Raw genomic sequence first — 71,864 nt, forward strand, 5'->3', positions numbered from 1 at the left:
GGCTGCTAGCTATATCCCAAGGCAGCTCTGGAGCTCTCTTGAGCATTTTGTCTGATTCCAGTCCTCATCTCTCTCTACCCTGTTGGCCAGAGGGGGAACACAGGCTGACTCTGATCCTCTACCATCATCCTCTCTGCTCCTCCTGTCCCTCCCAGTTGTACGCCGTAATTCCCAATAGTTGCAAACTGATGGGGGGGCAGACACGGTGGTGGGGCATGTTGACCACATTAGTGGTGTCTGGATATGCTAAGCCAGAACGCCCCCGTTCTATCAGACATCAAGAGATTTCAACTGTAGGAACAAAGTGGCAGAGCCGTAACTCATTTACTCACCGACTCACTCACTCATTCTTTTAACCTCTGTCGAGCACATTCCATATGCCAAGCCCTGCATGAGCTGCTGGAGAACTAGAAGTTTTTGAAAAGGTCCCTAAATGTATAAACACTGCCTTAGCAGAAACTCTCCAACTAATTACTAACATTTATCAAGCACTTTTGATGGGTCAGACACTGATTTAAGTGCTTTTTATGTATTACCATATTTAATCATTTAAATTAACTCTATTAGGCAGGTACTATTTTACTTGTCATTTCAAAGATGAGGAAATTGAGGCACCCGGAGGTTAAGTAACCTGCTCAAGGTCACCTAGCTATGAAGTAAAGTGAGAGCTGAGCCCAGACAACCTAGCTCTAGAGTCTGCACTACTGTACTTCTCAGACTAGAGGAGAGAGAGCTAAACACATAGTTATAAAGCCACGTGATGAGTCCTCACTAGAAGTACTGGGAGCTTTTAACATTATTGAGGGGCAAGGCCCAAAGCCTTTTCAAATTTCCAATCCTGTTAATGCCACTGTAGTATATAACTTCTCCTCATAAAATGCTGTAAAGTACAACTAAGATTTTTAAGTGATGCTTCCAGATTCTTAATAAAAGATTAAAGTAATTTATAAAGCTATTTTCTGGCTAAGAACCATCCCTTTCTTGGACTGCTTCACTCACTCATCATTTCCATCCCAAGCTGATAGCCTTTCTTTGGGCACTCCATTCTTCATAAAGGAAAAAAAAAAAAGTTTTTATAACAAGTAGAGGCCAATCAAGCTGGGTTGTGCTAGGAAGGCCTGGAGGTGCATGGGGGCTCGGCTCACTCATCGTCTTAGCTACTCCTCTTCTGTGAGGACCTCCCAGCTGGCTAGAGTCAAGTCTGTGCTTCGGGAAAATGACAAATCACTGCAAGTTGTGGACCTTTGGGATCCTTTGGGAACCGCTGAAACCACCAATCTTACATCCTAGAAAGTTCAGGGGATATGTTACTGGAGTCCCCGGTGCTAGGAGAGTTAGTTAGTTAGCCTAACTCTGCTTGGAAAAGACAAGGAAAGCTTCAAGGGGTAGATTAGTGTTGAGCGGGGCTTGAAAGATGCACTGACTTTCATCAGGCAGTAAGGTGAAGGAAGGGTGTTCTAGTAAAGGGAGAGTTAGTTTCAAGGATCTGGGGGAAAGGTCAGCTGTCTGGGCCTTCTTGGATTGTTCCATCCTAAAACACTGAAAGTCTTGCGGGTGGAATCAAAGTGGGACTTTTCCACTTTGTAGACTATTGTAGTAAGAAGTTATATACTCTCTCATGAGTGTTCTCTCTCTCTTTGAAGCTTTATTGAGATATAATTGGCATACAATAAAATGCACATAATTAAAATTTACAAATTTTATAAGTTTTAAATGTATTTATGAAACCGTTGCCGCAATCAAGATAGTGCACCTATCCATCACCCCTAGATGTTTCCTTGTGATCTTTTATACTCCCTCCTTCCCACTCTTTCTTGCCTCTTCTACTCCCTGCCTCTAGCAACCACTGATCTGATCTCTGTCATTATAGATCAATTTGCATTTTCTAAAATTTTATATAAATGAAATCATACAAAATGTACTCTTTTTTTCTACACATAATTCTTTTACTTCTTTCACTTAGCATCATTACTTTAAGATTCATCCATACTGTGTGTACAGTAGTTCATGCCTTTTTATTGTTTAGTAATACTCCATTGTATGGGGGCACCTGGGTGGCTCAGTCATTAAGCGTCTGCCTTCAGCTCAGGTCATGATCCCAAGGTCCTGGGATCGGGCCCCACGGTGGGCACCCTGCTCAGTGGGGAGTCTGCTTCTCCTTCTCCCTCTGCCCCTCCCCCCACTCATGCTGTCTCTTTCTCTCTCTCAAATAAATAAATAAAATCTTTAAAAAAAAATACTCCGGGGCGCCTGGGTGGCTCAGTCGTTAAGCGTCTGCCTTCGGCTCAGGTCATGATCCCAGGGTCCTGGGATCGAGCCCCGCATCGGGCTCCCTGATCAATGGGAAGCCTGTTTCTCCCTCTCCCACTTCCCCTGCTTGTGTTCCCTGTCTCGCTGTGTCTTTCTCTGTCAAATAAATAAATAAAATCTTAAAAAAAAAAAAAAATACTCCGTTGTATGGATGTCCCACCATTTATTTCTCCATTCTGCTAATAATGGGTGTGTGGGTTGCCTCCAGTTTTGGACTATTGCAAGTTAAGTGGCTATAAGCGTTCTTAGGTGAGTCTTTATGGACTTGTTCTGTTTTTTCTTTTGGGTAAATATCTTGGAATAAGGTAGGAATATGTTTACTTTAAAAAAAAAAAACTGCCAGTTTTCCTCAATGGTCAAACCATGAAAATTTCAGTTGTTCTACATCCTTGCCAACACTTGTATGACCATCTTTTGAATTTTAGAAATTCTAAGAGACATGTAGTGGTACCTCATTGTGGTTTTAAATTTACATTTCTCTAACGACTAGAGGTCGAGATCTTCTCCTATACTATTTATTTTCCATCTGTTTTCTTCGTTGAAGTGTCTGCTCAAATCATCAGCCCATTTAAAAAATTGGTTGTCTGCAATGTTGAGTTTCTAGAGTCTGTTACGTATTCTGGACACAAGTATTTTATCAGATACACGTTTTACGAAGAGTGTCTCCAAGTACATGACATGTTATTTTATTCTCTTAGCAGGGCCTTTCGTAGAGCAAAAATGCTAATTTTGACGAAGTTCAATGTATCAACTTGTTTTCTTGTCTGGATTGTGGTTATAGGTACCAAGTCTCAGAAACCTTTGCTTAACCCAAGTTCACAAAAGTCTTCTATGTTTTCTTTTAGAAGTTTTAGGTTTTTTTTTAATTGAGATATAGCTCACCTACTCTTTAAAAGTGCACACTTCAGTGGTTTTAGAATATTCACAAAGTTATGCAACCATCACCAGTATCTAATTCTGGAACATTTTCATCACCTCCTCAAAAAACCCTGTACCCATGAAGCAATCATTCCCCATTTCTCCCTCCTCCCAGACCCTGGCAACCACTCCTCTACTTTCTGTCTCTATGGATTTGTCTATTCTGGACATTTCACATAAATGGAATCATATAATATGTGGCTTCCGTGTATGACTTGTTCACTTAGCATAATGTTTTCAAGGTTCATCAAGATGGTAGCATATATTAGTACTCCAGTCTATTTTATGCCTGCATAATATTCTCTTGCATGGATATATTATATCTGGTTTATGTATTCACCAACTGGTGGACGTTTGGACCCTCCATGTTTTGGCTCTTGTGAATAATGCTGGCATGAATATTTGTGTGTGAGGTTTTGTATGGACGTATGTTTCCAGGTCTCTTGGATATATAACCTAGGGGTGGAATTGCTGAGTCATATGGGATATGTTTAAGCTTTCTGAGGAACTGCCACACTGTTTTCCAAGGCAGGAGTATTGTACACTCTTAGCGGCAATGCATGAGAGCTCCAATTTCTCCGCATCCTCTCCAATACTTGTTATTGTTCTTGTTCTTTTTTTAAGTATAATCATCCTAGTGAGTGTGAAGTAGTAGGTCATTTTGGTTTTGATTTGAGAGCCCAAGCAGGGGGAGCAGCCGGCAGAGGGAGAGGGAGAAGCCCCTCCTCTCTGCAGGGAGCCCGATGTAGGACTCGATCCCAGGACCCTGGGATCATGACCTGAGCCGAAGGCAGATGCTTAACGACTGAGCCACCCAAGCACCCCAATTTGCAATTTCTTAATGACTAATGATGTTAAACATCTTTTCGTGTATCTATCGACTATATATTTTCTTTGGAGAAATGTCTATTTAGATTCTTTGCCCATTTTTAATTGGGTTACTGTTTTTTTTTGTTGTTGAGTTTTAAGCGTTCTTTATTTTTTTTGATACTAGTCTCTTATCAGATATATGATTTGCAAATATCCCATTTTTTGGATTGTCTTTTCACTTAGTGGGGAAGATCGAGTTTCTCACCATTAAGTATGATATTAGCTGCAGGTTTTTGTAGCTATTCTTTATCAAGTTGAGGAATTCCCCTCTATTCCTAGCTTACTAAAAATTTTCATTATGAATTGGTGTTGGATTGTCAAATGCTTTTTCTGTATCTATTGATATGATCATGTGAATTTTCTTTTTTAGCCTGTTAATGTATAGATTACATTAATTGGTTTTTAAATGTTGAACCAAGCTTGTATACTTGGGATAAATCCCACTTGGTCATGGTGTATAAATTTTTTATACATTGTTGGATTTGATTTGCTAATATTTTGCTGAGGATATAGTTCAAAGGTTTTAATTTTGATGAATTACAATTTATATATATTTTCTTTTTTGCTTGTATTCATTTACTTTTTATTTATTCATTTATTTATTTTTAAAAAATATTTTATTTATTTATTTGACAGAGAGAGACACAGTGAGAGAGGGAACACAAGCAGGGGGAGTGGGAAAGGGAGAAGCAGGCTTCCTGCTGAGCAGGGAGCCCGACGCGGGGCTCGATCCCAGGACCCTGGGATCATGACCTGAGCTGAAGGCAGATGCTTAACGACTGAGCCACCCAGGAGCCCCTCATCTACTTTTTAAACAAAACACGCGAATCATCAAATATTCTCATTAAGGACAACATATAATAAAACCCTGTATCTCAATTTCATGTTATGGCAGTTTAAGGGGTGGAATTGACATGGAATTGACATGAGACAGTGAGGGCGACTGTTTACTTGGACTTTAGACTTCAGAGTATGGTTGAATGTTAGCCACAGACCTTGAGCATTGAGCACCTACTAATCAAGGATAACTAACTGTTTGGGAATTCCTCTAGTCCTTGATCCTTTAGTAGCTTTCGTCTAGAAGGGCTGAAGACACAGCTGCCAATTGGAAGTTACTCTCTGGGCAGCAATGTTGCTTCAAGGGTGAGTGAGAGTGAGGATAAAAGGTCAGGATGAGCAGGAGCTTTGGAGTCAGATTGTTGATTCATCCCAGAGGCTGAATGAAATTAGGAGTACAAAAGGGAACTGACATCTGTGAAAGGACAAGGCAGGAAGCCAGGAGGAGGTCTCAGCCCATGATACAGACCTGATCAAACCCCTGCCAGTCCCAGGGGGTGCTCTGGGGCAAAATCGCTTGTTAGAGCACTTCAGTGTGTTGGTAGGAAAGGGCCGGGCCTGTGTACCACCTTGCTCAACCATTGGCTGGGGCCACTCTTGAGAAGAGCCTAACCGTGACTCAAAAGCTGATGAGTCCTTGAAGGAACTAATTGCTGGAGGCCACCAGAACCAACACTCTGGGCAGCAGGGCAGGAAGTCATTTACTGAAGGGGTGACAGAAGCAGTAACTATCCATGTATGCCATGCACACAGATCTGAGGTTCAAATCCCAGCAATGTGTGCCCACAGGCAAGCACTCTGACTCAGTTGTTTCATCTGAAAGATGGGGAAAAGGATTTCCTTGCGGGGTTGTAGGAAGTTTAAATAAGATGAGGGTGAACATAGTGCCTGATATAGTATGGACACTCAATAAGGTTTCTTCCTCTCCCCCAGACGCTAACTAGCCAAGGGCAGATCTTGTTCCATGGACCCATTTCCGCCCTACTCTTTTTTTTTTTTCCTCAAGATTTTATTTATTTGACAGAGAGAGAGAAAGAGCAAGCACAAGCAGGGGGAGCAGCAGGCAGGGGAGAGGCAAGCTCCCCGAGCGGGGAGCCTGATGTGGGGCTCGATCACAGGACCCTGGGATCATGACCTGAGCCAAAGGCAGATGCTTAACCTACTGAGCCACGCAGCCTGCCCCCCCCCCTTTATAAACTTAGTTTTTTCTCACTTTCCGCTAGGGGATCAAGCCTCTAAGGCAGTTTCCAGACTCTGGATTTGCCTCCGTGTCCAGGGCCTGACTCGTTCCTCTCCTGCCCTTTTCAGCCTGGAAACTCAAAGACCTCCGTGGCTGTGGGGACCACTGGATGATGTTAGCATGAGGTGGGGTAATGCTTCCTGGAATGCACCAGAAGTAAGCGCATTGCACCATCTCTCCCAGCCGCCTGTGAGTGCGTTTCACTGAGGATTCCTGTAAGAGGAAACTGTCTTGTTCCTCTTTCTAAGTGCCTCATTAAAAGCCCGAGGACAGACTCCCCCGCCCTTCCCTTAAGGCCTCTACCTGGGGGGTGAGGCCACGCCTGCACGGGAAAGAGGAAGACTTGCTCTGGGCGGCGCACTATCTTTCATCGGGGCGCTCTAACTAGAGGGGCGCAGGTCTCCACGGTCCGGTCACTTTCTGTGTGCCTGTAACCCGGCCCAGTTTACTGGGGAGTCTCCACTCTTTGGAGCATAAACACACAGCAGTTTTATTTCTTCCAGTAACTGCCCCCGGCTGCTTTTTGCCAGATCGCTCTTTCCTGCTGGGGAGCAGCTCCCTTAAGGACATCTTGGTCTGCTTCCACAACTTTCCAGCCACTTTCCGTTACTACAACAGTCTCATTCCGGTAATTAAGACTCAAGCTTTTACATTTTTAAAGCTTCCACTGCAAACTTGCTTCAGAGATCTTCTTCCTCCCTCCCCTCCGGCAATAGCTAGGGCCAGGCCGGTGTGTGGGGCAGTGCGGGGGACCGGGGCGGGGGGGGGGGGGGGGCTGGCTTGAAGGCATCTCATCCACCTCCTCTTGGAGGCCTTAGCATCTCAGTTGGAGGCTGAGAGGAGGGACGGGGAGTAAGAGGCCTCTTTGTATGACTTATGGGGGCAGGGGACGTGTCTCGTGTCCTTTACCTCTTCCTGGTTCTTTCTGGTTCTGTTAGATGCTGGAGGGTTCATCTAGCCCCCTCCATCACTGAGGACCATCCTCCCCCCCCCCCCCCCCCCCGCCCTCCGACCCTGCCATCCCCCAGCTGTACCTCCCTTTGGCCTCACCACTGGCACAGGCTTCCAATGACTCCATTCTCTGGCTTAGGCATCCGACTCTGAATTCAGCAGTAACCTGGGCAAAGCTCTGGCTCCTGCCCTTGAGCTGACTTCTGTGCATCTCCGCGTGGAGCCACAGGCCTGCTGGAGTAACCGTGGCCTTCAAGGGTCACACAGACCTGGGACAGGAGAGCTGCCCCCATCCATCATCCTGGTTGTACTGTACCAAGTCCCCTCAAGCCCTGCTGGGTGGGCTAGTGCCCTGGGCCTCCTGCTTTCGGGATCTCCAGGCCTGCAGAGGGTCCTAGTCTTTACATTCAAGTACGATCCTAGACCTCAGGTACAAATGTCAAAGGCTCGGCTTTTCTTTCCCACCGTGGGAGTGTGGGACAAAAAAGGCATTCAGCGGCAGCCCTAGGCTTCCGGGATCTTTGACGGTGTTCTGTGCCTGGGAGGCATTGGCGGGGGTTTGTGCATCCTCTTTCCCTTCGCATCAGGGCAGGAAGGCACCCCATCTCTTCTCCCCAAGGGGAGGAAGGCTTAGCCTCGGGTTGATGTGAGGGATTTGTGCCTCCATCAACCCTGTGTGGAGGTGGCTGGCTCCATCTGCTGGTGGCTGGCTGCTAGCACTCCGGGGGTGCCCCATCTTCAGGCCTTGGCTTCAAGTCGATGATGACGGGAAAACACGCGAGGATTTGCCCAGCAGTATACCAGAATACCTTGTCTTTCTCCTCTAAACTGTGTTGAAGTTGTTCTTCCTCCGGGAAGGATTCCTTGGTTAAATCCCGTCAGACTGAAATTCTCCTTTCCCGTGTCCTCCCTCAGCTCTCAGGCTCTCGGTGGGTAGCCGGTTCACATGCATGTGAGCGAGTGGGGTTTAATTCATGTCTTGCCCGGTTTTTGTGTGTTCCAGGGGTAGCTGGTACTCATCGGACTCTTGCCACGTGCCATCTCCTGCCCCAGGCACATCACGGACTTCATCTCATTCAGTCCTCACGCCCCGATCCAAGGAGCCCGGTGCTATTATTATGCCCACTTTACAGATGAGAAAACTCAACAGAGAGAAACATGTTCAATAGCTTCTCTAAGATTTATAGCCAGAAAGTGATGTCAACAAGCAATCTAAATCCCAAGCTCCACTGTCTACCGATATTCCGTTCTGCCCACTTGGTTTGATACCATGGTCCCGCTGCCCCCTCCGCCTTCCTCACCCCCAAAGCCCTAAGTGAGTACTTGCAGATCAGTGTGAAGTACTTCCCAGAATAAGTTTGTTTGGACTATCAACATCCGCCCAGCTGGGGCCGGTGCAAGAGCTGAACGAGCCACGGTGAGGTTGTGACTGACTTGTAAGCAGGCCGAGCTCTGCGCTCCTGTGGAAGGCATCAGCGCGGAGCCTTTGGTCAGAAGGTGAAGCTCTTCATCAAAGCCCTCCTCTAACACTTTTAGATTAATTTCTTCCCTGGTGAGGCCTGGGGTCTTGGCCACATATCCGGGATAGTCCACCTGAGCGCTTCTTTCTGTCTGGAAAATGAGCCTTTATTATCTGTGTAGTGCATTTACTTCCCTTGTCTCCTAGAGGCTTGTAACCACTCTGAGTAGAAAGGTATTATCGTCATTCTCATTTTATGGGTGAGGAAACTGAGGCACAGAGGTGAGAGGCTTGCCTGAGGTTTCGTGGCTTATATGCGCTGGAACTGGGACCTGGACCCGAATCTCCTGTGTCCGTTCTGTCCTGCTGCAGGTAGATCCTCAGTGCCCTTCACCCGAGACCCTCAAGCTCCTGCCCCCCCTGCTGTGGGCTCTGCTCGCCACGGGTATTGCTTTCCCTCCCCGTTAACCATGTCCACGCCCCTTGCTCCTGTCTCTTCTAGCCTCCTCTCGTTGGCCTCACCCAAAACCTCCTTGCCTCTCCCAGGGCCTGGAAGTGCCTCTCGGGGTAGGGGGACGGGGTCTTGAAGCCTTCTGACTGAGACCCCCACACCCCTAGAGGGGCTGCTCACTGTCTTTATTGGCCCTCGTCACAGTGGGTGTTATTTATTGTGGGATAAATGTATTTCCAAATAAAACAGAAAACGAACAACTAAGCGCAGTGACAGGGCTGTAAAAAACCCTGCCGGCTTGCTCACTTGAAGAAAAGCCTGCACAACTAATTAACCCCGGGCAGGCCTCCGTGGTGTTTGGAAACAAGCTTGGAATTAATATTGCCCTTCTCAGCTGCTGGAGCCAGCCTCTAAATCTTTATTGGGCAGCAGCAAGAGAGAGACACACAGAGTTGTGGAGACAGCGAGAGGCCAAGATGGAAGTGTAGACAGAGAAAGGGAGCAAGGTAAATATAGTTATCCCTCTGCCTCTGTACCCAGATAGATCATCTTCGCTAGACTTGGGATGCTAGGAAGACAGACAGACAGACAGACTGCGTTTCTTCTTAAAGCGAGAGGTAAGGAGAGAAAACAGAGCCTTTATCTAGCTCAGAGCACATCTTGTTTCTAGACCACTGAAGTCAGAAATCAGAAGCTTCTGGGCTGGAAGGGGCCGATGAGAGGTCATCCCATTCAGTGGTTTTAAAGTTATTTTTAGCAGCAAAACCGTTTTTTTTTGGAATGAAATCACCTGCAGAAGTGCCACCTGTAAAGTGGCTCCAAGCAGAGCATGCCATGGGATCCTGTGGCTTCTAGCTTCCCCCCCCCCCCCCCCCAGAGGGCAGGCAGCATCCCCGGGACGCTCGGGGCTCTGGAGAGCGCCGCTGGGAAACTAAACCTGCATCGGCCTCTGTGTGGCTGGGCTCTGGAATGTCCCTGGTTCTTCACTGGGTTCAGGCTGAGCCTAATTTGGGAGGTCACCAGAAGGGACAGTGGGGTAGGGAGGAGCCACCTGCTGCAGGAGGTGGGCTACCCAAGGGGACCTCTACTCTCTCGCTCTTGAACCTGTCGGGTTCTGGAACTCTGATGTTTTCTTTCCCAGGGGACCTTTGTTGGCAGGAGATGGGGAACTGGCTTGTTGAACTTCAGTGATGGAGTCTCAGTGGGTGAACTTCATGAGTCATTACCTGACCCTGACTTGGCCTCAGGGAGGCTCTGTATAGCTCCACATCAAGTTCAGGAGGGGGAACCGAGAGTATGAGAAGGATACCTCCTTTCTCTGAAAGAATATGGGCGGTGGCCAGAAGGGGACTTCCCAAGAGACCATCCAGGTATGCCCTGTAGGGATGACTTGTTATCTACAGGGAAATTATACTTCCTATGTGTGTTTTTTTCCTCATCAAGGAAGGCGAGGCAGTGGCCTGAGGCTGGAAATCATCCATTTGTGTGTCTCTGGAGGGGGGGGGGGTTATTTCTGGAGGCCCTGTTCTCAGCATTAAGAGGGGAAAACCCCCAAGGCCAGGTGGAAGGGCCTCTCTTGAAGTCAGTGGTGGGTGAGGGAAAAGGATTGGAGACAGAGAGATCAGGCACTGTGTTTGGAGCTTTCCCATCATAACCCTGAATGCCCTTGGCTCAGGCCGAGACAACAAGGGGGCACGGTAAGGAGGAGAAAACACAAATCAAGAAGTAATGCTTTTTTTGAAGGAGAAATTATAAATTGCAATTTAATCACATAATCACTTTGACACTCTCAAGCAAGCTAATTTCTTCCCTTGCCTCATTTCATCCACTCAGTGAGATGAATCTTAATGAATAATGTCCTATGAATATTTAATTTTTGATCAATTTGAATTTTCTCTGGCATACCTGCTGGAGACATAAATCAGCTCCTTTTACCCAGCAGAGTGAATTTGGATAGTGGTCTGGGTGGCTCTCTGGCCATGGCCACAGAAGTGGCTTGCCTGAAAGTTTGGGGTTCTGGCTTGCCACCATCTCGATATCATGATTCGATGTCCCTGGTTGCCTTCCCAGAGCTGGGTTCTCTATACCACCCCACCAGCAGATGCCTGAAGCCAGTGACTGTCCAAGCAGACAAGATGGATCTGCATGGCTTTCCACGGGCGCCTCCTCTTTTTCCATCCTTTTTGATTCAGAGACTTAAGGAAGCCTCCCTCCTGATACTGACTTTCTCCTTCCTGGCCCCTGGGGACAAGGGTTATCGTTCAGAAGACAGCCATCTAGAAAGGCAACAGTAGGAGACGTACCTTTCTCAGCTGTTTGGGAAGGCTTCTTTCATGAGATAATACTTGATAATTGGACAGTGCTTTACAGTTTGCAAAGTGACCTCATGTGCACCTTTTCTTTTCATGTGTTAACACCTCCCTGTGTTTTTACCTCTCTTTCCTAACTGGGAGGTGAGGGAATGGGGTCGGAGAGAGCTCTTTCTTACTTCGGGTCAAGAGGGTAAGTAGAGGAGCTCCCATCCTGGAAGGACTGCTTAAGTTAAAAACCAGGAAAATGGGTCCAAACTGAGCTGTCTATACAAAGGAAAGATTGAGTATTGGGGACTGGGATCTGGAGGAAGAAAGAGGAGGATCCTGAATAGGCAAGCTGGGAGGGGGGCTCAATAATGAGTCAAGGACGGTGATGGTACTTTTTGAGGAAATAATTGCCTCAAGGGGATAGATAACATGTTTACAATACATTTCGAATGTATATCCATATCCCGGAAGTTTTCTTTTCCTGAGGTTCTCCACCCATGAAAGCGACGAGTTTTAGTGCTCCAGGAAGGGCAGGAACCACCTAGAACAAAGAGGTCATTGTTTAGCTTTAAATCTCAGAGACAACTTCCTGTCTTTGAGTCCATTAGGACCCAGAAGTCTTTTTTATTTTTTTAAAGATTTAATTTATTTATTTGAGAGAGAGAGAAGGAGAGACAGTGAGAGAGTACGAGCGGGGAGGAGAGGGAGAAGTGCGCTCCCTGCAGAGCAAGGAGCCTGATGTGGGGCTCGATCCCAGGACCCTGGGATCATGACCTGAGCTGAAGGCAGATGTTTAACTGACTGAGCTACCCAGGCGCCCAGGACCCAACAGTCTTGAAAGTAAGGTTTCATATACAAGGAAAATAAATTTTTAAATTCATTAGGGTAGAGGTAATTCAGACTACGGTGTGAGGAAGTCTTTTGGGAAGCTGAGGGGATGTGGAGGAAGAAGGGAAAGACGGAGGAAGGACAGTAGAGTCAGAATCCAGTGTCCTCATTTTCTACTCCCATGGGCCAGAATATTGGACACTGTTGAAACATTCCAGTGGTATGAATGAACTCAAGAACTCAAGATTTAATGTCTCCAGCCTTATATTCCCCTCAACATGGCAAAGGAGTTAAAGTGAAGGGAGGTGGGTGTTAGATGAGACGGAGGCAGATCTTCTGTTCTTCAAGGCCTGGGCTGTTGTGCAGCAGAACTTAGAAGTTTTTATTTGCCCTGGTTGAGGTGCTGAGAGGATTTGTAGTTGAGCAGGGGTTGGCACAAACACTTGACAGAGCAAGGGACTGTGCAACTGGAGGAAAAGGACCAGAACTATGGTCTTTAGTTGTGGTTGTTAGTGTGTTATCCTGGATAACAAGTCAGTCAGGATTAGTTGTGGGCATATGTAGGAACCAGACCAGATGACCAATCCAGGGCAGAGGTCAGCTTTGACCAGAGGTTATTTCTCCTCTCTCTCTACAAGATCAAGTCAACTACACCATCTACCTAGCTACCATTAAGGAAGAGTCAGGGTGGTGGTGGAGTGTTGGAGGAGAAAATCTGGAAGCCTGAACCATATGCTCTGAAGAGACTGAACCATCCAAACAGATGTTTCTGTCAGTACCAATAATTTCCAAGATTAGCTCCTTATTTTAACCTAAGTTTCTAGAATACAGAACTTGAGCAAAGCTTATATGCTAAAGCTTTACTGAATAGTGCAGCCCTACTGTAGCAAGAATAAAGGGAAAAAGGAAAGTGAGGTGGGGAAGGAGAGAAGACATTGAGCTAGCCATGGCTTCTCAAGAAAACCCCTTTGACTGTTCAGGCAAAAGGGCCTTCTTCCAGATGGGCCATGAGAAACCACCACACCTCAAAGTAGTCAGTGGATGGTTTGAACTGATTTACTGTTTTTAACTCTTTCCTATCTTTTAATGGTCAGCATTTGCCTCTAGTGCACTATGAGGTTGAGCCCTCTGGTCTTTCTGAGGAGATTCTGAAGAAGGAGGAGATCCCATGTCTATGATGTGGCCCTTTGTGGTAGTTTAAAAATATGTCCACAGATGCTTTCATACTCTCCTCAGGAAGAAGAGCCCAATTCCTCTCCATGTGAGTGAGGGCTGGTCTTGGTGACTTATTTCTAACAAACAAAATAAAGTAAGAATAACAATGTGTGATTTTTCAGAGAGTAGGCCATAAAAGACATTGTGTCTTCCTCCTTGCTCTTAAATTACTTGCTCTGAGAGAAGTCAGCTTCCATGTTGTGAGGCTACTCAAGTAGCCTATGGAGAGGCCTACATGGTGAGGATCTAAAGCCTTTCCTGCCAATAGTCATGACAGTGAGCCATCTTGGAAGTGGATCTCCAGTTTACAACCTGAAACTGAAGTGCAGTCAAGCCTTCAGTGACTGCAATTCCTGTCAACATCTTGACTGCCATTTCAAGAGAGACAACTGGCCAGACCAACCGCCCCCCTCCCCCACACCAGGTAAGCCACTTCAGATTCTTGACCCACAGAAACTGTGAGATAATAACTATTTGTTACTTTGGGCCCCTGGTTTTGAAGTAATTTGTTACAAAGCAATAAGTAAAAATATACTCTTTATCTGAGTCTAGAAGTGGTAAGAGGAACAAGAATCTTCATAGCTCTTATTGAATCGGATCTGGGCACCAGAGCTGCTGTAACTCCTGCCATGGCAGGCAACTGGAGCATCTGCTGAAGTCCTCACTTTGGGGAAAGCTGAGATAGATAGCAGTGTTAGGAGATGAGGTAGTGGGAGCAGTGGCTGGGACGACCCATTGAGCATGTGGCTGGGTGGGAGAGGAAGTAGGGTCAAGCAGATCTGGGGAGACCCATATACTGGGTCTGATGCACTGGGTTCCTGTTCCTTAGTTCTACACTTCCCACTCCGACAGAGTCTCCTGAAGCACAATTAAGCATGTTTCAGAGAAATAAAGAAACCACAAATGTTTTGCATAGCTGCATGATTGTGTGAGTGGAATAGAGACGATTGTTTTTGTTAAAATAATAAATTCCCATTGCAAAAATATTAAAACAGTGTGGGAAACGCACAAAAGACAAAGCAAGCATCACCCAACAACCCATGATCCAGAGAGAACACTGTTATATAACTTAATTTTTCACACTCACTCCTTATGTTGACATTTTCCCTTGCCAATAAATATAATTATACTTATCTTTTCATCAAATATAACGGACTAGATGTTCCATGAAACTCCTCCAGGGACAGTATGCCCCAAGTGATGGAATATATATATATATATTTCCTCCCCCTTTAAAAATGCGTGAAGGCATGGCTGAGTTGGCACAAAATAAAGGGAATTTCTTAGAGATAAAAACCAAAAAACCAAAAAAAAAACCCACAAAAAACAAAAAACCAAAAAACCAAACCCACAAAAAACCCCAAACCCCAAAATGAATCTGTGAATCTAAAAGAGTAATGTATAGAACTAGTCTTTGTCTTGGAGCTTATTTGGGGTTTAATAGGTAATATGGGCCATCTACATGACAGATGGGAGTTAGATCCCAGAGCCCAAGCAGGCTGGATTCTTACACAAAGCTGGGATCCCAGATGGGTGAAACTCCCAGTAGGTGAACTAGAGAAAACACTCTACAGAAAAAGAAAGTTGGTGAAGAAACTTGCTCGTCATCCTTGACTCTAACGGAAAGGAAGAAAAAATATGAAGATAAGTGTTTTCTTGGAGAAACATGAATTCATCCAAAAACCCATGCTGAAAATTTGGTGTCCTGGATTGGTGAGATACCCAGGGCTTGTAAAGAACATAATTTAAAACTTGGCCTCAGAGAATTCCACAGAAAAAGTTCCAAGGGACATGGACTTCACAATCAACATTCAGCAGACACATGAGGAAGTAAAGTAGCCTGAATGAGACTCAGTATAAATCACAAATTCCTCAAAGACTATAATGATCTGCACTTATTCAATATAGAATATGAAATACATATATTTAATTTCTTTCTGAAATAAAAGAGTATTGGAAGTATAATGAGGCAACAAAAGGCTATCAGAATAACCTAATCAGATGTGAAAGAGAACCAAATATAACTTTTAGAAAAGACAAATATATAATCATTAAAATGAACAACTCAATGGATGTGATAATAAATTAGACACAGCTGAAGAAAGAACTAGTGATCTGGAAGTTTCTCTGAAGAATGACAATAGACAAAGAGATGAAAGAGATAAGAGATATAAAGGGCAGAGTGAGGAAATACAACATACATATAATTGAACTCCCAAAGGATGACAGAGAGAATGGAAACATTAAAAAAGATAATGACTGACAAATTTCCAGTCCTAATGAGAGACACCGGTCCTCAGTTTCAACAAGCCCAGTGAATCCAAAACAGGATAAAGGAAAAGAAGCCCATGTTTTGTAGAAAAACAGAACACTGAAGACACAAAGAGGATCCTAAAAATAGAAAAGACAGATTACCTACAAAGTAATGAGCATTTGACCCATGGCTTATTTTTCAACAGTATCTACAGAAGCCAGAAGACTATGAAATGATAAATTGGAAGTGCTAAGTGGAAATATGCTAGAATTCTACCACCGCTAAGATGATCTCTTAAACATGAAGGCAAAATAAAGACAATTTAAAGATGTTTTAAGAACAAAAGTGGTACAATTGACTGTTAAGACACACTTATTGAAGGAACTTATACAGATATATGCCAGGAAGAAGAAAACTGATTGTTGTAGGTTTGCAGTACAAGAAGGAAAGGTGGAAACAGAAAACGGTAAATGCATAAATAAATATTGATTATATGTAATAATAATAGTAATCTAACTTGTGGGGTGAAAAATCAAGTTAGAACTAAAATCATGGACAGAAGAACACAAATTGACCATATGTGGATAGAGATTGAAAATAGGAAAAATGAAACTTTCCTTTTTTTTAAAAAAAGATTTTATTTATTTATCTGACAGAGAGAGCGAGACAGAGAGCATGAGTGGGGGGAGGGGCAGAGGGAGAAGCATGCTCCTGGCTGAGCAGGGAGCCCTACATGGGGCTCAATCCCAGGACCCTGGGACCTGAGCGGAAGGCAGACACTTAACTACCTGAGCCACCCAGGCGCCTTTCCCTTTGTTAAGAGATACATAGATGTGTGATAAAATGATGAAGGAAAGGAAAGGAACAATTAGCCCAAAATGTGGGGTTGTGGGATACTGGAGTGGGATTGGATAAGGCATGTAGGAGGCTCCAAAGATGTTGTGAATATTCTATTTCTTTTTTTTGTCTTTTTTGGGGAGCAGTTAAGAATACTACATATACTGGGCGCCTGGGTGGCTCAGTTGGTTAAGCAACTGCCTTCGGCTCAGGTCATGATCCTGGAGTCCCGGGATCGAGTCCCACATCGGGATCCCTGCTCAGCAGGGAGTCTGCTTCTCCCTCTGACCCTCTTCCCTCTCGTGCTCTCTATCTCTCATTCTCTCTCTCTCAAATAGATAAATAAAATCTTAAAAAAAAAAGAATACTACTTATACTTATTTCAACAAACTTTTTTTTTGAGTATTATTGTCACAGTGTTATAGTAGTTTCAGGCATATAGCACGAATATCCTATTTCTTAAGATAGGTGTTGGATATTTGGTTGTGTATTTTTTATTATCACAATTCTTTTTTTTTTAAAAGATTTTATTTATTTATTTGAGAGAGAGAGAATGAGAAAGAGAGCACATGAGAGGGGGGAGGGTCCGAGGGAGAAGCAGACTCCCTGCCGAGCAGGGAGCCCGACGTGGGACTTGATCCCGGGACTCCAGGATCATGACCCAAGCCGAAGGCAGTCGCCCAACCAACTGAGCCACCCAGGCACCCCTATCACAATTCTTTAAAATGTAAATATCTATTATACATAGTTTCTGGAATAATTGTAAGTGATGTTGTGATGACCGTTGTTCTAACATGTCTCTTTTCATACACGTTCAGGTAAATTCCTGGAAAGAAGGTTTTGAGGAAAAAGGTGAGGACAGCAAGTTTTCTTTGAGACTTATCGCCAATTTCTCCTCCTGTCCCCCCTGCAAAAGGGTGCGCCCACCTCTACTCCTACCAGCAGTGCATAAAAGGGCCCATTTCTCCACACCCTAGGGTCACTGCTTTCTGTGTACTTTTTCTAAAATGTGCTGTTATCATCTATGCCAGCATGGTGAGCTGGGTGTATTTGACGAGATGGGAATGGGATGAACAGTTTATGAAGTTGGTGGTAACCTTAACCCCATTTTACAGATAATGCAACTGAGAATCTCTGACGTTGCGTGACTGGTCCAGGCTCATCCTGTGACCCAGGCTCCTAACTGCATGCTCAGGTCAGTGGTCTTTTTACTATATCCCACTGGTGTCCAAACTCTATGGAACCTTCGTGTTGGAGCAGTCTGGTGCTTCCCATGAAAGGAGTTCCTAGTCCAGTCAAGCCAGAAAAGAAGGCAGGAAGAACGTGTGCTTTGTGGGGTGCTCGTGAAGACAGGGGAGTAGGGCTGGGTGAGAGAAATTGCCAGCATTTCTATCCTCAAATCTGAGACACACTGCCTTCCTTGGTCCTTCTTCTTTAAGCCCCGGATTATAAACTTTGGAGACAGAGGGCTGGAGGCCTATTTAATCAGCTCCGTGTCTGGCACATGGAAAATGTTCACTAAATATTTGCTGGCTCTTGAACAAACGCTGGTTGATATTTTTGTCACAAAATGTGGGAGGGAGACCCGTCCCTTTGGCTCAGCCAGCTTTCTTTCTCTGCATGAAGTGAGTCTGAACCAGGGCAGGAGAAGGGACAAGTTGACCTTCCAAGGTTCCTTCCTGCTGGCAAGACGAGGACTGTCGGCAGGCCGTGCTGCAGTGAGCAGCCCCCACCCCTAGCTCCCTCCAAGGTGCATTGGCTCCAAGTGATTAGCGGGGAGATTGGCAGGCGTAGTGGCAATGGGAGTTTAATGTTCTGGAAACCCCGTCTTTTTCCTTTTCTCGGTGGTTTTCCCTGGTGAGACAGGGAAAGGTCTTGCAGCTTAACAGGCAGACAGGGATGAGGCCCAGGAGTTTTGCCATCGGAGACTGGAATTTATCACTGTGACACTAAGCCCAGGCCAGGCTGCATCTGGCGGGGAGAAGTGGCAGGGTGGGGAGAAGGAACTCTGTCCTGCACCAAGACCCTGCCATGACCCTGAGATTTGACCAAGTGTCCATCCCCGGGGGCCCATCAGCCCAAGGCAGGCCAGGATACCTTAGGCTCGTGGCCTCTGGCTGTAGCAAATGGAATCCCTTGGTCTAAGTTGGCTCTAAGCTGGTAGCTAACATCCTCTGGTGGGTCCTAAGTCCTTGTGCTCATTAAAGAGGACTTGGTGTGGGACGCCTGGGTGGCTCAGTCATTAAGCGTCTGCCTTTGGCTCAGGTCATGATCCCGGGGTCCTGGGATCAAGCCCCACATTGGGCTCCCTGCTCAGCGGGGAGCCTGCTTCTCCCTCTGCCTTCCACTCTCCCTGCTTGTGTGTGCTCTCTCTCTGACAAATAAATAAATAAAATCTTAAAAAAAATAAATAAAATCTTAGAAAAAATACAGAGGACTTGGTGTGATTGCAAGAGCTGACAGACCTGTGTCAATGTCTCAGCTCTTCTGTACGAGCTGTTTGATACTGGGGAAGTGTCTCTTCCCACGAGCCTCCCTGGTCCCCCTCTGAGAATAGGAGCTCCTGTTGAGAGCCTTGAACAAGTACCTTAGGCTCTCTGTACCTCGGTTCCTTCCCCTGTAAGAGGGGGATGATAACAACACACGCTTTAGAGGATCATTGTGATAAGGAAATGAGCTAACAGTCATAAAATGTTAAGTCACCCCGGCACGTAGTACTATCAAATTGTTCATTTTGATCAAGTCCCCCTCTCCCCCTCTGCCCCCTCTCCCCCTGCCTCTCTTCCCTCCTGCCCCTATGTTGTTTGCTGGGCTATAAGATGTGATTTGGGTATTGGTTTCCTGATTTGTAATCGGTGCTTCTTGGAGTTACCCTCCTTGTCTGGGGCCCCAGCTCCTAACTCAGTCTCACCATGTCCTTCTACTCAGGATTGGAGGCTGCCACCAAGGGCCCTGCCTAGATGGATGCTTCCAGAACCCCACTGACATCTTTATGATTCTAATCACTGTCTTTGCTCAAAGACCTTTGCCGCCTACCCACGCCTCCCTCAGAGATCCAGTGCTGACCTCTGCCCCATGCGTTCCTGGTTTCCTTTCTTTCTTTCCTAGCCAGAGCTGCCAGGCTTCCAGCAGGCCCCAAGGCTAAGTCCATCCAAGGCACAGTGGGGTCTCTCTAGGTTGGCTTTCATCTTTCGTGGCCCAGGTGGGCAAGGGGTGGGCAAGGGCCAAGAGCTTCCTGGTTTTCAGTCTGTCATTTCCTCTAGATACTTCTCCTTGCTAAGTATAGGAATCCTTTTTGGGGACCTCATGTTTTTGTAAGGCAGCCCACCTCATTGCTGACTAGCTCTACTGAACAACAGCAAAGCACATAGTAATAATAATAATCATGGCAGCTATCATTTATTGAGTGCTTACTATATGTCAGGTTGCTAGACATACATCATCTCTAATTTTTACAGAAACCCGAAGTATAGGCTTTATTATCTCCATTTTACAGATGTGGAAAATGAGGCCTAGAGTGGAGAAGTGATTTGCTTAGAGGTGTAGCTGGGAGGGAAACCTGGTTTGCTCACATTCAAAGTCAGTGCTGTGTCGCCTGCACCCAACTGCTCTCATGGGCTGGATCCGCCTGTCTGTCTCTTCCATCACTGGGGGAGGCAACACACAATCTGTCTTCCCTCTCGCCCATGTTTGCCTTTAATATAGTTGAGAGAGCTGTCATTTCACTTTTAAGTATTGTCCTCTTCAGGCTAAATAGCCTCGACTATTTGTTAAATTATATGAAATTGTTTCTGGGCATCTCAACATCTTGGCCTCCCTCTTCTGGATATGCTTATTGGTTAATGTCTTCATGATGTGTTGTATTCTGTGTCCCAGACCCAGAGCTTGAGGTAGGAGGAATCTCTCTTGGCAGTGTACTGCTATGGTTTGAGAGCATGGGCTTAACAGTGAGGCTGCCCTAGGTTCGAATACTGGCTCTGCCCCATTTTCCTAGCTTTGTCATTGGGGCAGATTACAGTTTCCATAGGTGTTGTGCCATCCACATCTTCTCCTTGCAGTACAACGACACTCTTCCCATTGAGTGGTGGGGTCTATGTTCCTTCCCCGTGAAACTGGGCAGAACTTTGGGACCGCTACAAGATGGCAGATGTGGTACTGTGTGGCTTCGAAGGTTAGGTCATAAAAATGCCATGTGCTTTCATCTTGTTCTCTTTAGAATTCAGGGTCCTTCTCTGAAGAAGCTCCAACTGACCCAAGTGGAGAGACTGTGTGGAGAGGCCACTTGCAGGTGTTTTGGCTGCTAGCCCAGTTGAAGTCCAAGACCATAGCCAACATTGACCACTGGACATGTACATGTCGGGAAGAGTCTTTGAGAGGACTCTATCCCTAGCCACCATCTGACCGCAGCCTCATGAGTGACCTCAAGCAAGCATCACCCAACTGAGCCCAGTCAACCCCCAGAATAAAATTACTGTTTGAAGACACTAAGTTTAGGGGTGACTCATCATGTAGCAATAAGCAGAACTGTGATCTTAAGCTTCACTCAGTCAGCCTTAGTTTCTTTATCTGTGAGATGGGGACTATGAAATCTACCTTAGAGGATTATTATGAGAATTGAAAGACAATGGATATAAAATATTTAGCACGTGCTTGCTGCGTAATAATTGTGCAACAAATAATGATTTATGGTTAATGACGTCATGAGTGACGTAGGAAGGGGACCTGACTGAGACCTTAGATCCAGGTCGAGAGAGAAGATTGGGAAATTGAGCTTGCAGTGGGGCAACCTCCAGCGAAGAAGGGAGTCAACCATAGGTTCCAAGTGAGCAGTGAGTTGTGACAAGATACAGGCAGCGTGCAGGGTGAAGGAGACCAGTCCAATGTGGGAGGCTTTCCTCCCGGGGGTGCACGGTGCGTGTGAAATAGCAGCATTAAGACCAGAGGTGAGAGGCAAGACCTTGGTGCCACCTGGAGCTGGTTGTTGGGAGGATGCAGGTGGGGCGCAGAAACCTTTCCCTGAATGATTGAGCAGAGTTGGGGATTGCCCCACAGCAAACCTCAAAGGTGACAGGGGTTTATGGGAGCATCCCAGATATTTGAGGTCACAGCTGGTAGAGTCAACAGGGCGACAGGATGGGGCGCCAGGGAGGATGCCTGGGTAAATTCATGTTCATGGTGTTTTTGCAGCTTGGCCCCCTGCTTCAGAGGGCAAAGACCTCAGGGGCTGAAAGGCACAGGCTGCTGGAGCAAGTGTTTGAAAGATTCAGGCACCCACAAACTCTTAAATCTTAAAAAGCAAAGCTAACCTCCCCCCTCCCTGAAAAGCCCACCACCACCAAACGCCATACTCCAAGCCCACAAAGAATACATATGATAGCTGTAGAAAAATTCTATGATCTAAGAAGCAAAAAGAGCAAAATAAAAATCGCCCCCATTCCTACAGCCAGAGAGAACCTTGGTGACCATTTTGGTATACACGTAGCCTTCCGGACAGGCATACAAAAGTAGAGCATACTGTACGTTCTGTTTGGTAACCTGCTTTTATCACTTTTATCGCCTAATGATGTGCCCTAGACCACTTTCCATGTTAGGAAATATGCATCTGCAGTTCTGAGCTTTTCAAACTGGGGACATGTAACCGTACGCCAAGGGTTCTGCAAAGCTGCAGGAGAACCATGGCTCATCACTCTAGAGCATCAGTTTTACTCGGTGGTAAGTCACTTAAAATATTATTTTTACATTAAAACAAACCCAGATATCGTATGGAGGAGAGTACAAAATTTGCATGAATTTTTAGAAACTACGAGACTTCGAAGAATTATCCTGCTCGCTTCATTCTTCTGCACCACCACTTTTTATAGCAGACAGCATTAACTTATGGGGATCAGTTGAATGAGCTGAGGAAGAGGAGGGGGGAAGCCATGTGACAGTTCAGGGGCAAGAGGGCACCCAAGGCCCTTCCTCGAGGCACAAAGCCCCTTGCCTGATAGGAAGTGAGATGATCTTAACAATGTGGGTATCTTCGTGTCATGGCTTGGACTCTAGAGCCTGGCCTGAGTCGGTGGCTTAATTCTAATCTATGTGACCCCTAACCTCCCCCTCCCAACCTGATGACATAGAACAGTTGAAGGCTGGGGTGCATCAGGGTAGGGACAATGTGGTTGTATATGACATGGTACTCAGAACTGACCCAGCAACTTCAGATGTGGTCTGCCCTGTGCACAGCTCTGCTATTTCTGTCCCAGCTTTGCTATTAGCAGATTAATGTGACCACAGACAATTTCCTTAACCTCTGCTTGAATTTTGTCATCCATAAACTCGTGATAGAAGTAGCAGCTCATAGGGTTGTTGAGGGCATTAAATGGGTAAAGCTCGATACTTAGAGTATCACTTGGGACATAGTAGGTGTTCAATATATGTTAATTATTATTATGTAATCTATGATTGCAAAAGCTTCTCATGGTAAATGTGTCCCACTCTGGTTTCAAACTGAGCTTGTGGGTAATTAAAACTCTTGGGTCTTTTTTTTTTTTTTTTTAAGATTTTATTTATTTATTTGAGAGAGAGAGAATGAGAGAGAGAGCACAAGAGGGGGGAGAGTCAGAGGGAGAAGCAGACTCCCTGCTAAGCAGGGAGCCTGATGTGGGACTCGATCCCGGGACTCCAGGATCATGACCTGAGCCGAAGGCAGTCGCTTAACCAGCTGAGCCACCCAGGTGCCCTCTTGGGTCTTTTTCATTGGAATTGTTATCAAGCTTGTATTCTCTGTGTTGTTATTAGTTTTTAATTGCATGGATTATTAATATTCATTTTCTTGATTCTGGTCTATTGTTTTATCCTGTGGTAGTTATCCAACAACTAAGTCATCCTTTCCAAAGTGAATTGGGTTTCAGGTTCTAATGACATTTATAATTTTGGCATCCCCATTTTACAGATGACAAAACTGAGGGAAGGGGATTGTTACTTACTGAGTGTGTCCTTTGTGCCAGACATTGGGATAGGTGCTTTGCATAGAGGATCTCAGTTAATCCCCAGAACGATCTACAGAGGCAGGATTTATTATTCATTTTAGCAGATACAGAAAATGCAGCTCAGAATGGTTAAGCAGATTGCCCAAGTTTACCCAGCTGGTTCAGGTTTTTCCCCTAAATCATCAGTGTTTGGGGTCCTCTGTAAACTTAAACAACATGTTTCTATTCAAGCTGTTGAAGTAGATGCTTATAGGACAAAGCCAAGGACAGAGACAAATCATTGGAGAATCCCTTCTAGGTAGATCTATAACTCTCATGTCAATTCCTGAATCAATACACTTTGTATAGGATCATTCAATCACTGAAATTGGAATTGGTTGCTGCTACTGGAAACTGAGGTCTAGAGCTTCTTAAGAAGTCATAAAGAAATCTCCTTCCATCACATCTTTAAGGGAAGGACCCCCATTGTCCTGGCAATTTCCTGTCCCCTCTCAGCTGGAGTCTGGATGCTTATAGAGTCACGGGTCCCAAATCAATCCCAGAACATGTTCCTTTTCAAGCTCAGTGTGAGAAGCTTTATGGAGCATCCTGGAAACAGTATCTACCTGTCTTTACTCTTGCCATTGATTAAAGCCAGCAGCTGGAGCACCAGGAGCCCAGACTGTAGGCCCAGGATGGCTGATGAGAGGGAAGAGAATCAATAGCAGTGGTCGGACCCAAAGAAGCCGTACCCTTCTTTCTCTCTCAGTGTAGCCTTGACAGGGGAACTGTTAGGTCAAGAGAAAAGGAGGGGGATTTGTCTAATGCAAAGTTCTCCCAGGTTGGTCTCTGCTCCATTTTGGGTGGAAAGAAGCAGCGGGGTAGGTGGTGGCATGGAGGCTGTGCCTGTGGGCTCTGGAACTGTGCCCCGGGGGGCTTGGGGGCTGCGGCAGGAATGGCGCTTTTCTGTAGGCAGTAGTCATGAGAAAATAGTATGGCCCAAGCCCTGGACACTGTGATGAATGCTCTGGTCCACATTGATTGGAGGGACCTCAAGAAGAATGAGAGAAGGGGAGTCGGGAGAGGGTACCCCGATCCCTGACCAGGGAATGAGGGTCCGATCTGGAGTGGTCCCCAAACTCCCCCATTCCCATTTCTGTGGCTACACAGAGGCAGGTGTAGTACAGCGGAACAGTTGGACCTGGAATGACCTTGATCTTCGACCTCCTCCATTTGAACCTTCTGGAGTTGGGACAAGTAAGGTAGCGATCTTCTGTTTCTGTCCACATAGCTGCTCAAAATCCTCCAGGATTCCATTCCACTTAGAAGAAAATCCAAAGTGCTCGCTGTGGACCCCAGGGCCCTGCATGCTCCGGCCTCTGCCCCTCTCCAGCCTCGCCACCCACAGCAGCCTCCACGCTGTGCTGTGAGCATGCCAAGCATGCTCCTACCCCAGGGTCTTCTCAATTTCTGTTCCCTCTCTCTTACGGTTACCAGCTTTAGCCACTAAGAATACAGGGTGCCCAGTTAACATTGACTTTCAGATAAATGATGAATCATTTTTAGTATAAGTAGGTCCTCTGCAAAATTTGTTTGTCTGAATTTCAAATGTAACTGGGCATCCTGTGCTTTATCGGGCAATCCTAGGAGCTCTCTGCAATGCTGTGCCCTCAGAAACTTCCTTCGGGCCTCCATGATTCACCAGTCCTGTGGGCAGTAGCAGCCCCATCAATCTACTCTTGTGTCCTGCTTCACCTCCCTCAGAGCTCTGACCATTATTGTTTATTTATTGTGATGTGATATTGTTTATTTATTCATCCATTTGTTGACTTTGCGTCTCCCAGGCACATGCAGGCTCCACGAAAGCAGGGATTTATGTCTTCACCGTAGTATCTTCGGTCTCTTGGCTCACTGGGGCTCAATAAACACTTGCTGAGTGATCCAGTGACCTCTTACCATGGCTCACCCTTTGCAATATGGCCCTGTTGACCTCTCCGATCTCATTTCAGGCCACTCCCCTCCCTATGGGGCACTGGCCATGCTGGTCTTCCCCTTGGTCCTCAGACTTGCCAAGCCCATTCCTGCCTCAGGCTTTGGGATTTGCTGCCGGGCCCAAGCCTTCTTTGCTGTCCAGATGACCGTTCCTCCTCTCCTCTTAGGACTCCCTCCCTGACCTCTCCGTCCAAAACAGCCCTCTGACCCTACACTTTCATTCCCACGACTGAGTTTTATTTCCTTTAAGACACTTATTGCTCTAGGAAATCATGTGTTGAATGATTGGTTGGCTTTTATCTTGTGTCTCCAGCACACAAAAATGTCAGCTCTGTGGAGACATCAGCTATGTGTGACTGCTGTGTCACTGTGTCCCCAGCACCTAGCCCCATGCTTGGCATATAATATGAACAATAAATATATGTTGACTGAGTGAGCGAAGGGGTGACTTTGGAGAGGGCAATATACCCCACCTTGCAGGAGCATTGGGAACTGCAGAGAGGGGGAGGATGAGCCTAGGAACCAGCCTGGAGAGGGTTTCCACCGGGAAGCTGGAGTGTACTGCCCGCCCCCATGACCGCTTGTGTTTGATTAGCCCAACTGATTGGGGGTGAGGAAGTCTAGAAAAGGCTTCTTAGCTCCCTGCTTCTCTCAGTGTCGGTGGCAATTAGGACAGACCATACCCTTCCCACTGGAATGTCTCCTTTAGGCCCAGAGAAAAGAGTGTCTCCTCCATGCTGCTCCTTTCCTCCCTTTGCTACTTGCTGCAGATGGTGACAAGGCCCAAGGGGATGGTGATATCCTGGTGACCTTGGAGGTTGCTGTGGAAGCTGGCAGTCCGGCTCCCTGAACAGTGGTGGAGGACCTGAACGTCCTCCCTGGGCTGTCATGTGAGAAAGAAGCCAGCTTCTCGTGTTTTCAATCACTGAACCTTGGGGGTTGTAACCAAAGTGTAGTCTTGCTAATTAATACATGGCTGAATCCACTGTGTCTACTGTATAGAAAGTGCCTGATACATCTCTTGTTGTTGAGTTCCCTGGTGAGGGAGATGTTTATTCCTGCATGTGGAACAGAATCGTGTTAACTAACTAAACAGAACCAGCTGGTTTCCCTTATTTGTGCAGATAGTGCTCATGTCCACAAGGTCATCAAACTCCCTCTGTCTGGGTTGAGCAGGGGACAAACATGTGAAGTATTGTCCTTTGAGGTGCAAGTGAAAAAGAATTTGCGAGGGTCCCTGTAGTCATGGAAAGGTAGCTATCATGGTCTCCCACTCTGTCTGCATTGCCCTGAAGACCCCTAGGAGGGAGATGCCACAGCGTGGTTGGCTGCACCTGTAGAAGGTCCCCGTGGTGAAATGCCAGGGACTCGTGATGAAAATTCTCAGCACACTGCTGCTAGATCTTCCTGGATGAACTGTCTGCTTTTTTTGACGGGTACCTCCACTTTCAGATTGGTTTCCTGACCCTTCTGTGTTGAAAGACCTTTGGAATTTCTATAGCCTGAGGCTTCGTTGCACCCTCTTAAATTCAGTTTCCTTGAAGAGTTTTTGCATGAGGCTTAACAATTTTCTTCGTGCAGAATCTTCATCTCCCCTTACAATGGAACCTAATCTTGCCTTCCCTACTACTACTACTACGTGTAGGCAAGGACAAATCCTCCTCTCTGTAGTTCAACCAAGAGCGATTGTGTTGGGTTTTTTTGTTTTTTCTTGTTTATTTTTTTTAAGAAATTTTACTTTGACATTAAGGAAGCAAGTAAATTTGAGAACATAGACCATCAAATTTAGAGAGTATTGGTTTCCTGGTGGGCACAACTTAGAGTCTGTCAGTTCATAGATGAATCACCCGACATGTATTTATTGGGCTCCTATGCGGCATTGCACTGGGCACGGGGCATGCAAGAGGAAGGGCGTGCAGTTCAGTCTCAAAGAGCTCCCGGGACATACAAAAAACCGATGTGATAAATGCAATAATGGAGGCACATAGCAGGTGGGATTTTTTAACACAGTTTAGGAGGCTCCAGATTCCTTCCTCTACTAGGTGCTGTCTGAGGAGAACTGCCCCCAGATGTCCCTTTTCGGTTTTGGGGCACCACATTTTCGTATTTCTTCTTTTGCCCCCCATTGCAGGGGAGAAAAGATTGCAGAAGGAACCAAAGACAAGCGTACACATTGGATTTTAGGGACAGTCCTGCATTTATGTATTATCCTTTTAAATAAATATAATTAGGTAAATGCGTAACTTCATGTGACTTACTCTGCATAGCTTTATAGGGTTCTGCCTATAAACAAATATAATAACTCAGAAAAAAATCCCTTGAGTAGACTAGAGCCGCCTTTCCGATTTGGAAAATATGGCTGCTTCTTTAAGTGAACAACAGGTGGAGAGTAACCCCTACCCTGGGTATCGGCTTACTTCTGAAGAATCTGGGCCCCAAGCTGTACCTGGTAGTCCCCGAGGTGGCGGGCCTTCAGGTCCCCTGGGAGGAGCGCCGGCTACTCTCATTCACCAGGGTTCCTCCTACAGGAGAAGGAAGGAGCCCTGGTCAGCTCTAGAAGGCACGCCTCCCTTCAGTCTTTGTTCTCTTGATCCAATTCTGGGCTGAAGGAAAGAACAGGGAGAAAGAGAAACAAAAGGCCCTGGGCATGGGGGGACAGAGGGGAGGCAAAGGTGGGGTGACATGCAGAGAAGGTGGCCACTGGCCCAGTGCTTTCCTGTGTAAGTCCCAAGTGGGCTTGTGAGGGTCACAGAGCACAAGGCAATGGTGTTCTCGTCTGTGTTGGCTTCTGGCATTATCTGTCTCTGATTCTGCTACTTATTCTGTCTTCTTCTTCTTCTTCTTCTTTTTTTTTTTTAAAGATTTTATTTATTTATTTGAGAGAGAGAGAGAGCATGCATGAGTTGGGGGAGGAGCAGAGGCAGAGGGAGAAGCAGACTCCCCACAGAGCAGGCATCCTGCCACGGGGGCTCGATCCCAGGACCCCCGATCCTGACCCGAGCCAAAGGCAGACGCTTAATCGACCGAGCCACCCAGGTGCACCCTTTATTCTGTCTTCTGGTGGCTTCCTGGAGGGAACTATATTTGACTTGGAGGGTGGGGAAGGTGAGTGCTCCCCACAGTCAGGGGAGATCTCCTTTATTCCTTAGGTTGGGGTGCTGAACTAGGGTCCCCTAGGGATGGATTCTAAAGATTCCCTTCTCAATTCCATGTGTGAGGATGGGAAGGAAAAAGAATTGGCCGTAAGTTATCCACTTCTACTCTATTCTGAGAGGGACACTGAGACGGCCCGCAGCGCGTCTCCCTGCGGCACCCCTCCCCCATCTACTGACACAAGCCCTGGCGGAGATACCTGGGTTTAGGGCACAGGACCTGGGCTTGCGTTTTAGGCCTCCTGCTTAACAGCTGAAGGCCTAACTTTTCACAGATTTGCTTTCCTCTTCTGCATAACGACAATGTGTAAACAATGCCTCTGAATAGCAAAGTGTTGTGCAAGTGATGGTAAGTAACAAGGTCAGTAACCCTACCCTTTGGTCTTGCAGCATAAAAACCTTGGGACCCTCTCCAGATCATGACATTCTTCAGGGTCTACCGTCTTCCCCAGGGCCCTAGAAGAAAAAGATGTGGGGAGACCTTCTGCACCCTTATGGGATTCTCTCTCTCTCTCCTGTGGGGAACTTGCCCAGACATCTCCTTTCCCTCTTCATGTCTGTGCAGATGCTCCTCTCTGGCTTTGGTGCCTTGTCTGCCTGGTCCGCTAGGATATTCCTGACTCATGGTCCAGTACGGACATTGCTTGCACTCTCCACTGAGCAGGGAGCCTGATCTGGGGCTCGATCCCAGGACCCTGGGATCATGACCCAAACAAGAGGCAGACACTTAACCGACTGGAGCCACCCAGACGCCCCGCTATCTTTCTCATTAGACTGTGAGCTCTTCCAAGTCAAGGGCCATGTTTTCTGACTCAGGGCCAAAAACATAGGTGTGCTTTCATGTCTTCATTTTCATGGCTGAGTTTGAAAGGGCTCAAGGAGAGCTTGATGGCACTCCCACGGTGCGGGTGTGGAAGGAGGGAGTGTTGGTTGGGAGGGAGTGGGAAGGAGGTAAGCAGTAATGTCTCTCTGGCTTTTCAAATACCTGGAGGTAAGGAGAAGAGGAGATGCCATGGGAGCACCCGGGGTCATACTTAAGGCTCCATAACTTGCTCAGCAACATGCATCCGCAGGAGGGAGAGGCTCTCCATGAGATGAAGAATGGACTGGAACTAGAAGACTTGGATTCAGATCCCCCTTCTGTCCATTTACTGACAGCGGTATTGACCGTGACAGCCATTCTGAGCCTGAGTGTCCTGCTCTGGGGGGAAAAAAATCTACTTGTCTCATGGTTTCATAGCAAAGATGGTGTGCTGTTTACCGAATCCTGTCTCCTTTCCTCTTTTGCTCCTTTCTTCCCTTAGAAGTACAATGCGCCGTGTTGACTGAGTTCTGACCCTGGGTGTGAGTGGAACTGATGTTCCCACGTGCAGGCCGGGCCCACAGAAACCTCCCGCAGGATCTCGCATACTCTCTTTCCCTGCCTGAGCTCTAGAAGGGAAGGACTTGGAGGTTCTAGGGGCTGGCAGCGCCACAGGGTGAAAGAGGCCTGGGTTCCCAATGTCAAGGCAGGTTAGAGTTTCCCCTCCTTTCTGCCATCTGCACGGAACTGTAATGTGAATGAGAAATACGTTCCTGATGTTAAAGCCACTGAAATTTTGGGATCATGCATTATAGCAGATAGCATACTTTTTGACAGGGTGTAAACTGACAGAAGTTCTGCAGAAACTTCCAAGTGTTATACTAATGTTACTGGCTATCATCATGGCTTTTATTCTAGAAAAACCTTTTGAATGCACAGCTATGGATTTCCCCCAGGCTTATATGGTCCCTGCCTCTTCTGAAGGATAGAGAGGAGACCAGGGGAGACCCTTGGAAAATATCCAGTGGAGTAACTATGCAGAGGTGTGCATCCTTGGGTGCCATGCCTGGGTGCCAAGACTCTGTCCTGGAAGGGGAGTCCTGATGGACTATCACACTTGGAAGAGAGGCTCATCTCAGAATAGACTCTGGGCAGCAGAGGCCAGAACAGGGGGCCATCATGTAAACCTGGGGCCGGCTGTCTGAGCATCAGCTGCTTGAGGGCTGAGCACTCACTCCAGGGCTAAAAAAGGGAGGTGAAATTGAACCCGTTGTCAACAGGCTCCTAAAGACCTTGTTGACCGTGTGAGCCGCCCAGAACCCTGTTCCCTGCATATGTGTCTGCCCTCAGAGGCTGATCCCACTTGACTCTTCTTTTTTTAAAATATTTTATTTATTTATTTGACAGAGAGAGAGATATCGAGAGAGGGAACACAAGCAGGGGCAGAGGGAGAGGGAGAAGCAGGCTTCCCGCTGAGCAGGGAGCCCGACATGGGGCTCGATCCCAGGACCCTGGGACCATGACCTGAGCCGAAGGCAGACGCTTAACGACTGAGCCACCCAGGCGCCCCGATCCCACTTGACTCTTAGCCATGGTCTTCTGACCTGGCCCGGCCGAGGCCTGACAGAAGACACAGAACACCCTGCAGATGTTGACTTGTCCTATGATCTGGGCAGGTGTAGTGAGGTAGAATATGGATGGGTCCAGATAGTCTCCCAGGCTGTTTCTGCAAGAATAATCAAGGAGCCACACTCCTGACTTATAGAAAGGAGAGGGAAGGAAAAAGGAGGGGACTCACTTTATTGATCACCAGTCATGGGACAGATACTTTATCTGCATGACCTCTTTGAATCCTTACAACAGCTCTGAGATAGGGATTATTGTTCCCCCTCTCACAGATGAAGAAACTGAGGCACAGGGAGGTAGAATAACCTGCCCAGGATCACACAGCTAGTAATTGTTAGAGCCGGCATTCTCTAGCTTAGAGACTGTGTCCTCAACACTGCCCCTTGCAGCCTTCCCAAACGGGTATGGTTCTGTCTTCCAGGTCAGGCTGAGACAAGTGACCCCCAGCTCTGTCCTGGGATTCCTCATGGTGTTGGCCTTTCTCACTAGCATGTCTGCCTCCTGAGTTTGGGAGAAACTCCTTTCTGTGAGCATGTGAGGCCTTAGGTCAATAGGAAGAAGCTGCCAGGCAAAGGGAATGCGGAGGGGGAAGGTGGGTCCTGGGGAGAAGGAAGGGGAGGAGGGTGAGGGGAGAAGAAGAAAAAGAGGGGAAGAAGAAGCTGAGAGAACCAAACATGGAAAGGAAGGGAAGGTCAAGGGGAAGGAGGTAGAAGTTGCCTCCCTGGAGGTTTTCAACTTGAGTGGGGTGTTCTCACTGTGGGGAAGGAGGGTGGCACACCGCCCCGGGGGTGTCTAGGTGTCCTTCAGTGCCTCACGGTCTGTACTGTGGTACAGTACTTATCTTTGGTATTTATCTGGCTCTCAGTTTAGCCTAGCCCAGAAATTGAGCACAGTTTCAGCTATTTGCAGTTGAGCAATTGATCATTGAAAACCTAGCACCACTGTGAGTCTCCTCCGGGAGCTGCACGAGCCACACCTTGGGCTCGAACCTGCTTCATGGGCTGTGTCGAGGAGGACAGCCATCCCTTCCAGGCTGGATGTGCCTGGGCTGGGAGGCCCAGATGGATACCACCACGTGGTTTTCTGGCAGCTCTGCTGGGGCCATCTAGCCAGCTGCCCTGAGAGACGCCCCGCATGACGCTGTGTTTGTTTTTTTCCACCTGTCATTCCATTAATGTTTGTGTCTAAGCCCCAGAACTCTCATCAACAGCCAGCACCACTTCGCTGATGCTGATTGGAGGTGAAAAAATCCATCAAAAAGCAAGCTGCTTCACCAGCGGCAGGCCTCTGGCCCAGGGCGGCTCTGGACTGGGTGAAGGAACAGCCTCCCTGCAACTTTCCCAGAGTCTCTCCACGGGGCTGAGCTCCAGGGAAGGTCGGGAGGGCTCTGACCAGTGGCTGGTGGAGAAGATGCACTTTCTGTATTTTCCCCAGACTTGGAGGGAAGTAGGAGTGAGCAAGGGCTGAGCCTCACGTGGTGACCTGAAGATGAGCTCACGTACTGGCGTCAGAGAGGGGAAGAAATCTTCAGGCAGAGAGGCTCATTAAGCCTCCTTACACGAGAATTCCCCTGTTGTGGAAAATTGAGATTCTTCACGGGGTTTTCAAGTTAATCTGTTAGAACCACTTGTTTATTTTACTTTCAAAATACCACCCCCCCCTTTTTTGTGTGTGCAGAAAGTAATGCCTTTAGTCATGTCCCTAATTTTGAGAGGCTCTGCCGAGTCTTTTTCACTGGTTGAATTATAACAAGACCTGTGAGGTCATAGTCCGTGAATTAATTATAGTGAGGCTGGTGAGAAAATTCTACCTCCTTTGATAAACACAGCTTAGCGACTTTAAGTGAACAATTTTCTACAGCAAACGTTTCAACACATGTTGTCTCCTTTAGCAAACTTTAATGGGCTCCTGATTACAAGTCAACTGTCCTTAGAACTCTAAAACCGTTCAGGATTATAGGAAAGTTCTTTGCCTTTTTTCATACAGAGACTGAGGTGGAGACTCAGCTTTGTAATGACAAGATACAGAAGAAGTATGGATTTAACCTAAAATTTGTATCTGATATGTAAACATCTTCTGACCTTTTTCATGTGAGCCCAGGCCCACGCTAACCCTGGTTTTGCATCCACAAAGCACTGGTGTCAATATCTTCTTTTTTTTTTTTTAATTTTTTTATTGTTATGTTAATCCCCATACATTACATCATTAGTTTTAGATATAGTGTTCCATGATTCATTGTTTGTGCATAACACCCAGTGCTCCATGCAGAACGTGCCCTCCCCAATACCCATCACCAGGCTAACCCATCCTCCCACCCCCCTCCCCTCTAGAACCCTCAGTTTGTTTTTCAGAGTCCATCGTCTCTCATGGTTCTTCTCCCCCTCCGATTTCCCCCCCTTCATTCTTCCCCTCCTGCTACATTCTTCTTCTTCTTTTTTTCTTTCTTAACATATATTGCATTATTTGTTTCAGAGGTACAGATCTGAGATTCAACAGTCTTGCACAATTCACAGCGCTTACCAGAGCACATACCCTCCCCAGTGTCCATCACCCAGTCACCCCATCCCTCCCACCCCACCCCCCACTCCAGCAACCCTCAGTTTGTTTCCTGAGATTAAGAATTCCTCATATCAGTGAGGTCATATGATACATGTCTTTCTCTGTTTGACTTGGTGTCAATATCTTCTTTACTTAATGGTTTTTTTTTTTTATTAGGCACCATTAAATCAAGGCTAAATAAAAGAATTTGGGCCTATTTCATATATATATATACACATATATACTTCCATATTTACTGCTATTTGCTGAGCAAGCTGCTCTGCCATAGAATGGGGAACAATTGGAAAAAAACTGGAAAGAAGAAAAGTAGTGGGACAGCTGTCTTCAGATTTGATCCTCTCCTGTGTACTACCTGAGATCTTATGAATATAGAGGCCTCCCTTGCAAGGGAGCAGAGCCTGGAGACCAGGGAAGTGTAGCATCCTAGAATTAGAAGGGACGGTATGGTGCTTTTTGTCTGATCCTTGTCCAGCGTGTGATTTTGTCTGAACCGTATCCATAGTGGGACTCCTTATGAGCATAGCACTCCCCCTGGGGCCTGGTACACAGTAGGTGCTTAATAAATATCAAATGATTAGATGGATCAGTAGGCAACCCCTCTGGGTGGAGGCAGAACCACCATCTCCCATGCTACCTGCATTGTTTGGGCCCCAGAGAATACATCTCTTCCCTCCTTTTATGTGGAGCTTCTAATTGTAACTAGCTATGACTCTTGCCAGTTGGTGCCCCACCGGTCTGCTCTGGGACATTGAGTGACAGTGGGACCATTAGGAGCAGGCTGCTCCCACGTCATCTTGGCTGATCATTCTGAAGATGGAGTAGTAGCTGGATGACAGGCCGGTTATATTCTGGCTGTGGTGTATTGGACATTTCTTAGACTGAAGAGCTCAAAGTATTGTCCCTAACATCACCTCCGCATGTCCTCCTGATATCCCAGAGGAAGGCAAGAAAGTTCCATTTCATTAGGCCAAGCATTGGCAAACTTCTTCTCTAAAGGACCATATAGCAAACATTTTAAGTTTTGTGGGCCATGGTTTCTGTCACAACCACTCCATTCTGCCATTGTGGTGTCATTGTGGCGTGAAAGCAGACATAAGAGGTAAACAAGTGGGTGTGGTTGTATTCTAATAAAACTTTATTTATAAAAACAGGCAGCGGGCCAGAATTGCCCATGGGCCATACTTCATGTTAGACGGCAGGGTCTACAAAGCGGGGAGTGTATCTGTTTTGTCTTGAGGGGGAGTATATAGTAGTGGCTAAGAGCATGGTCTGGGATCAGACAGTCTGAGTTCAAATTCTGTTCTACTACCTCCAAGCTGAGTGATCATGAGCGAGTTGCTTAATTTCTCTGTACCTCAGTGTCCTCATCTGTAAAAGGAGGCTAATAATAGTGTCTATCTCACTGGGCTATTGTGAGAATTAAATGAGATAATATACGCAAAGTGTTTAGAAAAGTGCCTATCCATAAAAAGCATGTAATGAATGTTTAGCTGTTATTAGTTGGATCTCCGATACTTATCCCCGTGCCTGCCACAATGAAGATGCTCAGTAAATATTTACATCATGAACCTGAGGCCCAGGAAGGAAAAAACGTCTCATGTGATGTCTTAGAGTGACGTGGGAGTGGCACTGTGTCATGAAGCCACATGGCTGACTTCCAGATTTCTGTCCTGTTTTTCTAGAAGTCTTCTGTGGAACAACATGTTCTTGTTATGAAGACTTCAAATTATTTATAGTCTCATCATTCTCTCTAGGACAATTTTTTTATAAGCTCATCGCCTTCACTCTCTTAACCCTGGAAACCATCTTCCCTGAGTGACGGGGGCTAGGGAAAAACCTTCAACTTCTAGGATGTTCTCTGTGTGTGTGTGTGTGTCTCCACTTTTCCAAGGTCTGACACCGTTGCGGTGACAGGGAAGCGGGATGAGGTCTGGGTAATGGGGGTGATGGTGAGGTGCGTGGTACAGGAAGGGGGAGCCTAGCCGCCTCACCTGTTCTGCGTCCTGGATTGCCTGGACTGGGGGATCCACTGGTGGTGAGGACTTCCACTTCTGAAAAGAGATTAAGGATGAATTTCATACCCTATTTAGCCTTCAGGGGCTCACCAGCTTCACACCTGAGAGGAGCTGTTGATGGTCTCCCCACCTCCTGCCATTCTCAGTTACTGTCTTTTCAACACCCCCACCCCTCTCCTCAGCCACCACAGCCAGAGGGAGGAAGGTGAGGGGTGTGTGTGTGTGAGGGGCCCCCCTCCTCTCTGTGATGGCATTTCCTAGGCCTGAGCGGACTGGGGAAGCCTCAGGCAGCTAGCTGACAAATGCGGGAAGGGTGAGGCAAGGGAAGACGCCAAGGGAAGGACTTGGTTTTGCAGGGCCATGGGATCTATTTCTAGAGGCAAAAATGTGTGAATGCTCAGCAACCCAGGGAAGGGCTTGGGTGAGCTCATGGTGTCTGCACAGGCATGGCGCTGGGAGAAGCTCTCCCAGGGAGGACTCCCCTGTGTGAGGGGCAGGCCCTAGTGCCCACCCTCAGCTCCCACGAAGGCACGGTCCCTCCATCTCTCCACCATAGACATGACTGCACACTCGCCCCGGGTACGGGCTCAGAGAAAGACTCTCTCCCTGCAATTCCAGGCTCCTCCAGCATCTGGGTCAGGTGTTAACAAGGTCCCTGCTCTCTCTTCCTTGGGGGAGATCTGACCCTCCCTCACTCGCAGAGGTCACCAAAAGTGGGACAGGGAGCAAACCAACCCATGAGAGTTGGGCTCTAGTTTCTCTATTTTCCTGGCAGCCAATTGTTTCCACACCCGGGGAGGGCTACTGGCCAAATGTCTCCTGCGTGAACTTCTTTGCAGGCTCCTGAGAGTGAGTAGGCCCTTAAACTTTGTACACTCGATGTCTCACTTGCCTCACCCTGGGCCAGCCCTCCCTCTCTGTAAACCACGAAGGGCCCATGCAGCAAGATCACCAGCTGAGCAGCTGGAAGGCCATGGGGGCGTGTGGCGGCTGCTGGGGCCGGACTGCCCCCAGAGGTGGTGGTGGGGCGGACCGCTCCTTTGCTTTGGTACGGGGCTGCATGAGGTCCGTGTGGCCAGGGCCAGATGACCTCTCCAAGCTCTGGCCACTATTACTTCTTCAGTTCTTCCCCAGATCTCAAAAGAGCAAGTCACTGGCAAAGCAAGAGCCTATGGGGGCTTTGAAGATAGGGACTGTGAGTTTGGGGTTTGCTTGAAAAAGAAAATGACTTTATTTGCTCCTTGGTGCCCTGACAGCTTGACGATTAGCAGCTCAGTTCTTTCTGTTCTCCCCTGCCAGCAGAGCCTCTCAATCTGAGGTCGCTGAATGTTGTATGGGCTTCAGAAGTGGGTGAACACCTGGGTAGGCATGTAGTGTGGGCTTATGTGTGTTTGTGCATTTTCTTGGGGAGAGGCCTGAGCTTTGGTCAGATTCTCAGAGAAGTCAGTGGTATTAAAGGGGTTAAGAAGCACTGATGCTTTGTCTATTGAAGCAGAAAATTGTTCTGGGGAAGATTGGCCGGGGAGTTCCTTATCTAAGGACAGAGCTTTGTCATTGGAGACGAGTGGACATAAGGGACAGGAGCCATGGGACTTGTTAGAGCCATCTGGTCTACATCCCTGGGCCTCAGGAGAAATTTCTCTGTGGGGTGTTTGAGAGTTCTTGTAACACTCACCTTTCCTTAAATGTTTATTGGTTTTATCCCTTGTTACTAAAACAAAACAAAACAAAACAAAACAAAACAAAACAAACATCAACCCACATGAAGAGAATGAGAAAACAAGCCACAGACTGGGAGAAAAATATTTGCCAAAGACACATTTGATAAGGACTGTTATTCAAAATAGACACAGAACTCTGAAAACTCAACAATCAGAAAACGAACAACCTGATTAAAAAACAGGTAAGACATCTGAACGGACAAATTACCAAAGAAGATACACAGATGGCAAACGAGCATATGAAAGATGCTCCTCATCACAGGTCATCAGGGAAACAACAATGAGATATGACTTCACACCTATTAGAGTGGTCAAAATCCAGAACACGGACAACACCAAATGCTGGCGAGGATGCGGAGAAGCGGGAGCTCTTGTTCGTTGCTGGTGGGAAGGCACAATGCTGCAGCCACTTTGGAAGACAGTTGGACAGTTTCTTATAAAATTAAACGTACTCTTACCATTCGATCCAGCCATCGTGCTCCTTGGTCTTTGCCCAGAAGAAATTGTGTGTGCCCACACAAAAACCTGCCCGCGGATGTTTACAGCAGCTCTATTAACAGTTGCCAAACACTTGGCGGGAACCAAGATGTCTTTCAGTGGGTGAATGGATACATACACTGGGGCACATGCAGACAATGGAATGTTATTCAGCGCTGAAAAGAAATGAGCTATCAAGCCATGAGAAGACATGGAAGAAACTGAAATGCACATTACTAAGTGAAAGAAGCCAATCTGAAAAGGCTGCATACTGCAGGATTCCAACTATATGACATTCTGGAAAAGGCAAAGCTATAGAGACAGCAAAAAGATCAGTAGTTGCCAGGAGTTAGGGGAGCGGCTTTTCAAGGCTGCGTATTTTCCTCAGGAATGGGGTGCGTGGGGTGGGAAGCAGAGGTTCCGTGCTATTCTCAGGTGGGTTGGGGCCCGGGCCATCTCTGGTGACCACCGGAAGTCAGCAGTGGGCTCCTTCTTCACTGCAGAGGGAGAGAAGAAAGATGTGGAAGGGGTGTTGGCCCAGGACAGAACTGTGAACCAAAGTTGCAAAGACTAGCAAGGAGCCCCCAGAATAACATCAGGGTGCCCTTCTACCAGCCCAGGGCTTTCTTCATAACAGGCGCTCTGCTAAGTGCCGCATAAATATCACGTATCTAGTCCTTACAACAACCTTATGATAATCAGGGCTGATACGAAAAATATTTAAAAACTGGTGTGACACGGGGGTTGCCCAAACAGAGTGGAAGCAGCTGGAATGGGGACAGGAGGCCCCTGTGTGTTAGGCGCTGACCCTTTGGTTTCTGGGTCAGGAAGAGGTCTGGGCAGTCTGGGGAAGGGGCCGAGGTCAGGGTGGGGAGAGCACTGGGGCAGGCGTGGGGGAGGTTTGACCAGGGGTTCTTAAACTTTAGCCTGCTTTGGAATCACCTGGAAGGCTTGTTAAACCATAGATTACCAGACCCCATCTCTGGAGGTTCTGATTCAGGAGGTCTGTAGTGGAGCCCAGGAACGTGCATTTCTAAGAAGTGCCCAGGTCACGCTGATGTTGCTGATCTAGAAACCACACTTTGAGAACCACTGCTCTTTACCAGATATTTCAGTATTTTAATAACTGGCGCAGCTATAGTTAACTCTGAGGCCTGGGAGTAAGAATTACTTTCACCTCCATTTTACAGATGGGCAAACAGAGGCTGAGAGGTGTGATGTAACTTGCCAGAGATCATACACCCAGGGGATGATGCAGCCCCGAATCCAGTGTGCCTGACTTCAGAGAGCGGGCTCTCTCCCTCAGTTTCCAGGCTCCCACTGTCCCTGGGGCCTGCAGAGGGCTGGGCAAGAGACCCACCACCTCTGGGGGAGCCCCTGGCCTTTGACAGGGCCGGAAGCTCGCTGGAGCCCTGCCTGCTCTCCCTGGGGGCCTGGGAATGGCTCCCGACGCCTGAGCCCTGAGCGGCTTGGTGCTCGCTTCCCCAGGCCCCCACCTTCCCAGCAGCAGCTGTGAAGTTGACGAATTACACTAAAGTGTGATGCCTCCTTGGGAGCCGGTTCCAGGATGGGCTGTGATGGCTTCCTGAGAAGGCGACAGGCACGTGGTCTGCAGACGAGAGCCTCCCGCTCCCCTACCCAGCACAGCAGCTGCTCAGAGGCAGCGTGGGCCCAGAGCGGCTCGCCGGGGGAGCCTATTAGGAGCCACAACACTGCGAAAAGCACAGCAGAAACGCTCCATTAAATCTGGCGGGGGGCCTGCTTAACAATGGGACCTGCCCCAGGAGTCCTAGCTCCGCTCCATGCTGCCTCAGTGGCCAGCCCGGCTCTCCCTCTCTGCCCCTGCAGTGCCTTCCCAAAGGAGCTCTGGGCCTGAGTGACTCGGAGGTTCTGGCTGAAGCCGGCAGGAGTGCGGCTGGGAGGCTGTGGGGAGAGCCCCGGCGGGGAGCAAACCGCCCAGTGGAGATGCTCTCCACGCTGCCCAGGGTGGGCACGGCCATGCTGTTTTGGCATGCCTCATGATCTTTTTTGGTTTTTTTTTTTTTTTTTTCATTTTTTCAAATTTAAATTCAATTAATTAACATAATGTATTATTAGTTTCAGAGGTAGAGGTCAGGGATTCATCAGTCTTATATAACACCCAGTGCTCATTACAGCATGTGCCCTCCTTAATACCCATCACCCAGTTACCCCATCCCCCACCCACCTCCCCTCCAGCAACCCTCAGTTTGTTTCCTATGATTAAGAGTCTCTTTATGGTTTTTCTTCCTCTCTGATTTCGTCTTGTTTTATTTTTTCCTCTCTTCCCCCGTGATCTTCTGTTTTGTTCCTTAAATTCCACATATGAGTGAGATCATATAATAATTGTCTTTCTCTGATTGACTTATTTCACTTAGCGTAATACCCTCCAGTTCCATCCACATCGATGTAAATGGTAAGTATTCATCCTTTCTGATGGCTGAGTAATATTCCATTGTATATATGAACCACTTCTTCTTTATCCATTCATCTGTTGAAGGGCATCTGGGCTCTTTCCATAGTTTGGCTATTGTGGACATTGCTGCTATAAACATTGGGGTGCAGGTGCCCCTTCGAATCACTGCATTTGTATCTTTGGGGTAAATACCCAGTAATGCAATTGCTGGGTCCTAGGGTAGCTCTATTTTCAACTTTTTGAGGAAACGCCATACTGTTTTCCAGAGTGGCTGCACCAGCTTGCATTCCCACCAACAGTTCAAGAGGGTTCCCCTTTCTCCACATCCTCGCCAACATCTGTCGTTTCCTGACTTGTTAATTTTAGCCATTTTCCTGACTTGTTAATTTTAGTCATTCTGACGGGTGTGGGTGGTATCTCATTGATCTTGATGAAGATGCAGGGTGCTCTGAGCAACGGGCCTCTGCTCTAGACCTTGCACTTCAGGGGGTCCCACTCTAGCCCTCTTCTTGCCATAACCCTTCCCAAGGGGCAAGGAATCCTTGGGGCCAAGAGGATATGCCCTTCCAAGGCCTGTGACCGCCTCTCTACACCGTAGTTCAGGTAACCAGGAATTCCCTGCTCGAATGCTGGCTTCTAGTGTCTGTGTGGGTTTCCATCCCAGCATACCCCTTAAAGATGGCCTGTGTCGTTAAGGAGTGTGGTCAGAGCTTGGACAAGTGGGCTGGAAGTCCACATGTATGTGTGTGTGGTCCCATATGGGTGAGACAGAAGCTGCCGGTGTGGGAAGAGGTGGGAGTCAGGCTGGGGGCTAGAAGTCATCTCTCCCCATAGCTCCATGTGCCAGAGCAGAGCTCCAAGGAGGCTGAGAATTTCAACGGAAACTTTCCAGGCTTATGATGGTGCATTTGTCAAGGATAGAGTGTATTTTATCTAACAGTTTGTTAGCTCGATTTATAACATTTAAGTCTCTTGCTCTTGGCCCCGTGAGTGTTAGGGGTGGGCCCAAGGGAAGGGGGCGGTGGGAGCAGGCTCCAGAGGGCTCCCGGAAGCAGGCCAAGTGCATGCTTTCAGCCCACCAGGCACGGTGTCAGTGAGGAGGGCAGACCTGGGTAATGCTCCAAGCCCCCGGGGGAGCGCTCATTGTCTTCTGGGATGAGAATGATGACGACAAGCCTGCTGACTAGCTGGCAGGAGCCCTGTGAAGGGCTGCTTAGATGAGCCCTACCCCTTGAGTTTTGACTGTGGCCTTGACCTCACCTTTGACCTGCTGCTCTCCTCCCTTATAATCTGGTGCTTTCGTCTCTTCCCCTTTCTGGTGGTTCTCCCCTGTGTGGCCCTCCCCTCCCACCCCAGCACAGAGGCAGCATGACGTTGCATGGTGACTTTCGGGGGGGAACGGGCCCCGCCGTCCTGGGGGTCCCCTGCCGTGCTGGAGACCTCAGTCGGACTTGGCAGGGTTAAGAGTGGTGCTGCTGGAGGATTTATTTGGGGGGTGGGGAAGGTAGACAGGAGAGTCCACGTCTGCGATTTCCAAATGGGCTCACTATTGGCAGAGGTGGGTAGAGAGGAAAGGCTGTGAGAAGGCCCTTCCTGCTTTTATCAGAAACCAAACATTCCTTTGGAGGACTTCCCTGGATGGCCATCTCTCTCTCTGTATCTCTACCATCTATCTCTCTGCTGATCTGTCTCTGTCTCCATTTCATCTCTCTCTCTCTCTCTCTCTCTTTTGAGCTCTCCACTGACTGCCAACTCTATCCTAGGCTGTAGGCCATGCCATTATCTTCTTTATTCCTCCTGAGAACTCTGTGAAGCATTATCCCCATTTTGTCAGTGGGGAAAGCCGAGACTTCCCCAAGTGGAACAACCAGCCTAAGGTCGCAGAGCTCACAAATGGTAGAGTTGGGCCCTGAGTCCATGCACCTGATTTTGTGTTCTATGTTTCTGTGCTGTTTCCACAGAAGGAAGATTATCCCTGGGTGCTTTTGTTTTTTCCTTCAGTCAGAAACTAGGTTTTTTTTTTTTTTTTCTCAATCAGGAAAGAGAAATGCTGCCTCCAGTGTTTGCTTATCTCTCTCCAGCAGTGCTCCCACGGGTCCCGGGCCCGGCTCTGAGGAGCGGGGTGGGAGCCAGGCGCCCGCTCTCGCCATGCCGCCTGCAGACGCTGCCCATCTGCTCCCGGAGCCCCTCGAGCCACCCGTGCGGCTGTCTGCTGCTGTCTGGGGGTACCCGGCAGTCAGACCGCACAGGCCGGCTTTGACAAAGTGACAGAAGCTGTAAAAACAGCTGTTTGACATTCCCTGCTGTTTTTGCAAACCAAACAACCAACAAAGAGGTTGAATGAAATGCAGAAAATACCCTTGTTTTCATGTGGATGAGGATATTTTTACTTAGAGAACATTTATTTTACCTCTGCCTTGCTCTCTTCCCTGTTTACCTACCTGCTCATTTCCCTCCCTCCCTGCCTCTTTCCCCCTACATTTTCTTTCTTTCTTTTTTTTTTTTAAGATTTTATTTATTTATTTGACAGAGAGATAAAGAGCACAAGTAGGCAGAGTGGCAGGCAGAGGGAGAGGGAGAAGCAGGCTTTCTGCTGAGCAGGGAGCTGGACGTGGGGCTTGATCCCAGGACCCCAGGATCATGACCTGAGCCGAAGGCAGACGCTTAACTGACTGAGCCACCCAGGCGCACCCCTCCCACACTTTCCTTCCTCCTTCCCTTCCTTCCTTCCTTCCTTCCTTCCTCCCTCCATTCTTTCCTTCTTTACCTTTCTTTCTTTCCTCCCTTCCTCCCTCCCTCCGTCCCTCCCTCCCTCCTTCTTCCTTCTTTGCTTTTTCTTTCCATTAAAAAAAATCTAACTGCTTTTGTTTCTGTGTCTTTTTTTCCATCTAAATTTTCTTCTCCCCAAGGACACTCTAACTATTTCTCTTTGTTCCTCATTTTTCACATCTTCTATGATTTGCATATCAATTCATCTCTCTAGCTTTGGGTACATAGCATCCCACATGTACAGTTTTATGGATTCCAGGGTTAATTTTATGATATCCAAGGTGTCTGCAGTTAATCCAAGGCGAAGGTGGGGGATTCTAGAACAAAACAGACCCACCCCTTTCCCCAACCATCATTTAACTTAGATGAATAAAAGTATGCATAAAAGCACAGAGGCCCTATGGACAGTCCCCCCGGCCACGTCCATCGCCTCCACCTCCAGGAACCCGGACACTTGTTCTTGTTCTTTTTTTTTTTTTAAAGATTTTATTTATTTATTTGAGAGAGAGAATGAGAGACAGAGAGCACGAGAGGGAAGAGAGTCAGAGGGAGAAGCAGACGCCCCGCTGAGCAGGGAGCCCGATATGGGACTCGATCCCAGGACTCTAGGATCATAACCTGAGCTGAAGGCAGTCGCTTAACCAACTGAGCCACCCAGGTGCCCTGTTCTTGTTCTTTTGTTTGTTTGTTTGTTTGTTTGTTTAGACTTTAACTTTGGGATTGTGGCCCTCTCCCTCCTGTGGCTCCTTCATGGTTCAAATGCACAAGTCATGTCGAACCAGCAAACTCTCTTTCCTTCCAGCAAGAGGAGTTCCAGCTTTCAAGGTATACGCAGGGAGAAAGAGGTAAACCAGAAGCACCCACCTGGCTCGTTAAATGTAGCTTGACCATGCTTAACATACAAGATGGACTTTTATACTCCTGACCAACCAGGGTCCTTGGAATCACTGGGTCCTTCTGGAATCCAGGTCCTTCCTCGTAAGCAGGTTAGCTGCCCTGCTGGAGTCCTTTTGGGTTCTCTTGAACATTTTCTCCTGTGTCTATGGTCTCTGTTAAATTCCTCCAGGGTCCTGTCCCCCAACCCCCATCTCCCTCATCATTTCCTTCTTTCTTAGATTCTCTCAGACAGAGCTGTACTCTTCAGTTGTTATCTTCCTGGTTGCCCATTGCAATTTGTTCTCTATGCTTCCTCATCTATTGTTCTAGATTTCTTTTCTAAGAAATGTCCTTTTCTCCTCCTCCTTTTTTGACTTCCTATTGTCCTGTCCATCAAGGCCCCCATGGCTCATCTCAGAATTGGCATTCTGGAGTTGCCTATGTCACTGTGTGCCTAAGATGGTTTTGAGTCTGCAATGGAGAATAGATACCCAGAGTGCTGTTTAGAAGGGAGGTCGTAGACTCTTGGTGGGTATGTGTCTTAGTCCTGCAGACTCGTCCCCCTGTGGGGAGGGGCATCACCGGGAGGAGGAGTGGGCATCAGGGGTCTCTAAACTAACCAGTGGCAGACGTCCAGTTACCCTGGGTTAGGGCTGGGACTGTATATACCTCTTACTGAGCCCCCAAATTTGATTGACCCTACATCCATCACTCTGGGGTTTGCTGACTTCCTATTCCTGGAGACGTTCCTGTTGCGAGGGGGCAGGGGCAGAACCGTAACCAGAGTGGGACTGGAGGCCTGCGACCTTTCCTTTAGTGTTAGCACCTTTCTGATTCCAGCCAAGAATGTGTCGTGTTTCCAAAACATGCTCAGCAACAATGTGTTAGGTCTATTCTGGTTTCTGCATTGATTTACAGTGAATAAAAATTAAGTTGGTACTAAATTTTATGGACTCTTTAAAAAAAAAATTCCTCCTCTTTGAACTTTAACTAGATAGTGCCTGTGGGAGCCAAAGGCAACTTTTAATTAGCATAGTACTACTGCCGAGAGAGAGGAACCCTGATAATTGCCCTGTGCCCCCACATTTATTGCAGCCTTCCTTTACCCTGTGACATGCCTCCAGGTACCCATCTTTTAGGGCTCCCTTCAAGACTCATTTTCATTATAAAGCCTGCTCTGGCCAATGCAGCCCTAGCCTTCACTTGTCTGACGCCCCGGTCGTGTGCCAAAATATGACGTCACTCACCCTCATCCCCATCCCCGGTCCCTGGTGTTAGTGAGGACCTTTCCGTGGATATGCTCTTTCTTGCTAACGGGTGCTCCAGATAAGTCACTTGAGGGTAGGAAAAACATCCCAAGGGGTTCTTACCTATAACGTGACTGTCCTTCTATTTTAATGGGTTCCCAGGTATGAACGAAGGAGAGACGTGGGAGGGAGAGTGTGAAGTGGCGGTTACTCACATCCCTTACACAGTGTGGAGGGAGGTGGTCTCTGGGGTGATGGTTCTCAAGCTTTAGCGATTCTCAGACTCACCCAGCAGCTTGTAGGAAGTGCACATGCCCAGCTGTATTGCTTCAGGGTCTCGCAAGGATTCTGATGCAGACCAAGATTAAAGAACAACTTTCCCTGGGGCCATGACTTGCAAAACCAACTCCACAGATAGGAAATACCACATGAATTTTTTTAAAAATGTTTCTTTTCTTTCTTTTTTCTTTTTTTAAGATAAAGAAGTTTCCAAATGAAAGTCGAGAAAATACAAATGAAAAACATTCTGAGAACATAGACACAGACACACACGTACCAATAACAATTGTAATTAACAAAAATACTCATAAATGTCAAATGCAAAATTGGTTGTTTCATTTGAGCTGGTAGGTTTAATTGATTTATAATTAATCCTAGGTTTATCTTCAGCTCTGGCCTGTTTGCATTTGACCTTCCTACCTGTCTTCCAGCTCTCTGTGGTTTCTGTAGCTTGGCTCATTAACTTGGATTTTACAGTCCCGAGGAAGAAACCCTGACTGCCTGGGTCAGGCTTCCTCATTCTGGGCTTCCAGGACCCTGTCCTGCCTTCCACCTGCTGTCTGAGCGCTTGTCTTGACATGTGGGACTATCCTCTCACTCCACTGTTTATTCAGGGCATTTAAACATTTTAAATAGTCTCCTAATTCCTTACACTGATTTAAAAATCTTAAGTATAAAGTAAACCAATACTGTATGGCGTATTCCTCCTCCCAATTGGCTTAAAATAGCCTTTTGATGTTGGAGACAAGATTAGAAAGCCATCCTCTGAAATGGAAAAAAAGAGGATGAGTTTAGAATACACATAACTAACCCGCTCTGAATTTGTCAATGTATTTCTAGTGAGTTTAGACCAATTTGAAAATCTCCCACGTCTTCCCAAATTAAAACGTGATGTGAAGAAAAGTCGTATAATTAATTGTAACATGTTTAAGACGATGTTGTCAAACAGGAGGTTGGGTACTGTCTTGAGTCCAGATAAAAAGGAACCCCAAATAAAACATTTTTCAGCACACGCACCTGCTATCCTATCTCCTTGGTAGGCATGTTCGTAGAATAGAGAAGGGATATATTCAAATAGAGCATATATCCTAGAACAGGACAACATTTCTAATCGAAAATTTCAAATTTCACATTCTATACTTGGCTTCTTAACCTGGCCCAGTGGGGTTTAGTAGGTTGATATTTTGTCTCAGATTTCTTGTTCCTTACTGGTAACTTCTGTCCTGGGATTGGCTTTTGAAACTAGTTTCAACTTAAAAAGTTGAATGCATAGAAACAGGGAGTTGAGTGGTGCTTGCCAGGGACGGGGAGGTGGAGGAAACAGGGAGAGGTTGGTCAAAGGGTATCCATTTCCAGTCAGAAGATGACTAAGTTCTGAGGATCTAAGATACAGCATGGTGACTACAGTTGATAATGCCGTGCTGTGTACTTGAAATTGGCTGTGTGAGTAGATCTTTAGCATTCTCACCAGGAAGGGGGGGGGAAGGAACTATGTGAGGTGGTGGATGTGTTAATTAACTTGATTGTGGACATCATTTCACTACGTACGCATATCAAATCATCATGCTGTACACTTTAAATATATTACAACTTTATTTGTTAATTGCACCTCAATAAATCCTGTGCCCCCAGAAACAGAACTTCAGTATCTCTGAAGACCTTCAGCTCCCTTTGCCCTGTTCTCACTCACCACGTGAAGATGCCCTCCTTGGGTCTCTTGACAGGAAGGCAGGGTGGGCAGCTTTTACCTTCAGCTCCAGAAATGCAAACCTCTTGAGAGCTGAAAATGCCCTTGCGTCCCCAGAGTAGGGTATTCAAGAGCCCCATTTGGAAGCAGGTGTTGGCCACACCTCGGCATGAGCAGCCCTCTACTGATCTTCTCCCTACCACCAGTCACTAAACGGTTTACCGAGACTGAGGAGCTTGTATGTCGAACCAGAAGAAGAGAAGCAAAGGGGACTCTGACAGCTAGATCATAAAATAATAGCAAGTAACATGTCAGAGGTCACATAGCTAGTAAACAGCAGACCTGGGATTCCAACTGCGTCTGATTTTTGACCAGTATGTTGTACTGTCTTCTGTGTAAGTGCAGAGTAGAGAGAAGCTGACATTTGGATTGTGACAAGCTTGGGATTAACCACTCTGGAGGCTGGGCTTAGAACACAAGGACCAATCTAGGCCCCCAGGGAAGCTGGGCTGATACTGCAAAAACGCTCCCGTCTGGGCAGGTTGGGTCCTGGAACCAAGGAGGCCTGAGGCCACCGCTGGAGGATAGTGCCTGGGGCCCATCTGGGAAGGACATAAGCTGGTGTCCTCTTCATTCCCTCACTTTGTTTTCACTTTGTACATAGCAGCTGCTTCTTACAGATGTGTAACTTGATTGATTGAAACCAAAGTTCGAAATCCCAAGGACAGTGCCAAAATGTCCATCAAGCGGGGGCTGATGGATGACAGTTGGTAGAAGAGGAGGAGGCAGACTAGGGGACTCCCCATCTTGAAGCTATTTTGTGCACTAAGTCCCGGCTTTACTTCAGATAGTCTGTGTGGGGTCACTTGAGGGTTGATGGAGATTTGGGGAGACTAAATTTCTTCCCTCAAGCCATTCCCTGGTGGGACGCTGGTGTGAGCCAGAAGTGGCTGTTTTGAATATGTCTGTAAGTTTCAGCTACATCCCTGTGTGAACGGTGTGATGGTGTACTTGTGTCCTGAGAAATATGGAACAGCCAGAGCCCTGGTCCTTGCCTTCTGTGGAGCGGGGGCATGGCAACCATGTCTGAAATCTACCCAGCTGGAGAACCGAACAGGGGGAGCTTGGGAATCTGCACTATGGGATGGGAGTGTGCTCAGTGATCAAGAGTGGATAAAATTCCATTAGAGGTAAATGTTGTCAGACAGCAGGCTGGAAAGATATATTTTAAGCTGAGAAATTACTTAATAAATTCAGACCAACACTCTGTGACATTTCCCACAAGACTTTAATGCTGTTTACAAATTCCAGAGAACACCCCGAGTCATTTCTGGCATGGGCTTATGATTTATTTCAAAGGAAAATGGGACAGAGTGTGTGGGTTTGTGTTTAATGTGAAAAGGGATTTGGAGATGAAAAGTCAACTGGCATGAAAGATTGCAGGGCAAATGCAAAGTAGCAGAGCATGTGGGTGGCCTTGGAGCATATAATAGGGTATTGAGAAAGGAAGGGGCCTCTCACCATTCCAGCGCTAACCAAATAGTTCCATTCGCACAGGCCAATAATGCATTTAAAGAGGATGAGTTAGGAGGCAATGTTAGATCCAGGTTCCCAAAGACTTTCACAGCAAGAACAGGCAGAGCTTCTGTCCCAAGGAAGGAGGCCAGGTAGAGTTCATTCTGCACAAAAGTCAATATTTAGAGGACACGTCCTTCATCTACATCAAGATGGACTTCAGTTAGACCAAAGGAAGGCATTCTGAAAGAAAACAAGACTTTGGACTTAGAACACGAAGGGAGATCTGGAAGCAAAGTTTTCATGTCTGATGTTCTGTGTTTCTTGGAAACAGAGGGATGGATTAGGTGGCTTTGTGGTTTAATCTCTGTGCAGTACAGAGACCCTATGGGGGTTGGGGAAGGACTTGTATCCCCAGTTGGCTGCTGGAGTGGTCCAGGGGATAGTGGGTTCAAGAACTAGGGGATGAGGGAGGCAGCAACTTGGGGCCAGATGGGCAGGGACCGGACAAAGCGAAGAAGGATCTTCTCTTTCTCTTTCTGCCTCTCCCCTTCTCTCCAGGAAGCTCCCAGTCCCATTCATCTTGCTTGCCATGGTGTATGTGGTTTGAATGGGAAACGAGGACAGTGATATTCCCCATCTCTCTTGGGAAAAAAAAATGACATTCCGTTTGGTTTTGGAAAATACACAATATTCCACTTATAAAATATTCAATCACTGTCATTAATCCTCCCGGCTGGGCTGGCCCTGCCCCACTTTGGCTTGAGCTGCAGACTTTGGCTGTGGCCACAGGCCCAGGAACCTCTCAGGTTTCTCTTGTAACATAATTAGCGGAGTGAGTGTCCTCTGTTCTTCTGAGGCTGAGCTCTCCAGAGTAGGGGCCTGGGTCTGCCGGGGGCCTTCAAAGCAATCTCTAGGTTTAAAGGCAAAAGGCTCCAGTTGCCCCTCGGCCTCCTGTGACTGGGCTGAAAATTTATACAAAAGTCCTAGGCCTCGGCAAGTTAATTCCTCTTGACGCAACCGAGGGCACCAGTTCCAAAGGTCTTAGCCCACTCTCCAAAGCTCAACCGCCCTAAGAGTTTGACAGGCCTCCCCGTCCTGTGCTGGCCTGGCTGTTCTTCTTTCTTCTTTTTCAAGCTTATCTCTCCCCCCTTCCTCTTCTCCTCTCTGTCTTTTCTTATTGTTTCAATTTTGTTTATTTATTTAATCGATCACAGAAGTCCAAAATGTCAGAGCTGGAAGAGGCTTTGGGCACCACCTAGTCCGGTCCCTTTTGTGGCAGAGGAGAAAACCCAGGCCCAGAAAGGGGACTTTAGCAGATGTTTTCCCCCAAGTGGCAAAGCAAGACCGCCACTGGGCTTGTGGGCTGGGGAGCACCGCCGGCCGTGCTGCCCGTGGGCTGGCCTCCCGAGGATTCTCCTGACCGGCTCACTCTCAGATGACGAACTGAGGCCCTGGGCTGGGGGCAAGGTGGCGGGAGAGTCATTCCGTTCTAGCTCCTGTGACAGTGTTTTCCGTGCATGACTGTGCTCTCTGCTGAAGGCAGCTGTCTGCCCAAACCTCATTTTCCTGCCCAGACTCTCAGCTCTCTGTGCGTCAGCCTCTTGTGCTTCCAGAGTTCTCTTGGGTTCAGTTCTCGGGCTGTCCCTAGGATACACCCTCTAGGACCTACTCTAGGATCCTGCTCTCTACCCTGGGCTGAGGGTTCTGTGCTCTTGCCCCTCCTAGCCCCTGGGACACCTTCCTCTCTCCCCACTCCCTCTACCTGCCTGAGCCACCACTCAAACTCTGCAAGAGCTCCAGATCGACTTGGATTTGGCATTTGGTGACTGACTGTTCCTTGGAAGTTTTTTGGGAGGGAGCTTCAAGCTTTAACAAGTAGGAAGAAGGGGACGCCATTCATCTCTGGGGGGCGGGTCCACCTGACTGTCCCCTTAGCCTCAGCCCTGAGCCCAAGGGAGAACCATGGCAATTCTTGCTTCTGGAATGTTCCATTTGCTGCTGGAGAGACTGCTTGGGCCCGGATTGGGAGGAGTCTGTGGGTAACTGTCCTTAGCACTCAGCTGCTGGCACCAGACTCCTGCTGAGGGTGGGGATGTCTCCCTCGGGGCAGGCTAGGCAGACACCCCGATGCTCACCCTCTCCCCACCCCTTCAACTTCAGGTCCTTCCAAAGTCCACCCAGGCCCAGGGATGGGGGCCAGCCGAGAATCGCAGAGTTGCGGAGGCCTTGGGAGTCAACTCCTTCGTGGCTAGCATAAGGAAACTGAAGGGCAGGAAGGGGCAGTCACCCCAAGTCCTGCAGGTGGTTGGTGATAGGGCCAGAGCACAAGTGAGCTCTCCAGAGTAGGGGCCTGGGTCTGCCGGGGGCCTTCAAAGCAATCTCTAGGTTTAAAGGCAAAAGGCTCCAGTTGCCCCTCGGCCTCCTGTGACTGGGCTGAAAATTTATACAAAAGTCCTAGGCCTCGGCAAGTTAATTCCTCTTGACGCAACCGAGGGCACCAGTTCCAAAGGTGCTTTCCAGGATATAAGGGGTCGTTGCCAGCACTACTTCCACGTTGTTTCCCCACATCTCTGTGAGGTCAGCGGAACAGGGAGATGGCCTCATTTTCCCGGGTGCCAAGAGTCCTGTCCGGTGCTCTGAGAGCAGACTTCTCAGTCTTACTTGGGTTGCACTATTGCTTGGAGGGGTGCTGAAGGATCGGGCAGACATTGACCTGGGCTCCAGACCAGCCTTGCCACGACCTTTCTGGGGTAGCTCTGTCCCTTTCTCTATTTCTGGATCTCCACTACCACAAGGGCACGAGTCAGAAGTGGACAGTTAGTTCATGGTGGCTGGAAATTACAAAGGTCTTTCACTCATGAAAAGGAAAGTTGCCCTTTCATTTGCATGCCTATAACGTTGTTTGGGGACAAGGGAGGGAAGGGGGTGGTGTGGAGGGGAGAGGGGCCTGCCCCCAGATGCTCCTGATATTCATCTGGTTCTGTTTTTCTTCTGTTCCTTTTGGCGTTATAATTCCATGATTCTAAAATGAAACATTCTGTTTCCCAATAACCTTTCTACCGAAGGGGTTGACCTAGTGGCCGCAAGCAAAAAATAAATCAGAGAAGCTGTTTGACTCTGCATCTGAAGCTGAGGCTGGAGGAGAGTGGCCGGAATCCACGATCCACTTGGGTTTGTTCAACTGAAACAGCCCACCTGTCAGCAGGCTTCCCCCAAGTCCTGGTCGGCCAGCCCCCCGGAGAGTCACATGCCATTTTAAAACATTCCAAGAAGAACAAAGCTAAGGCTAAATAAGCCATAGCAGCTGGGACACAGCTTCTCTCTTCTCACAGAAAGATGATGGCTTGCTCTGGGCTTTGTCTGAATACAGTGGTCAGCCATCCCTCCAAACATTCCCCCATCTCCAGGATGCCGTGAAATGATGAAGGGGACAATTCATGTGATCCTGCTAACAAGGGCTTATGGATTGATGGGGTGAGGGCAGAGCCAGACCTGCCACAACAAACATTTTCCTTCTGGATGCAGTCCTTGTCCTAACATTGGCTCTGGGCTTCCTGTGATGCCTGTTCATAAATGATTCAGGCCCCAATTCAGAGCATTAAAGCTCTCTCTCTCTCTCTCTCTCCTTCCTTCCCTAGGGAGCAAAAACAGCGGCCCGATGCTGGGATTTAATACCCAGTAAAGCTTTCAGGTTCAAGAAGAATAAGCCAGCACCATAAACAGCACACAAATCCCACATGCAGCCAGCGATAGTTGCCAACTTGGCTGGGGCTCAGGGGAGGTGAGGGGAGGAGAGAAAGTGGGGCTCCGGACCCATTTGGGGGGCTTCTGGGGAAGGGTAGCATGCTCTTTTCAAGGGTGCAGTGGGAGGGCGGTGGCCTTGCATGGCTAGTGGGAAGCAGCTTTCTTAGTTCTCTGAGAGCTTTGGACCAGCTGATTTGATCACTTCTCAGGAAGGCCAGACACCTCCCCGGGACTGGCGGTCCCAAGGCCAGGCCACCGAGGACCTTTGTTACTATTCTACGGGCCCCAGTTTGAGGGGGAGGCAGCGTGTGGGTTTTTCTAGGCCTGGACAGACATTCCCACTGCCCACAAGGAGGCCAGAATCCCATTTCCCTGGCTCGTCCCACTGCCCCTACCATCTTAGCCATCCCTCCTGGCCCAGCCTGGACCCTGCGTAAAGCTTTCTTCAGCCCTCCAGCCCAGTTTTCTGAAGTCCAGTCATAATCCATCTCTATAACCAGTAATAATAATGGTGAGGATAAAGTGCCAGTAACCGTGGTCTGAGCTACCATTTGCTAAGCGCCTACTCTGGGCCAGGTTCTCTCCTGTGTGCTTTCTTGTATGAACTCAGTCTATCCTCACAACACACGGCCTTATGAGATAGGTCCTAGCAACGCCCCGAGTTCGCTGGTAAGGAAGTGGAGGCCCTGTTCATTTTGGTTTCATGCCAGTGTCCATCTTCCCTACACGGAGCTCCTGAGGGAATGGGTGTGGACAGCGAGTATTCAGGGCTCTGCTAGGCAAGAGCTGACTAACCCTCCCAGCAGCAAGGTGAGGTGGTCATTCCTTAAATGAGTTCAGAGAGGTTAAGTAACTCGCTGGTGGAGCTCAAGTCCCACAGCTTATGAGTGCCACAGCGGGACCTAGAATATGGGTGTTCTGTGTCTTCTATCACCTGGAGGTTGAATGCACAGTCCGGCCACTGCTTAGCAGATGGGAGACCTGGGTCTTAACCTTCCTGCCCTTCAGTCTCATTATCTGAGAAAGGGTAGGTAGAAGTTCCGACTTCTAAAGTGGTGGGGAGCATTGAATAAGACGAATGCATGAGAGGAGCATGGAACAGGGTCCCTGGTACACAGTAGGCACCCAGTAAGTACTGAATATTTTTATCACGGCTCAATGCAGTGCAATGCAGCAAATGTATAATGAGCACCAATGATGTGACTCTGGACCAGATGCTGTATTAGGTGCTTCCCTGTTTTATTTCTCTTCTGCACTCTCCACGGCGCCTTGAAAGGATGAAGCATAAAGTAGCTGATCAGTAAATGCTTTCTGATTGATTTCTGCCATATAGGTTGGGGACGGGTGCCCAAAGAGCTCTCCTGCCCGTCAATGTGAATGTCTCCTTCCCTCAGCCTTTCTTTTCCTCTCTGCAGTACCTGATTTTGGAAGAACCAGTGGCTGCGTGATGGGACAAAAACTTGCTTCTGAGGTTTTTAGGTTTTACACTAACCTTGACCTGATTAGGTTACTCCCACCCTTGGGCTTAGAGCTTATCTCAGGTCCCCTTGCATGCTTCGATTCTTAGTGGAGGTGAGTGGCAACGGAGGGGAGACCTTGCAATCCTTCTGAACTTTTAGCACTTGGATCTCAACTTTGGAACTCGGCTTCTACTTCAAGTTGTTTTTAGCCGAGAAGTAGAAGAAGTGGATATAAGAAACTATTTGTTGTATGGGTCATGTCTCTGCTTCTAACCACGGCTGCGCCTGTGCGGGCTGCACTCAGCATGCGCCCTTTCCTGTTGTAACCCCAGCTCAAGTCAAGGAAGGATTCTGTGAATATGTGTGTGTACACATGTGTGGAGTCGCTGCTTATGGATAGGTCTTGTTTCTGAGCTGCCCATTGACCTCTGGCTACAACTATTGGAAGGGAAGAGACTACCAATTCGTTGAGGGCTTCTTATTTAAACATTGCTGAAGTTGGCTAAATTGATCAGTTTGTGGGGCTGCCTTCCTGGGACCCTGTTATGTGTGTGTGGGGGGTAGTGGTGGAGGGAGCAAGTCAAACCCTATGCCTCGTCTCGGCAAATGGAGAAATGCAGCCTGGCTCAGTCCTGGAAGTTGGATGGAAAAATCAGGGCAGAAAGGGACATTGCTGGGACCCCGAGTGTCTCAGATGGTTAAGCATCTGCCTTCGGCTCAGGTCATGATCTCAGGGTCCTGGGATCGAGCCCCACATCGGGCTCCCTGCTCAGTGGGGAGCCTGCTTCTCCCTCTCCCTCTGCTGCTCCCTCTGCTTGGGCTCTCTCACTCTCTCTGTCAAGTAAATAAATAAAATCTTTAAAAAAAAAGAAAAGAAAGGAACATTGCTGAGACCCCTCTTTCACACCATCTAGACAGTTGAGGCTTTCCCTTCAACAGTGTTGCCATGGAGAGAGGAAATCGAGCCACAGCAAAGCTCTCCAGGAATTAGTTGTGAGACCCTCCAGGGGCAATCCTCCAATCCTTGGAGGGCATTCCAAGTCTTTCCTGGAAACTTGGGATACCCTGTGTATTTCTCCTTCAGCTCCCTTGGGAGTTACTGATTTTCAGTTCTCTCGGGGACCCTTCTTACAGAGAAAAGATCTGCTCTTACTCTTTGAATTAGCTGCTACTAACTCCTAGGTTGAAAAGGAAATGGATATACCTGACCAAGAACCAGAGAAGAGTGTGGGAAGAGAAAGAATGGGGAGGAACCTGGACCCTCTTAGCTCCTCAGCCTGGATTTGCACTTCCTTCTAAGAGTATATATCCTAAAGAGTGCACTGAAAGAGAATGCTTTTCAGAGTTGCCTTGTACTTGCTAGAAACATGGTAATGAGTTGGCAGGGCAAAGTCCCATGGTAGAAATCTGTGTTAGGGAAGGCTCCAACTGGGATCCTGATGTTCTGTCAAATGCCCAGAGTCCATCATGTCCCAGCAGGTGGGGCCTGGGGTGTGAGCCTTCCTTTCCCTTTGCAAGGCTGCTAAAATTAGAGGGAGGACAGCAGAATCTGAGAAATTTGTGAACGGGCAAAGGGCGCCTGGGCAGGGGCATCTTAGAGTAGCAGTCCTAGAAGCGCCTTACGAGCCAACCGGATGAACGGTCAGCTCCAAGGCTCGGCCGCAGCACCCACCTTCTCTGGGAACCCCTCCAGAAGCCGTCAGCCTTGTCTCCCCCTCACCCCCTCGTACATCCACACATCCCCCAGTCTCAGCCCTTACTGTGTTACATGGAAATGACTTGTTGACACTTTGTCTCCCTGTCTAGACTGAGGCATCCTTGAGGGAGCCTGTCTCCCTTCTGTACTTCTGTGCCTGACAGGTCTCAGGGGTGCAGTAAATGTTCTTTGGTTAATCAAACTAAAAGGACTGGCACGGGGTCGGCACAACGCAAGGGCTAGCTTCCTTCCTTTCTGCACACCGGCAGAGTTGGCTTTTGACCCTGAGCATGAAGATTGCTTACTTTGTTTTTTTTTCTTTTTAAGATTTTATTTATTTTTTGGGGGGGGGCGTGGGGAGAGAGAGAGAGATGCACGAGTGCACAAGCAGGGGGAGCGGCAGGCAGAGGGAGAAGCAGACTCCCTGCTGAGCAAGGAGCCCGATGCGGGGCTCGATCCCAGGACCCTGGGATCATGACCTGGGGGGAAGGCAGATGCTTAACCAACTGGTCCATCCAGGCATCCCTGATTGCTCACTTTGAAGATGGGAACCTTTCCAGCCCGTGCCAGCTTCCACCTGCCCCTCCTGGCCCCCTCAGTCTCCTGGCCTGTGCTCAGGGACCGGGGGCTGTTATGGTAGAGGCTACCTGAACTGAGCATACCTATGCTGCAGTATAAATTCTAAAGCGGAGAGAGACAAGTTAGAGGGATCATCCACTCTGGGATGTTGTCCATGCTGCCCTCCATTAGTATGCATCGCTGAGAGTTGGCTGTGGAGCCCCGTTCTTCGGCACCCCTCCTCTTACACACCCCGGCTTAGATAGAGTAAGGCAGAGCCACTTGGCTAAGAAATTATCTCTGCTTTCTGCCAAGGAAGGAAGGCAGGAGCAGGAGCTTTTCCTTGGGGGCGAATTATTTAATCACTCGTCTTTCCCCTTGAATCAGTGCAACTAATGAACATCTTTGCTTCTTCCTCCTTTCCCCTCTGCCCTCCCCCTTTCCCATCAGCCTCTTATTATTCACATTCATTTCCTCTTCTTGCTTTTGCCTGCGTCCTCAATGACTCTACCTAGGGAGGGCTGGTCCACATTGCGTGCCAGTCTTCTTTCCCTCTGCTCCTCATCCGTCCCCCACCCTGGCCTCTCCCCACTTCAGGGGCACAATCAGCCTCTTCTGGGCCGTTTCCCCGCTGCTGAGGACCGGAAATGCCAGGACCTGCGGGTGTCACCTGCAGAAAAGGCCCTTGCACTGCCTCTGGGAGGGAGCAGTCAGAACCAGGAGGCGGGGCCGAGCGGAGGGAGCGGGGAAGAGCAGAGTCATTTGTCATGGCTAAATGGAAATTTATTGCTATAATCCCAGGGCTAGAGAAAAGCTTCAGCAAGGCGGGCAAAGGGAACAGGAACTTCAACAATTGCTAGAGAAACAAGCTACATCCCCCAACCAATCTATTGGCTGGTGGTTCTTATTTTCAAGGTATGGTTGTCCTGGGCCCCCCTGGCAGCTCTGGGGCCTGGGTACCCTGAGGTCAGATGGCATGGAGAACCGGGCTGCCCCCCTCTTTGACAGCCCCACAGGTGTCTGCTCTGGGCAGTTGCCGGCCAGGGGTCCAAATAGGAATTCTTCTGCCTGCCTTCTTCCCTTTCTGTGAGGCTGGGGCAGACACTCCCTGGACACTATGCTTACACGAGAGCTCAATCCACAAACCTGGTTTCCTGAACGCCTAGCTCTTCCTTCGGTACTGTGGACGATGCAAAAGAGGATGGTGCGTCCCCGTGCCTCAAACAGCTTGTCATCTAGTTGAGGAGAGAAGACCAGCACAATGATTGTGGCTTTGTGTTGAGTATGTACGAACAGGGAGGGGTGTGGAGAAGAGAGAGCTCCGGGTGAGCTAGAGGTCAAGCAGTCAACTCGTATTCCTTAATCGGGTACAACAATTTACAAAGTGTACAAAAACTAATCTTATTTTGGCATTTTAACTCTTCTGCCAACATTCTGTTGCCAGCATTCATTCTTTCACCATTTGAAAGGTGGGGCCCCCAAGGCTGCAAAAATTCAAGCTATAGCTTGACTTGGACACCAGTGTTCTGGCTTTGGGTTCTTTACTCCCTAAAGAAGGGTGAGATGAGGCTCAAGGTGAGTAGGATTTAGCTTAGTGCAGAACAAAGGAAAGGAAAATTCAAGGAGGAGAAATAGTGTGAGCAGGATGTAGGCTCGGCACATGGCAGAGGCTTCAAAGTGTTACAGGAATGAATAGATACACAAATGAATTCAAGAATGCCCCATGACCTGGGACAGTGACGAGATGGAGAGGACAGCAGCAGAGTCATCTGTCATGGCTCAATGGAAATCTAGTGCTACAGTGCCAGGGCTAGAGAAAGGCTTCTCTAGTTTGCAACACGTGGGCCCAGAGCAGTGAGAGAGAAAGGGTGGATGAGCCGTGGGGATGGCTAGATTATGGATGGAGGGCTGGGGATGCAGGCGCAGGAGTTTGGCTTGATGTGAGAGGCCCAGAGAAAGCCACCGCATTCTGGAACAAGGGCATCTCCCCTGAAGGCGAGAGAGTTGTGCCTACCTCTGTGTCTTCCATGCTTTGCAGCATGGCCTACCCAAGGGAGCAGCAGTGGAGGGCAGAGTCCCGCGTGGAATTACAAGATGACAGTTCTGGGCTCAGATCTGCAGCTTCTGGGCCTGGCACAGTTCTGATAACTTCTCCAAACTTCAGCTTCTCTACTCCCTCAGAACTCAGCTGAAACATTACTTCCCTGATACTCTGATGAAATCAGGCCCTCTGTCAGAGATTTTCACGGCAACCTCTATTTGTCTCTTGTGGCACTTGTCACAGTTGTAATTAGTTGTCTAATATCCGTGGGTCCAGGACAGGGGCTGTACCTGTCATGTTCAGTGTTGAATCCCTAGCTCAGAGCGTGGAACCGGGAACAGTTCTTAAGAAGTATTGGCTTAATGAATGAATGGATTTGTCAAATGGGGATAGTAATATTAACTCACAGAGCAATTGGGGGGGTCAGAGGTCGTCTCATAAATTCTTGGTAAAGCAGTAGATAAATGGGAGAGATTATTGTCATTGGGACCTGGATAAAGACCATGCTGAGAGTAGGGGCAGGGACAGACTCCAGTGTCATCATCCAGGGTGAGGTCTGGGGGAGAGGGGTTTAGAATGGCAGGGATATATGGAAGGAAGAATGACAAAGCACAGTGCTCAGCTGTCCATATATAGAATGAAGAAGAGAAAAGAAGTCTTAAAGTTTCCAGCCAGAAAGATTCAGGGAATGAAAAATGTCCTCTGGGGCAATGGCGAGCCCTTTCTCTAGGGCTCCGTTGGCCTCCCACATCCCCTCTCCAGAGTTTTGTCTGTCTTTCCTTCCTGCACTATCTCTGGTTCTTTATAATTCTCTGCTTGGGTGTTTCTTTGTCTCCATTTACATTTTTAGTCTTTGGCCCCTCCCTGCCTCGGACTCCCAGCCTGCACCTTCTTCTTCTTCTTTTTTTAAAGGTTTATTGATTTGTTTTAGAGAGGCAGGGGAGGGGCAGAGGGAGAGAGAGAATCTCGAGCAGACTCCCCGCTGAGCATGGAGCCTGATGTGGGGCTCCATCTCGAGACCATGAGGTCATGACCTGAACTGAAACCAAGAGTTGGATGCCCAACAGGCTGAGCCACCCAGGCGCCCCCAGCCTGCACCTTCTATTCTCGTCAAATTTTTCTTCCTCTGCTTCTTTCCTCTGCCTTTAGATCCTTTGGCCCACCTTGTCTTCACTCCCACTCTCTACTTGGTGCTTTCCCCTTTGGATGTTTCTCTCTTCCCACCTGCCTTCCCACCACTTATCTTCTGTTGCTGGCATCCTGGATGCTTCCCAGGACCTGCCAGGTGGGTCAACAACAACACTGTGGGTTTCTCATGGTTATTCTCTCAGTCCTTACACCCCACCACCTGATATGGTCTCCCCTCAGTTCTTCCTGCCTGAATTCTGAAACCAAGCAGATACCTGCTGATTGGTGAAGTAGGCACCAGGACTGACAATATTTCAGCCTCTTTTATATCCCTTTCTATGTTTCCCCTTGTCCAAATGGAGCAAACCTGAGGATTTCCCACCCTTGGGACTCAGCCTTCCCCATCCCCAACCTAGAATGCCTTGTGTTCCCTTGTCTGCTCTGCCGGGCTCCGGCCTCCCTCCTTCCTCCTAACCTAATAATGAGGCAAATACCTCACTGTCTCTTTGTGCCTTAATTTAATTCCACCAAATGTGTACATTTGTCTTCACATCAGAATTCCTGTCTAGAAAACTGTCAGGGGACAGACATGGCCCCGGCTGGTGTCACTATCTTTCAGTCTAGCCCAGTGTTATACAAAAGTGGGCTCCTCATAAACATTTTCTGATACCCCAATGTTCATGATGTTGCTGGATGAAGGTGATGATAAGTAAGATGAGTCCTGGCAATATTTCTGGAACCATGCCTGGCACATAATAGGTATTCAATAACTATTAGTAGACTCTTAATCTGAATGATCATGTTAATTGCTTTTCAAGACTGCTTTTGTGAATGCAAATAATGAAAACAGATTCAGAGGAGCTTAAGGTAGAAGGAGACTCTATAGGGGTGTAGGTGAGCCTGGACCCAAGGGCGGGCCATACATCCGGGCTGCACTGGAGTCCGGAGGCTGGAAGTAGAACGTTGTCAAAGCTGTCCAGCTATGTGGTCTTGTCTCTCCCTGTACAACTGCTCTCTTCTTCTCTTTCTCTGAGACAAGTTTCCTCTGCTCCTCTGTGCACCTGGCAGGATAGGGCCACCCGGTCCTGGCATTAGTCATCTCTCTAAGTTCCAGGGCCACCAACTTGCATTCCAGTTCTTCACGTCCTTATTTGTCAGAGAGAAATGTGATTGGCCCCGCTGAGGTTAAGCCCCTTTGGCCACTTGGCTGTGGAGGGGAGCAGGATCACGTTCTTCAAACAGGCACAGAAACACTCCCCTCCCGAGTGACAGGAGCGATTCTTAAAAGGGATGGTATGTGTTGGTGGAGGGGTGGTGTTGGTGGTCGGAACAGGGCAGATACAATGGCAAGTGCCCCTTGCACAAAATAGGGTAGAAAGAATGAAGTCTGTCAGATCGGATAGAGCCATGTCAGTCAACTTGAGCTCTCACAGCCAGTTACCTGGGACTTGTGCATCTCAGTTGGGGGCCACTCCGTGAAGCTGGGCCCCCAAATGAGTGCGGGACTTAGCTCGTCCAGTGGGAGGAAAGCAGCACCAGAGCACGCCTCGATGCTTCACCCTCGGGGGACCTTCAGGTCCAGGTCCGCCCTGTCTGCCCTCCACTCATTTCCCGTCCGCTCCCAGGAAGGGAGATTTATAAACTGAGCCAAGCCTGAGTGGCAGCCCCTTCACAGAAGCTGATTACGCAGGCAAAAGCTCGTCCGCTCCTGGAGAAGATAAAGAGAGGCATCTTCCCACACTGGCTGCAGCGATGGATGAGTTTACCCTTCTTGCCCTTCTGCAAATGATTACTTTGGTTCAGATAAGGAGCCCAAGTGGCTGGCAAACCAGCAGATTCCTATAATCTCTTTCCTAAGATTTGAGCTTAAACAACTTCAATCATCCACCCCATCACCCCCCCCCCCCCACCTCTTGCAATATCTACTTTGTGATCTCCTCTGAGAAGAAACAAATGTTTGGGCTTCTTGGCAGGTCCGGGTGGTCTGGAAGCACGTGGATGCCGGGAAAAAGCAAAGTCCACCTAGCAATGGAGTATTGTGGTTAAAAATTCAGGCCTGGCCTAGACAGAACAGGGTTTGCATCCTGGTCGGTTGCCCAGTAGTTATTAAAGTATTTTTATGATTATTTTTAAAATTTATATTTAAAAAAAATCATGGGCAGGGCGCCTGGGTGGCTAGTTGGTTAAGAGTCTGCCTTCAGCTCAGGTCATGAACTCAGGGTCCCAGGATCGAGCCCCGCATCGGGCTCTCTGCTTAGTGGGGAGTTTGCTTCTTCCTCTCCCTCTGCTTCTCTCCTGGCTCATTCTCTCTCTCAAATAAATAAATAAAATCTTTAAAAACCAAAACAAAAACAACAAAAAAATCATGGGCAACCTAAGAACCATGGGGATTTCTTTACATTATTTTATAGTCTGGTTTTGTTTTTCTTTTGCATTATATTTTGAGGGAATATCATAATCTTTTCAGCGCCTTGGGCCTTTAAGTTCTGGGTCTTTCATTTATTAAATGTTACCTGGGTCAAATAAGTAAATAAACTAATTGTATACCAATCCCATGTGGATATTCTGAGGATAAAATGGGATAATCCATGTGAGCCCCTAGCCCAGCTCCTGGCACATAATTGAGCTATTACATGGTATATATAATGGAATATTACTCAGCCATAAAAAAAGGAAACCTTGCCATCTGCAACAACATGGATGGAGCTAGAGAGTATTATGCTAAGTGAAATAAGTCAGAGAAAGACAAAGACCATACGATTTCACTCATATGTGGAATTTAAGAAACAAAACAAATGAACAAAGAAAAAAAAGAGAGAGAGAGGCAAACCAAGATACCGACTCTCGGCCATAGAGAACAAGCTGATCAGGGGGGAGGTGGGTGGGGGATAGGTGAAACAAGTGATGGGGATTAAGGAGGGCACTTGTGATGAGCACTGGGTGATGTATGGAAGTGCTGAATCACTATATTGACTCCTGAAACTAATATTACACTGTATGTTAACTAAATGGAATTAAAATGAAAGCTAAAAAACAAATAAAAATAAATAACTTATAGTTACTATCATTATCTCATAAAGTGACCATCAACTCTGAGAAGAGAAGTGTTTTTAAAAATATGGGCCCGAAGTTGGCAAACAGCCACATCCTGATGGAATGATTCCCTTGGTGGGCACTACCTGAGATTTAGGGTGGGGCAGCAGAAGCAGGAGGGGGAGGAGGAGGCATCCTGCTTTTTTTTTCTTTATTTCTTTTTATTTATTATACATCCTGCTGAAGTATTTTCCCAATACTTCAGCATCTAGAAAAGTATGCAAACAATCAAGCGCTAACATCTTATATCCCCCTTGGATTGAACCTTTCCTATTCAATTTCTCTCATCATTTTAGGATTCAGATGGTACGTGTCATTCTATCCATTCCACTGTGGTCCTCTGGCCCTGGCCTGAGATTTAGGAATCTATTTCTTGGAGTTGGAATTTCCTCCTTCATTTATCATCATTTGGTTCTTATTTTACACTGTCAAGAAAGTTATTTCTCAAATCTCACCTAAGGACTAGGGTTCTCTCTGAGTCTCCTGAGATTATGGGGTATTGGAGAACATTCCAGATTCTTTGCTACCTCTTGGTAAGAGAATTGTTTGATTGATTGATTCATCCATCCATCTATTCATTCATTCATTCATTCATTCACTCATTCAGCTATTCTTGAGCATTTACCAAGGACTGGGCTCTGTGCCGGGTAATGGGCATCTGGGCTTTTGTGAGACATTTAAATTGCCCCTGACCCATCGAGCTGCCAGGGAAGGAGGTGTGACACTGAAATCTTTCCTCCCCAGATAGCAAGGCAGTAGTTCCCATACTTCGTATTCATTCTTGCTCCTAAACCCACTTGCTGATTCTCTAATTGAATAGTTTGCACACAGAGTAAATTTTCTTCATATTTTCAGTGCCTGCCTGGCTTTTCAGGCAGAGGATAATATCCCTTTGTGTGCTAATCGGCTTTCCGGGATCATCCACATTCTCTAGCTTCTCAAATGAAACTCGACCTGGGCCCTCTTGGGCAAATAGAATCCTGGAATTTGCATAAATGATTAAATCTGGCCTTTTAAATTGGGCCAGGGTGCTTCCCAGCTTGCTCTGTGCTCCCTCCTCGTGGGCGTGGCTCTGTGGCACACGAGAGATCAGCGCCTTTGCCCCCCAAGCCTGTGGGCAGTGGGCATGGGTGGTTCAAGGTTACTGGGTGAAGAGCTCTAGCTTTACAGCTCAGTCCCAGCTCTGCCATTACTAAGTGTAAAGCCTGGGGCAAATTCTCTGAATTCTTGCTTCTTACTTGTCTCATCCATAAAATGGGGCTAATAGCGCCAAACTGTTGCAAGAATGAAAGCAGGTAATGCCGGGAAAACGATGCAAACAGTGTTTCAGCCAGAGCGAGTAAGCAGTCGGTAAATAGAAACAACAACAACAATGATCGTTTTCCAGGCGGAAGAGGCAGCAGGGGTCTGCAAATTCCATTTTGTGTCTTGGGGTTTGTTGGCAGGTTCCACGGAGGTAGCTGCCTCATGCTACAGTGGAAGGAAGAAAGGAAGGAAGGAAGGAAGGGAGGGAGGGAGGGAAGGGAAAGTTGCATTTATTAAGACAGACACCGGGCTGGGTGCATTCTCTGCTTTCTCGCTTAACTTGCAAACACCTCCACGAGGCATTAGGCATTGCAGTCCCCCCATTCCAGAGAAGGAGGCTACCACAGACGCTGGTAGCTTGCACTAGGATCACAGGGGGCCGGGAAGCAGTGAGCGCAAGTGATGAGCTGCTTCCATGCTAGCAGAAGAAATGAGAAGAGTAGCTATATTGATTTGTCTGTTCAGGCTTGGGCCCTACACACATCATCTACCTCCACTCCCTGAGTTGTTAGTGCCCAAGTTTGCAGGTAAGAACAGGAAGCTCAGAGGAAGCAAATGGCCCGGCCAAGGGCAGAGCAAGCACGCGGTTGGATCTCTCTGCCTGCCAGGCTGGTGCTCCCTCCCAAGTAGCTGGAATTGCCCTGCTCTGCTGGGAGGCGCCTATGTGACCTTGGGCAGGTCACTTAACTCATTTACAGTGCAGCTTCTTTCCCTATAAAACAGAAGATGACAGCCACCCTGCCTGTCTCTCAGGGCTGCCAGGAGCCTCAAATGGGGTAATGGATGTGAGAGGGCTTTATCAACTGGAAAGCTCTGTAGAGTTGGAGGGGTTATAACCATCACTCCATAAAACTCCCACACGCAGCACGTCTCCATCTCCCTCCTGATGCTGTCGCCCGGCTTTAGCTTTGAGAGTCTGCCAGATCAGCTTCCTGTCTCCTGGCACCAGGGAGGAAGGTCCTCCTGCCTCTGCAGTCCCACTGCCTCACTGGAGACTCTCAGAGCGTGCTGAATGGCGGAGGCTTGAACTGGACCCAGGGCATGGTGGAATGAGCCCCCCGGGTCTCCCCAGCTGACGGGGGCTGTGTCTGGGGGGCCTCTGCCCTCTCTCAGGCCTGCAAACCCTATCCCAGGCCGGGGCTCTGCTGGGACCTCACTGAGCACCTCTGAGCTCCCCAAAGTCCCCCACCACAGCTAGACGACTCTGGTCAAGTAGCTTCCCTGCCCAAGGAGCTTAGACTTTCCATTTTCAGTTGCTTTCAATTGAGGGCTCAGAAGAAACCACCTCCCATGTGTTAAGGACTCCTTTTAAACTCAGTTCCTGCAGCCTTTTCTCTCTCTCTCTTCTTGCCTCCTTTGCCCTCCTTAACCTGAGAAACAGGCCTCCCCCCACTCCTCCTCAACGCGGCCACATCCAGTAGCTGGGAGCTCACCTAAGCCTTCTAATTGGACTGTTTCCCTTTGGGACTCCTTCTGACGGCACGGCTGTAGAAGCCTGTAAACATGATCTTGTCCAACCTTGTCATTCCACGGATGAGAAACGGAGAGCAGAGCAGAGAGTATTTATTCAAGGGCTCTCGGTGTATTAGCTCCCTTCATCCTTGGGAGGATCTTGTTGCGATGTGGTGGAAGTGGAGGGTGTTCAGGTTCGCCTCATTTGACATGGTCGGGTTCACTGAGTGCAAGCCACGTTCCAAAATGACCAGCAGGAGACATGGAAGACTTAGCCATACTCCTGTCTTTCTAGAATATTCTATGTACACGACTATCCAGAGGCACGAGGCCGGGATAAAATGATCTTGGGAGTTTGCCTTTCCCTGAAACTGTTTTGTGCTTGTCTGCTGCATCCGGTTCCTAAGCTGTGGGAGAGGTTCCTAGGTACCTCGCAGCTTTTTGGCACTTAGGAAATGTGAAATAATCGTTATTGTCAGTTGTAGCCTAAAGGAGTAAGCTGCATGACATTCCTTTCTCCTACCTGCTCCCGTGATCAAAAAGACAAAGCAAATGAGACGATCTCCTCCTTGCCCAGAGACAATCTCATTGCCTCCACTCCGACGACCATAGAGCAGCGAGCGGTGTTATTGCCGTCTCTCCAAAACAGATGGGAGACCAACCTTACCGGAGGAGTGAAGAGTTTGCTATTCAAGCTTAGCTGCAAACTTGACAGTGAAACACATCCCAGAATCAAAGCCTTCTTTCTCTGCTGCCTCCAGGTTGGAGGCTGTTTCCCTAGCCCAGTGTGGGGAAGGCAGAGGAAGTTTCCTTCAGCTTTTTGAAAAAAGGCTCGGGTCCTGCCGTGGCCCCTACTACTCCAGACGGCAAGTGGGTCACTTGGGCAAGCACACAAGGAGGGTCCCACCGCACTGGGGCTGTATGGGCAGTCTGCTGCAAGACTCCCTTCCAGTTGGCTCACTTATTTATAGGCAAAGCTGAGAGCTTTGGGGGATGGGTGCAACAGGGACTATTGGTGGCAGGTTTTGCCTCCCCCTATTGTCCCCAATAATTCAGGGCTGGCTCCACACTTGCCTACCCCACGTAGTGAAATAAAAGCCCTACCGTTAAGGAGGATGGTCTAGTGACTATATACAACCCGGACATGCCCTACCTCTGCCTCCTTTATCTCTGAGTACCCGTCTTACCCCCCCAACCCCCAAACTTCATCCCAATGAGGCTCAGCAAAGTATTCCACCGACCCCTACAGTCCTCTCCCTTGGGGACTTCTGGCAAACACATTCTCTCTAGCTTCTTACATCTCCAGAGATATTTTACTTCTCTTTATGGTCGGCAACTGGGGGAGTGGCCTGGCTGGTCCACCCTTGATTCTGTTCAGACTACAGGTTTTTCACCTCGCTGGGTCTGCTTGGGAATTCTAATCCGTACGTTGTGGACCCTGACTCCCGTTTTCTCTCCTGGGACTAATGCCAACCTGTTTCTAGCTCTAGTTTGTTCCGGCTCTCCTCTTCCTATACCCCTGTACCCAAGAAAAGCCATCTTCTTCCTGTTCTCTTGGCACTGGCCTCCCAAGGTCCCAGGGAAGGTTCAAACTTTGTTCTCCTATTCAGATGGCCTTTCTTCCTGCCACTACATACCCTGTTTATCCAGAGCCCATCTCTGGCCATGAGGAAGTCGCTGGGCAGCTGGTTTCCCAGGGTTAGTGCTCTGCTGCCCCCTGGGGACACACATTCTACAGGCCCGTTTGGGAGACCCATAGTTTCCACATCTAGGATAAACCAAAGGAAAGCTCCGAAGTCAACATTCTTCTTTATATGCTTCCCTTTCCTCCCTCCGCATCCCCCCTCCCCCGCTCCTGCTGCTGCTTCTAAGCCCACAGATGTTTTCTCCAGCTGCATGAGCCCCTGCAGAAGCCAGGTGAGAGTGTCATGGCTTTCCTTCCAGCTCAGGGTTGGGGCCTGTGGAGAGCAGGCTGGTTCCTTCCAAGCTGCCAGATCCTTTTGTCCAGGGAGAAAGCAATCATTGTAGATTTGCTCCAGCCTGGGCCCCGCTAGAACAAACACACATGTGCATATTAACACCCACATGCCAAAAATTCAATTCCAGCAAACAACCAGACCCTGCTAATTAAAATGTCTAATCCATTTAAATGAATGCAACAATTAACTTAGCCAGACCATAATTGTGTGATTTGAATACTCGTCCTTTTCATTCCCATCTAGTTGGCGGGAAGACTCATTTCCTGGGTGGGGTCCAAACCTCGTGATCTTTGAAATGAAATTTATTGCTCGGCTTCCCTCTACAGAAGGCCTCGCCCCTCACCTGTCACCTGTCACCTCACCCGATGAGACTGACCCCTGCTTTCTGGAAACTTGGGCCATCGTGGATTACTTCTGGTTCGAGCCATGCTGATGGAGAAACACATTGGGTCAGAGTTATCCTCTCCCTGGAATGCTCCTTCCCTGCAGGCGCCTCTCTTGGAATTTCTACCTGGGATGGGAAAATTGGGGGCTGTGATCGTCTCTGTTGTTCCTATTCCTGCTCCATCCAAAGACTGCCACTTTAACCCTGTTAGCATCAGGGCCAGAGAGATATATATAGAGAGAGAATCCAAGAGACAAAAAGAGAATCAGGGACTGAGATACAGGGAAAGAGAGAGGGGCATCTTTTGCCCACACAACTTGAGTATAGGAAGATAAACATCAGAGACGTATTCTCATCACCTGTGCCCGGACCTAAGGGCTCCCGCCTGCCCCCATCCCTGGTCTGCTCTTCACCTCCTGACTCGCATCTTGAAACATTTATTGAGTGTGTACATGCAAGGCCCCGAGGTGGTCGCTGGAGAGAGATAAGACAGGAGCATCAATAAGTAGAAGTAAACAGAAGGGGTACCACGAGAGAGGTACGAGAGACTGCAGTGGTCGTCCTAGAACGGCCACATGGCACAGCATGGGGTCTTGTGGCGCAGAGCTGGACAGAAGCAGAGGCTGGGGCACTTGAAGAGGTGTTTGCATAGCAAGAGTGCTGTTTTTACTGAGATTCCGGGGGCGGATCCGGGTTTTTGGGAGCGTGAAGCTTTTTAATTGACAGGGAGGTTATTTAAGGAAACCCCCCCAAAATTGTGAATAAGGAATTAGGCATAAAATCAAATATTTATTTCAAATGGAAAATAGATCATAATAAATTATATATTTTTAAAGCTGACAATACCACAAACACCACAGAAAAAGAATGGACTTAAAAAAAGAATTAGCTGACTGGCACACCTCTTAGAGCGTTTTCTCCCTCTGTTTTTTTGGTCACGTGCTCTTTAATGCTTCTTCATAGGACGTCAGTTGTGGAGTGTCATTGTCTAAAGAGAGAATAAAAGGAGAATTCTGTCTTTCTTCTGACACAGCTGATCAAAATCTGTTTTTTTTATAAATCATAGTTCGGATTCATAAACCATGAGGCTCCACACACACACGGCGCCTGTTTCTGGGTTAACGCCACCGGTTTGTGCCCTGCAACTTCGGAATTGGGTAGATTCCGTGGGAGGAGCCATGGGCACGGTCACCACGCATTCACTCGCTGGCTCTGCCCCCCCAGCGCCCCACGCGCCCCCCCCACCGTGTCACGGTGCTGTGATTTGACACAGTGCGTGGGAAGCGTACTCCATGAGTCATTTCTAAGCAGTAACTTAACTAAATGGAAAACTGGGAACTAGTTACACGTAACTAACCCAGCTAAAAGCTTTCCCCGTTCACCTCGGCCTGAGCTGGGTCCCACGGTCACTCTGGGGCAACTGCTGAGAAGCCAAGTGTGATGGAGGGAGGCTGGGTTGGGAAGAGATAGCTGGTTTCACTACTCGGGCTTAAAACATATTACTTTAGAGAGTTTTACAAAAACATAAGATCATGTAAATACATCGCCAGGGCCTCTCCTGGAACCTCCAGGGGCTTCTGAGAAGTGAGGGGCCTTGATGCGTAGGGCTGCATGGTTTTATCATAAAGTTATCTTTATAATATATATATTATATAATATATAATATAATAATAATTATACATATATAAAATATAAAATATATATATTATATATATAAATATATAAAATATATATATAAATATATATATAATTATAATATAAAAATATATAATCTTCGATTATAAACTTATTTGGGAAGGTGATGGAAATTGCTAGAGAGATGGATCTCTCCCTGCTTACCCCTTAGGGCTGAAGAGAGATAGAGAGAGAGTGTTGCACAGTAATGAAGGGTATCCATTTTGGAGTCGGTGGTTCTGGGTTCAAGTTCTGGCTCTGTAATTTAGGAGTTCTGTGACCCTGGGCAAACCGCCTCCACCCCAGCTTTCTCATCTGTGAAAAGGGGGTCCTCATAGAATCGGCATGCCGGATAAATGTGACAATGCATGAAAGGTATATAATAGCAAATGATCGCTGCTGGCTGTTCTTTATTTTTCAGAGGGAGGAGAGATAACTTCCAGCTCCTGGGTGGCAGGGTGAGGGTGGAGGGCAGAGTCTCCTAAAGGAGGGACATTTGACCTGGGCCTTAAAGTTCTGGGACCAAAACATTTGAAATGGGGAGGCACATGACCGTGGAGACGTGTCCAGTTTGGCTGGAAAGTTTGTTATGAGTTTAACAAGGTAGTTTGGGGCGGAAAAGGGCCATAGACCCTAGGCTTTATTTCGCACAATTTGACACGATCAGATCTAGGATTCTGAAACACAAGTCCTGGGCGGTGGGAGAGGACGACTGAGTGGGGAGGAAGCATGGAGTGTGAGACTTGCTGGTAATTATTGAGATAGTCCTGGCAGGACGTGGAGGACCGAACCGGGCAGGGTCAGAACATGAACGCACATCGAGAAGAACAGGCTCCACGCTGACGGCATGGTTAGCCTGAATCTCTCTGAATTGTTTATCCTGCTCTCTGCTGGGGCTTGACAAATAGAGACCAGGCCGGCAGAGCTGTGGCCGGTGCCAGGCCCTTTCAGGCATGCACGGCGCCCTCGCTTGGCAGAATCCTGCTGCCTGGGCCTGAAGGGTCACTCCCAGCGCTGGCTGCAGCTGGCTGACTTGTCCTCACATCTGAGTAGGCTCTTTCTCAGCCGGGGGGAGCTGCCAGCAAGTGCCGGCCTCCAGCAGGCTGATGGGCACTGCGATTTATTTTAGGCTGAAATGACATTGGGACAACAACACCTCTTGCAGAAAACGATTTGGGCCCTGTAATTGCTAGCCTGCAGGCGGGGAAGGAGGTCGCTCTCTCCTCTCAGAACCTGCCAGAGTAGCAAGGATGGCATCAGCAGGCCCTTTTGGACACAGAGACTCAGAGCCCCCTCTCCTGGCCACCTGCCTGGAGCCTCAACCCACAATCTCGTGTAGTGATACCAGGCAGGCGCCAGAGATGAAGGGATTAGGCCCAAGGCATTAGCCAGCCCGGATGCGGCATTTTGCCCAAAGGTTTCTACCTCATTTGGATCAAGCACTGTTCTGAAGTCTCTGCCCATTGATTCAGAAGATGGTTGCAAACCCAATAAATCATTAATGGTCATTCTCACACATCCATTTGCACGATACAGAAGATGGAGGCACAGATTGCTTCAGATCAGGCAAAATGGAACTTAGGGTCCCTTATTACAGATTCTATATCTCATGAGAGACCCGCCCCCTCTCATTTGCCTGTGTTCGTATCTTTATCCCAGTTGCATAGTGCCTATATAGTTTTTGGCACATCAATTAGTATTAATTTGTTGACTGATTGCATTCTGAGATGAATAATAATTTGGACCAGGTAATTTAATTTCTATTATTTTATTATGGGAAGGAGGAGGGAAGGCTAGTATATGTCTTCATTTATTCACTCATTCATGCCACGAATATTTATCGAGTGCTTACTGTGTTCTAGGCACTGTACTATGTGGAGGAGACAGAATAGCAAACAGGCTACAGCTCCTGCCTCAGGGAGCTACGGTGTCATGGTCCATAGGTAAGTACTTAACACATCACCTTCGGGGAAGTACCTTGTGCTATGTAAGCACATTCCAGGCACACTTAACCCAGACAAAGGGTGCAGGGGGTGGTGGTCAGGGAAGGCTTATCAGGGGTGTTGATGTCTCCCCTGGGAGCTGAGGGAAGTGTGGGAGTTAGCCAGGTGGCAGGTGGTAGAGAGGTGTAGGTGAGGCCAGTCCATGGCCCAGGACACCATGGAGCAGATCCTGGTCTAGAGGAAGAGTTGGCCAAAGAGAAAAGGTAATTACAATAGTGCGGAAGTCCTGGGATTGGGGGAAAGAGTACTTAAGGGAGATTTACCGATGAAGTGTTTCTGGAGACACAACTGAACTGACTCCAGGCAACTCAAGATGAAGGCCATTATGGTTTCTTACAGAAGCAAAGGGAAACCAGAACAACCAGGATGGTTCTAGTGTGCTCACTAGTATAGCCTCCTTGGTCGGGCCTGACAGTGAATGCCATGAGTTCCAGCTGCCGGGTCTCTGGGTGCTCCAGTCTTCAACTTCCTGGGAGGAAAACTCTGATTGGCCAGATTGGGTCAGGGGTCTCTACCTTTGCACCAATCAGGCACGGGAAGGGAAGGGGCCTATGGGTAGACATGGTCAATCCTACCTTGACCCTGTGAAGCCTACCTTCAGCTCTGTGTTTTTTGTTTTGCTTTGTTTTTAGAGTGCAAATAGGGAAGGAGGGAGTTTCACTAAGAGAAGGTGCAGTAGGGAGGTAGGAAGTTAGGAAGGTTTCCTAATGTCTTCACTTTATTGAGCTGGAAAGGTCTGGTACTTATTTGCAAGGACCATGGGTTTCTCTTC

The sequence above is a fragment of the Phoca vitulina genome, unplaced genomic scaffold (genome assembly GCF_004348235.1).
Source record: "Phoca vitulina isolate PV1807 unplaced genomic scaffold, GSC_HSeal_1.0 scaffold2, whole genome shotgun sequence".
Lineage (NCBI taxonomy): Eukaryota > Metazoa > Chordata > Mammalia > Carnivora > Phocidae > Phoca > Phoca vitulina.